The sequence below is a fragment of the Dermochelys coriacea genome, chromosome 6 (genome assembly GCF_009764565.3).
Source record: "Dermochelys coriacea isolate rDerCor1 chromosome 6, rDerCor1.pri.v4, whole genome shotgun sequence".
In the NCBI taxonomy this organism is placed as follows: domain Eukaryota; kingdom Metazoa; phylum Chordata; order Testudines; family Dermochelyidae; genus Dermochelys; species Dermochelys coriacea.
In genome coordinates, this window is record NC_050073.1 from 33,047,443 (window position 1) to 33,119,531 (window position 72,089).

Genomic DNA, 72,089 nt, shown 5'->3' on the forward strand with positions numbered 1-72,089 from the left:
GAGGCAGAGTGAGGGCAGGGCCTTGGGGGGAGGTGGAGTAGGGGTAGGGCCTCAGGGCAAAGCAGGTGTGGAGCACCCCCCGGGGAAAACTAGAATTCAGTGCCTGTGTACAAAAGCTTTTTAACGTGCCTCCTAAGTGTACATTGGAAGAGCATCCTCTCTGACTGACAAAGAAATAGGGGTGCCTCATCTAATACTGAGACCCTGATGAAAAGTGAGTGTTGCGAAGTATTGATCATGTAAGAAACACTCAGTGACTTACTCCATCATTACATCTTTTTTTAACTGTCCCAGGAAAGTAGTTGTCACTGAATCAGCCATTTCTATGGACCTGAACAGCTCGGGGTGAAATGTGGCTACTGCGCATTGATGCATCCAGCTATCTACCTAGCCAAAAATAAATTCTCACTCAGAGGCTTTTGCAGTTATCCAATAGCATGCTCTCTGACTTCCACAAAATGGCCTCCCCTCCCCTTTTCTCCCAGCTGAATACCAGTATTAAGCCCTTGTGTGCAGAATGTAGTGCAGTGCAACACCTGCTTAATGCGGTGTGCTTTGTTTCTGTAGGGCACTGGGAAATGCAAAACAGTTCATATGAAAACAACATCTATTTCACTGTGCACGCTCTTGTTTGTGTCACCTAATGCTCAGTGGACCCTAAGATGGATTTAAAACAATTACAGCCCAGCAGGCTCCCACGTACTTTCATCTCTACAGGTAACAAAGGTATCTGGTACACTTTACAATTCATAACAAGGCATGACAGGGCATGTATTCTGGAGCCATTAATAAATGCTTTAGCCACACTGTGAGGCACACAATCAAGCCCAATGCCTTCACCTGCCTGAGGTGTGTTTTAATTAAGCAATGAGAAACAACCAATGTCTGTGTAATACGCGCCTCGTGTTTTGATAGCCCTAAGGGCTTAAGGCTTATTAATGTTTTTCATTTCATTTTCCAAGAGACACTGGGCCAGCATCTGCTGTCAGTTGCAGTGCAGTAAAAATGCGGAGTAATGTGAGTCAGTAGTTACACCAGTAACTGACAGCAGAATTTAGCACGCTACATTTAGAGGAAAAGTAGGGTGCAAAGTGGCAGCGGCCAGCCTAGTGTAGTCAGTTTTAAAAGAGCATTTGGTTTTATTATTAATTTTTTCAAGGGGTTGCTGGCTGGGGCTTGGTAATGGACTAGAGAGCTTTTTCCTCCAGGTCACCAGCCTTCTTAACATGGCACCTTTTGTGGGTCCTATACTTAAAAGCAAGAAATAAAATGGCATTTTGTGTTTTTCTCTCAAGTGCCTTCCTGGCAGGGTTCTTCTCATTAAACAGCTCCCAATTTAGCTTTTTTTAATAGCAACTGAAATCTGAAAGGTACCCAAGCCTAGTGCTGCTGGGCCATGCTGGAAGGGGTAGAACAAAGTGGGGAGGAGGAGGGGGAAGTGGGGAGGAGGTCATACTATTGTTAGTCATTTAATCAGACACATGTATGAAATTCCCCCAATGGTTCTGCCCAGGCATCTCAGCCCTGACCTGCAGCATCAATGATTTTCCATCTTTCTGCCTTTCCTGAGCACATTCAGCTAATTGCACCAAAGGAGGGAATGTTTTTCTGATCTTCGGTCATGCTGCTAGCACTGTCTTTCCAGCCCATTTTAACTATTCAGGCAGGTCTGGGCACGAGCCATACAATTTGCATAAAATAGGAACACAAATTCTGAGTTAGCAACAGAACTGTGTAACATTCACGAGTCTGTTTATATTGAGGGATGTGGCATACCTTGAAATGCAAATGATTTAAAAGACAAGAAAAGGATCTTCTGCAAAGTGTTATGTCACCAGGCCCAAATGGTTTGCAGGAGCTAGTTGTGTGTGTGTGTAATGATATACACTGTTAAAAGAACATTATTCAGGTTGCAAAGTCAAGCACGCCAAAGTCAGGAAACAGTCAGAACTGTGGTGTCCTGTGCAAGTTTAATTCGTCCCCTGTTGTGCATATCCATTATAACAATGCTTCGCAACCTTTTTTCATTTGCGGACCCCCCCTAAAAAATTTTGAATGGTGGTGCAGACCTCTTTGGAAATCTATTATCTAGATATATAGTTGAATTCTTTTCAGTCTAAGTCTTTCTCAAACCCCTTAGACATAGTCCGCAAACCACAGGTTGAAAACCACTGCATTGTAATACAACCTTTAATTACATGATCACATATATTTTCCCACAGGATTCCCCTGCTTCATTGGCTAAATTGTGTGGGCAACCCTAATTCTGGAATTTCCTAACTTTTTAGTGCTTGACCTTGCAACCTTAATGTTTTTTAAATGTACTTCTTTTTATGTAATTTCCTCTGTTCTTAACGAAGCAAAATGAGGAATGGCTTCTGATTAACATTGTGTAGCTTCTGATTAATACTCACATGCATCATAAGCAGAGTTGGAACCACACAACCCTCTGTCACTTGAGCTAATTGGAGTACATGACAGCAGTAATGGGTTGTCATCTTTATGGACACCAGTACTGGGTGGGAGATGAGACAAATAATTTATCAATTGGTTTCATGGATATTAGTTGACAGCAGAGGAATGGTGAGAGTCAGGAATCTTGGGCTGCATTCCAAGCTCTGTAGGGGAATGTGCTCTGGTGGGTCCAGACTCTTCTGTCCATTCCTTCCAAGTATGACCCCTTCTGCCTCATCCACTCCAACCTAACCCTGTCTTGTCTCTTCTCCACCCTGTCTTGTCACCTTGTTCCATTACCATTCTCCTTGCTACCCAGTCCCAGAGTTTCCTCATCAAACTTCTCATCCTTGTGCCAGTCTCCTTGCCCAGCAAGTCCTAGTCCCCTGCTCCTGGTTTACTGTCCAAGTCCCAATCTCCTCCTACCTACACCCAGGTTGAGTCACCTTGACCAGCCAGTCACAGTTCCCCCCTCTGCTCCTTGTCCAATTGGGCTCTTCTCCTCCACTGGCATCCAATCCTAGTCTTCTTCCTCGGGGTCCTCATCCAGTCTCAGTGTGTCCCCCACAGCCTAGTTCCTGACTCCCTACTCCCTGGTTTCTTGTCCCAGTCTCTTTGCCCAACCAGTCTCAGTTTCCCTCCTGCGCCCCAGTTCCTTGTCAAAACTGTTTCGCCTCCCCTGTTGTCCCCCTCGCTGGTTCTGAATCCCAATCTCCTTGTCCAGCGAGTCCTACTCTCCTACCCTGCCTCCAGCTCCTTGTCTGAGCTCAGTGTTCCTTCCTTGATCCCCAGCCAACTAACACCTAGTTCCACTTTTCATTTCTTCACTGGCCCCCAGTCCCAATCTCCTGCCTGGATCCCAGTTCCAGTTTCTACCCCTTCCATTCCCAGTCTCATCAGACTCCTTGTCCCAATCTACTCCTTTCCCTCCCCCTACTCTGGCTTTTGTCCCCTCTAATTTGAATCAGATGAACTCCACACTAACAGATGGGGGGAGGGGTCATTGATAGCACAGGAGAGATAGGCTACCTGCTCTCATTTCTGGTGCCCAGCCCCACCCCGGCCCAAAGCATTTGGAAGCAGCCATTACAGGGAAAGTACGGCTTCACCCCCGTAGCTCTGGGTTGGAGGAAGCCTGCTAAGTCACTATGTGCCAATGGAACATGCACAGTCTTGGCAGCACTAGGAACTGTGAGGGGCTGGCGCATGCTCAGTGAGGACAGAATGTGTGGAGATTTTTAGCTGCTAAAATCAAAATCTCTACTGAGCAGGTATGAACTGCAATTTATCAAAGGCTTATAACATAGACAAATGTGAGCAGGTTTTCCTGGGGAGGGCAAAAGGCACATCCCTGATATAAAGGCCAAATTTCAAGACCCTGCGCCAAAGCATGGGAGTGCTAGAGCTGTTCAAAGAAAATGCCCAGAATGTTTACAATGCACAAAACAAAGTTTTTTTTCCCTACACTCATTCTCAGAAATGGGTGGGCTGATTTGACTGAAATTTTCCAAAAATCATTCAGCCTGAGGCAGTTGCCTGCCATGTAAAATGTCAGCCTAAATGGTTGAAGTTTGGCTAAGTTATAAGCAACTGAAAACAGGATTTTACAATGGGACGTGTCAGAAAGCCTTAATAATAGGTGGTGCTATCATCCATGGCTATAATGAACTGTTGGGTATAAGGTCCTGATCGGGCAGTCCTCACCAAGTCTAAGCTCCCAGTAAGATTTTTGTGTCAGTAAGGCTGGATTCCTGTCTGCATACAGAAAAGGAGTACTTGTGGCACCTTAGAGACTAACAAATTTATTTGAGCATAAGCTTTTGTGAGCTACAGCTCTCTTCATCGGATGCTGTAGCTCACAAAAGCTTATGCTCAAATAAATTTGTTAGTCTCTAAGGTGCCACAAATACTCCTTTTCTTTTTGCGAATACAGACTAACACGGCTTCTACTCTGAAACCTTGTATGCCCAGACTTGTATGCAGCAGGGGACACTGTGCCTCACATAAAGGCAGGTGATAGATTATTTCTCTATTATTTCTCTATTTTCCCTCAATCAATGGTGCAAGTCAGACTGTGCTATCTGAATCTGTGGTAGTCTTGTTATATATGAAGAAAACAGAACTCAAAAGATGAGGATGGGAATTATCGCTCTTGGGAAGTGGATTTGGGAAGTTTGCTGCAGACAAGGTCTGTTCTGCTATGTGGTTTATTCATACTGAACAGCCAAAGCTTTTGGCGGATGGTATAGGACTGCCACTGTATAGCTCCGAGACAGCAGCTGACAAGATGACTACAAAACAGAATGCATAGCATTAATTACAATAAGGCTCCTTTGTGGCCCAACAGGCTGCATCAAATGTGACAGCAGGGTTTCCACTCAGTGGAGCAGCAGATTGCAAGGCATCCGGTGGTAGCGGGGTTACTCTGTGGCAAAATGTGCTACATTACATAGAGCTGGGTTACTTGCTGCAGTATGGCAAAACAGATTGCATAGCATTAGCACTGGTGACAACAGGACATTCATTGTGTAGGACAATGGGTTACATAAGAATCTGCGGAAACTTGATTGGTTGGGTCCATCTTAGCATATCTATACCAGAGCGACATATGGCAATTGGTGACATTCCTGTCACAGATGTTGAAAGCCTTTGTTTTGATCTTGTGCCTGGTGAAGATCCAGTATATCTTTTCCCCTTTTCGTGGGTGAGCAGTTTGATTGTGCTAAAACACTTTTACTTGATTGCATGACTACACTGACTCCTATTGCCAGGAATATTTCTAGCTGTAGTTTCATGTTGCAAAGATCTCAGTCCCTCTCCATCAAAAAAAAGTCTTACAAATACTGGCAGCGTCATTGCTGAAAAATCTGTTAGGTTCACAAAGGTGGGGAGGTTGTGATCCTGTTTCACCTTATGCACTATGCAGTTGGTCAGTTTGGGTTTCTACCTATAAGCTCAGACTGTAACAACAGCAAAGATTGTTACAGCATTTTTTAAAAGGTCAAATAATATTTTAAACAATTTCTCACTTAGTTACTGCTATAATTGATTACATTATTTAATTTACCAGTAGCCACTTATTTGTCTGTTACTCTCCAGAAATCCACTCAGACTATATTTGTTAGCCAATTGCATATTTTAATTTAAAGTGAATTTTGTGCCTGTGACAACAGACAATGGAAGGCATGTGCCTCTGTTTGGCTACAAAACAGATACGAATTGGGCAGGAGCCGTACCAGGTTCCTCAGTCCTTTCACTATAACTTCTGTCCTGGAAGGAACATCTGTAAGGGTGAAAAGATAATTCAGTTGTCGTGTCCCCCCCCCACCCATCCCCGCCGCGCTCTCTCTTGAGACTGTCCACAGACTGGCAAGTTTTTCAGGGTGACCACCTTGAGGCAGTCTGGCCTCATGACTAGGGCATTGCACTAGGGCCAAAGGTGCTGGAACAATTTGTATAGTGGGGGGGCTGAGAGCCATTGAACCAAACAGTAAACCCCATATATAATAGAAACCACCTCAAGGCAGGAGGTGCGGCAGCACCCCCAGCACCTCTAGCTCCAGCACCTATGACTAGAACTTAGGAGGCTGGATTCTAGTCCTGGCTGTGCCAGTGGCTTGCTGGGTGGCCTTAAGCAGTCACTTCACCACCACATGCCTTGGTTTCCCTATTTGAAAAATGAAAGCGAGATATCACCCAAATGAGAGCAGTTTAAACAGGGAAGTTGAGCAGCCTGGGTCAGGGAAACTAGTTTGAGACTAGGGGTGCAATAATTATGGCGAATTGCTTGTGCTCTTTATTGTTGGCAATTTAATGTTTGGCTTGTTTTGTTCATTTTTCTCACACACTCAGATATCTTGAAGCTCCACGTATAACTGTCACTGAATAACAAGTAATAAACAGTAATGGAAAGTTCCATTTAAAAAAAAATGCCACCAATAATTGAAAAGGTCATATTAAACTGTTTTATATTTGAGCTAGATTATTGGTAATGTGGATCTGGCAGGATAATTTCTGAATTCAGTGAGATTGCACAGGGCTGACTGAAAGCAGAATTTGGTCTCACTGTAGAACAGCACCAGAACAGGTGACTTAGAAAAATAAGTATGACTATGCATGTTTTAATTTGTTTCCTTTGGCCAAATTCATACCTGGTGTAACTCCAAGGAAGTTACACCATGGTTGCACCTGACTCACTCATGTCAGTGGGGTTTTGTGGTGTGTTTGTAAGAGCAAGTGTAGCCAAGTTTATTTCGCACATTTCTATGGTGCTAGGATGACATCTAGTGGAATTTGAAGGTGAATTGACAGGTAGCCAAGACTTGTGTTCAGAGGTCTCTACGCTGCCTTTGCTATCACTGATAGCCTGCCTCGGGTCTGGGCATAAGCTATAGCTGGGGAAACACAAAAACTTGATCCTACTGCTTAGTTGATCAGTAAAGTGGATGCTGCTTCCAAGACCTTATTTTCCCCTTTACAAGGGTTAGAATGGGATTTCATCCCATAAAAGTATCTGATCCCAGGACTACCCCAAGTCTTGCAAAGGGAAAAAGAAGAGTTATTCCTACCTCTAGTGATCTCCCGCTGTGGCAGAAGGAGTTGGTACCTGCCTAACATGGGGATGGGAGAGGCCCATTGCTGCTCTGCCAGGGCTCAATATTTTCAAATATTCTTGTTGGCCCACAGTACAGCTGATCAGAAACATTTGTCAAAGTGTCCTTAATGGAAAACGCCATTTTCATCTAAATTGAAACATTTCCAAAAAAAGTGCAGATTTTGATTAAAATTCCTGCAAATTATTAAAAATAATTTAATGTCAGAAAATGTTTTATTTGAAAATTGTTGAAATTTTGTTTTGAATTTTATTTGATGTTTTTCCATTTTTATATTTCCACATTTTAAATATATTTTACATTTTACTGTTTCATTACAACACTGTCACAGGGTGATTGAGCCTTGAAGAGGAAATGGGTCCAGTCCTACTTGTGCCACTTAGACTTAGCTCACCTCCTGAGGTAGAGAAAAGGAGCAAAGCCTCATGACAGGCAGGTTAAGACAGAGGCCTGTGGAGAACCAAAAGAGAGATTCTGGGTAGGAAGCCCTGGGAGTTGGTTCTTGGTAGAGACTCAAAGAAGCCAGGGAGACTCTGAGAGGAGAACAGAGCCTAGAGGGTAGGCTATAGAGTGTTTAAGGTTGAAGGGGGGAAGACAGACTGACAGGCCCTTAGGACGGAGGGGTCGTGTGGACGCCTGGAGTCTGGGAGCAGAACATTTGTTGTGTGTTCGTATTGGACTTGGAGACCCCAGAAGGGTTGGACTTTTCTTTAAATGACTTAGCCAGAGAGCCAAGTGATGGCAGCAGGTTATGGCAGCAACCAAACCATGCTGGAAGATCAGAAGATCCAGCCGTAGTGAGTGGAAGCTGAGGCAGCAGCTCTGAGTGGTTGTCCCTATGTGTAGTGTACTTCAGGTTCCCTATCAGTGTCCATGTCATTTATTCATGTGCCCCTCCCCATTCTCTGCAATGAGGGAATAAAGGGGCACTGCTGGACTGTCACCATCTTAGTTCCTCCTTAGCTAAAGTAGTCAAGACCTCACAGATATAAAGCAAAGTTAAGTTGTGAGCAAAAGCCAGGCCCTGCTCACAGAATTTGGCAAGCATAGGGCTGATATTGAAAAAACACATATTCCTAAGAGATGCGAGGCACCAATCACTCACGCAAGCACATTCCAGAAAGGTGGTACCAGAACACCCCGATAAACACATTATCCAAAGATAACAGGAGCATGCTGACCCATCTTAAGGATAAAGTCAGGATGACAGCATAATGAATATAGATGTTTTGATCGAACCTACAAGTACAAGGCAATAGGTGGCACCCTGATACGTCAAGAGTGATACGTAACTTGTTGTATTGGTGTATAAAGATGTATCTCAGAGGGAGTGTCTTTGTCCAGCTGAGGGGGCAGTGGAAAATCTCGCCACTGACTGAGCTGAGTCCATTGTCACGGGCATACATGTGCTAGTGTAACTGTAAACATTGGTCCAGGGAGATAGGACCGTGCTTTGCTAACAATAAACCTAACCAAGCACCTTTGCACCTTAACGGATTTTGTGGTCATTGGGCGGTTTGCTCGAGATCTGCTGTGCCAGCTATCTGAACAGAGCTGGGACAACATACCGGAAGAACACACACACACGCAGCCGAACATCTGATGACAAATAGTTTTAAAAGTCTTTACATTTTCTAGCTAGTTTCATAGTTAGGAGATAGGATACAGTTTTGGTTCCCTGTTTTTGGAACCCCACTCTGGCATGAGGAGCCATTTCTGTATACACCCCAGAAAGCCTCAGCTTTCCAACAATTGTGGGGAGTATACCAAGGACCCTGGCTTCAAAAGCTGTGATACTTGCCATAAATTCCTCTAGTCATCGGTCACAGACTTCCATGACACCATCTGTCTGTACTGCCTGGGGGAGTGCACACCACATCCGGGTGCAGTGTAGATTGTTCCCAAGTAAGAAAAATCAGTCCAGGGAGTTTCAGCTCCAAAAGTTCCTCATGGAGGCGACCTTAAAGACAGGAACAACTTCTAACTTGGGAGAGTCCCCCTGTACATCAACCTGAAATAAGTAGGAATGGTCCCTCTTTTTCAGTCCTGAGCACTCTGTGACGTTTTGGGAACACCCTACACCCCCATGTTCATCCTTATAATATGATTGTGTGGTATCTAATGCAAAGTTTGTCATGTTGGGTGTCTTTGGAAGGCGCATGATGTCCTGAGCATTGTTGTTATAGTAATGTTATGTTATCGGTTGTAATTTAATGTGTATAATTATGAGGCTGAAAATGTGTCCTCATGGCTTTAAGCAAGCCCAGGCAAAAACTCCCCAAGAGCAGAGGGGCAGTTCACACCTTATCAGGGCATGTATGGGACAAACCCAGCTCAGCCTCAAAGGAACAAGGGACACTGACCTAGGCAACAACAAAGGATCTGTTGGACTCTTGAGTGAGTCACCCCCCCTTCCTTGGGTCAGTTTGGGACTGCAATGAGGTAATGCTCACTGACTCTGAAGGTGGGAGAGGAAAAGCCAAGAGGGAAGAAAGAACATGATAAAAGGGACAGATGTTTGCCATGCTCTTCCTTTCTCTTCCACCTCCATCTACAGACATTACCACCAAGCAACTGAATCACTGATCAAAGAGGAGAGCTTGGCTGAAGGGAAACCAGGCAGCCTGTGATGAGAAGCATCTAAGTTTGTAAGGGCATGGAAAGTGTTAAGATCAGCTTAGAATGTGTTTTGCTTTTATTTCATTTGATCAAATCTGACTTGTTATGTTTGACTTATAATCACTTAAAATCTATCTTTATCATTAATAAATCTGTTTGTTTATTCTACCTGAAGCAGTGCGTTTGGTTTGAAGTGTGTCAGGAACTCCCCCTCGGATAACAAGCCTGATGCATATCAATTTCTTTGTTAAATCGATGAACTCATATAAGTTTGCAGCATCCAGTGGGCATAACTGAATACTGCAAGATGGAGGTTCCTAGGGTTGTGTCTGGAACCGGAGATATTGGCTAGGGTCATATCCATATCGGTTGCACAATCCAAGGAGCAGCTTACATGCCAGAGGCTGTGCGTGAACAGCCCAGGAGTGGGGGTTCTCACAGCAGAGCAGGGTAACGCTGGCTCCCAGAGGCAAGGATTGGAGTGACCTAGCAGATCACCGGTCCAGAGGGGAACATCACACACTCCAAGACCTCTGTCTCCCCTCTAGCTCCAAGAGACTCGGGCAAGTACAGCCAGGGCAGACAAGGAGAAGGGAATCATAAACATTCCCATAAGAAAAAGAGGGAAGGTTCCCCATCCAAACCCCCTAAAAAGAGGCAGAAATCCCATCTCATGCCAAGTCATCTTCAGCTTCATGCTCTGGCGTGGGACCATCTGGCACCAAGAAGTATCAGACTGGGATTTCCTCAAAGGGCAAAACAGCAGTGGCCTCCAGTACCAGGACTGCTTCTTTGGCACTGAAATCCACATCAATACCTCCAGATCAGATGCCCTCTACATTAGCAACCTGAGCTATAAAAATGACTCTATCGACACTAGCTCACTACTTGGCTCTGGATAATCTTTTAGTGCTCTGGAACCAGACTCCCCACTCCCTTCCCCCGTCTATGCCCAGTGCCAATACGTCAGCTGACACCAATGTTCCTGCAGTATCTCTCTCTGTCCCCGCCTATGAGTAGTGGTCAAGCCAGACTGTCACTGGTTCCATCAAAGAGTAGAGGCAGGTCATCCATGTCTCTTCCAATATGGAGGGCTCCCCCACTGAATCCAGACTCCAAATCTCTGAAGTCAGTAGAGGGTTAAGGCAGACACCCACTCTCGAACTATGACCCAAAGAGTCCCTTGAAGGTATTGAGCCCAGACAGAACATGGTGAGTCTCTAGAGTGTCTCACTACTCTCTTACAAGAGAATACCTCCTCATACCCACTGGTACCCAGCACCCTGGTGCCCTGCTTAATGTGGTATAATGAAATCTCATAGTGGCAGTATTGGGCCCCAGAAGATCCATGAGACCATTGCCCAGTATATCACCTCATGAGGCAAGGGACCCAAGGAGATTCAGTGCTCACAGAGAAGAGGAGGAGCTTCCTCAGCCTCCTCAAGAGGTACACCTTCAGCAACATGAGGACGAAGAGCAATAGGAACTGCAGGATGCTACACTGGTCTTCCCCAAAATAAGCAGTGGTTCCAGCTTTCCCACCACACCTGGAACATCCTAAAGCCTTTCTGGACTTATTTAAGAGGGTGTCAGAGTCATTTCAAATCCCCTTCAAAGATGTCCCAGAACCACCACACAAACTGCTGGACATCTTGCATAGTTTGAGCCTGAGAAGAGCAGCACTTCCGATTAATGATGGCATTCTCAAATCTGCCAGGATTCTTTGGGAGATTCCCACCAGGATCCAAGTGAGCTAAAAAGAGGTGTTCCATACCTGTGAAAGGGTCAGAGTATCTGGTCTCTCACCTGCCTCCCAGTTTGTTGGAAGCATTAATGGCCACTGAGCACAGCAGACAGAGAAAGACAAGGTCTACGCCTCCTGAGAAAGAAGCACTTGTTTCTAAGAACTGGGGCTTTGAATTAAATGTCAAATATAATGAAATTCCCTGTAAAATCAATGAGAGTTGGCAACAGTGAGATTCTCTCCATTCACCCTGGTTTAGGCATCACTCTTTCTGTGGAAAGTCCAGCTAAGTAGATAAACTCAGAAACGTGCCCTGAAGGTCAGCAAATTCAGGCTTTATTGGATCAGTGAGGGAGTATGTTCAGACACACACCCTCACCACTGAGAATGCCTATTTCAAGCATAAAGCATCATCCCAAAGAGATCATAAGTAAAATATAAAATATAGCTAAAGTGTCAGTGCAGTAACTGAAATGACATTTTCACTATTTATCATCAATAATAGCAGGGTATATTTTTAAAAGAAAAACAATTGTATTTAATTGTTTGACTAATTGTATTTCCAGAAGGCCCCGGGAAGATGTATGTGTAGGGCCAAGGTGAGTTAGTTTTTCTGTTTTTGAAGATTTTCATTTCTGGTTATCTCTACAGCCATTTCTGGAGGATGGATGGATGGATAGATAGATACAGAAACTCTTGAGCTGTGTAATAATTATACAAAAAGTAATTTCCTCGTTCTGAATACACAATGCACACTGAGCCCTCCTAGTGAAAAGGGAGCACCAAATTAAAGAAAAATCTTCCTTCCATGAAAGAAACTATCATCTCCTTGCATGAATAGTTTGTTTTGCCTGAGGAAATACAATCTTACAGTTGGTAAAATCCAAAGACTATTTCCTGAACACAACCTTTAGCTCTTTATTTGCTGGATTTACCAGCATTGTAAATTGGCTTAACAACCACATACCTCATTCCCTTTGTAGGTCCTCTCTTATATATGCTTCAACAGCTGACACTGCTCGTGGGCTAAGATATAAGACACCTTTTCGGTGCCTCCCCATTGAGAAAGCATTTATTAGTGAAACAGTGACATGAAAACTTGCACAGACTACTTTTTCACCTTTCAAGATGGCCCCTCAATGAGGTTGAAACAAGGACTAGCCATAAGGAGAAATTTATCCTTGGAGTCCGAGCTGAATTTGGCCCTTGGTTTACAACCAAATACCAGGCAGATCAAACTACGCCTGTCTGAATTTGGCAACCTAACCTAAATATCACAGATGACTGTTTGGTGGATTTGGTCATCCCACCATGGTTACAGTGAGCTGTAACACCATCCCAGAAGATGCCAGGCTGTGGGAGTCCACCTTCAGTGTCCAGCTAGCAGGAGCAAGCTGGGGAAATAACTAGTAGTGACTGATGACATCTGAAAGCATGTAAGCAAAGCAAACAGTTTAATACAATTTTACAGTCTTCTCCAGCTTGCGTCCTTTTGTGGAGAAGAACTTCCTGCTCTACAGTGGCCATTTCTGGAAATGGACAACCAAGAGGATTTATGAGCACCCAGAGCCCCATTCCTGGTGTGTTTGGAGAAAAAAATCCTGTTGCTCTCCAGTATGGCCAGTCCTCATTTGATCCTGAATTACAGGATTTACTGAATTGGGGTCAGAGTGAATTTGGAAATTTTCAGACGTAGCATCTTTCAGCTTCAAATATGTGTCTGCATATAATACGCAAGTGTGACTCTGCAGAGTCCCAGAGGAGCCAACTGAGGTCACTCAATTAAGGTGAACTGCAAAGAATGGGGCAGACAATCACCAAAGCTGGCGGATAGTCCAATACTTAGATTTACCAAGCCAAAACAGATTTACCAAAACCAAAACAGCTTTTATAATACCTCACTGGTTACCCAGAAGCCAACAACACAGTTCTCTTAAAGTAACCCAGCCGTAGGCATCCACCCAGACACCCAAGTCAAATATGATGAGGATTACTGAAAATCTTATTCATCATATAAAAAAGTTCTACCAATCCCAAAGGATTGGACACATTATCTCCCAGGTTAATGAATATTCTAGATCTTACCCAAATACATGCTTACAGCCTATTTTTATTACCTAAACTAAAATTTATTTAAAAAGAAAAGAGAGAGAGTATTAGTTAAAAGTTCAGTATACATACAGATATGAATACAATTATTGAGATTCAGATTCATAGCAGAGATGGAGTACTTGTGGCACCTTAGAGACTAACAAATTTATTAGAGCATAAGCTTTCGTGAGCTACAGCTCACTTCATCGGATGCATTTGGTGGAAAAAACAGAGGAGAGATTTATATACACACACACAGAGAACATGAAACAATGGGTTTATCATACACACTGTAAGGAGAGTGATCACTTAAGATAAGCCATCACCAGCAGCAGGGGGGGGAAAGGAGTAAAACCTTTCATGGTGACAAGCAAGGTAGGCTAATTCCAGCAGTTAACAAGAATATCAGAGGAACAGTGAGGGGTGGGGTGGGAGGGAGAAATACCATGGGGAAATAGTTTTACTTTGTGTAATGACTCATCCATTCCCAGTCTCTATTCAAGCCTAAGTTAATTGTATCCAGTTTGCAAATTAATTCCAATTCAGCAGTCTCTCGTTGGAGTCTGTTTTTGAAGCTTTTTTGTTGAACTATAGCCACTCTAAGATCTGTGATCGAGTGACCAGAGAGATTGAAGTGTTCTCCAACTGGTTTTTGAATGTTATAATTCTTGACGTCTGATTTATGTCCATTCATTCTTTTACGTAGAGACTGTCCAGTTTGGCCAATGTACATGGCAGAGGGGCATTGCTGGCACATGATGGCATATATCACATTGGTAGATGCGCAGGTGAACGAGCCTCTGATAGTGTGGCTGATGTGATTAGGCCCTATGATGGTATCCCCTGAATAGATATGTGGACAGAGTTGGCAACGGGCTTTGTTGCAAGGATAGGTTCCTGGGTTAGTGGTTCTGTTGTGTGGTGTGTGGTTGCTGGTGAGTATTTGCTTCAGATTGGGGGGCTGTCTGTAAGCAAGGACTGGTCTGTCTCCCAAGATCTGTGAGAGTGATGGCTCGTCCTTCAGGATAGGTTGTAGATCCTTGATGATGTGTTGGAGAGGTTTTAGTTGGGGGCTGAAGGTGATGGCTAGTGGCGTTCTGTTGTTTTCTTTGTTGGGCCTGTCCTGTAGTAGGTGACTTCTGGGTACTCTTCTGGCTCTGTCAATCTGTTTCTTCACTTCAGCAGGTGGGTATTGTAGTTGTAGGAATGCATGATAGAGATCTTGTAGGTGTTTGTCTCTGTCTGAGGGGTTGGAGCAAATACGGTTATATCGTAGCGCTTGGCTGTAGACAATGGATCGAGTGGTATGATCTGGATGAAAGCTAGAGGCATGTAGGTAGGAATAGCGGTCAGTAGGTTTCCGATATAGGGTGTTGTATCCCCGATACTGTCACGGCTAACCTGGTGGCTGAACTTTGTGACTTTGTCCTGACCCATAACTATTTCACATTTGGTGACAATGTATACCTTCAAATCAGCGGCACTGCGATGGGTACCCGCATGGCCCCACAGTATGCCAACATTTTTATGGCTGACTTAGAACAACGCTTCCTCAGCTCTCGTCCCCTAATGCCCCTACTCTACTTGCGCTACATTGATGACATCTTCATCATCTGGACCCATGGAAAAGAAGCTCTTGAGGAATTCCACCATGATTTCAACAATTTCCATCCCACCATCAACCTCAGCCTGGACCAGTCCTCACAAGAGATCCACTTCCTGGACACTACGGTGCTAATAAGCGATGGTCACATAAACACCACCCTATATCGGAAACCTACTGACCGCTATTCCTACCTACATGCCTCTAGCTTTCATCCAGATCATACCACTCGATCCATTGTCTACAGCCAAGCGCTACGATATAACCGCATTTGCTCCAACCCCTCAGACAGAGACAAACACCTACAAGATCTCTATCATGCATTCCTACAACTACAATACCCACCTGCTGAAGTGAAGAAACAGATTGACAGAGCCAGAAGAGTACCCAGAAGTCACCTACTACAGGACAGGCCCAACAAAGAAAACAACAGAACGCCACTACTCATCACCTTCAGCCCCCAACTAAAACCTCTCCAACGCATCATCAAGGATCTATAACCTATCCTGAAGGACGACTCATCACTCTCACAGATCTTGGGAGACAGACCAGTCCTTGCTTACAGACAGCCCCCCAATCTGAAGCAAATACTCACCAGCAACCACACACCACACAACAAAACCACTAACCCAGGAACCTATCCTTGCAACAAAGCCCGTTGCCAACTCTGTCCACATATCTATTCAGGGGATACCATCATAGGGCCTAATCACATCAGCCACACTATCAGAGGCTCGTTCACCTGCGCATCTACCAATGTGATATATGCCATCATGTGCCAGCAATGCCCCTCTGCCATGTACATTGGTCAAACTGGACAGTCTCTACGTAAAAGAATGAATGGACACAAATCAGACGTCAAGAATTATAACATTCAAAAACCAGTTGGAGAACACTTCAATCTCTCTGGTCACTCGATCACAGACCTAAGAGTGGCTATACTTCAACAAAAAAGCTTCAAAAACAGACTCCAACGAGAGACTGCTGAATTGGAATTAATTTGCAAACTGGATACAATTAACTTAGGCTTGAATAGAGACTGGGAATGGATGAGTCATTACACAAAGTAAAACTATTTCCCCATGGTATTTCTCCCTCCCACCCCACCCCCCACTGTTCCTCTGATATTCTTGTTAACTGCTGGAATTAGCCTACCTTGCTTGTCACCATGAAAGGTTTTCCTCCTTTCCCCCCCTGCTGCTGGTGATGGCTTATCTTAAGTGATCACTCTCCTTACAGTGTGTATGATAAACCCATTGTTTCATGTTCTCTGTGTGTGTGTGTATATAAATCTCTCCTCTGTTTTTTCCACCAAATGCATCCAATGAAGTGAGCTGTAGCTCACGAAAGCTTATGCTCTAATAAATTTGTTAGTCTGTAAGGTGCCACAAGTACTCCTTTTCATTTTGCGAATACAGACTAACACGGCTGCTACTCTGAAACATAGCAGAGATGCTGAGCTTTGTAGATGCAAAGAGTTCTTTCAGAATTAGTTCATAGGTTATAGTCCAGTGTTTATATTCAGGGTGATTCCAGGTTAGGACTGGAGATCTCAGCCTTGTGGCTTAAGCGTCCCCTGCATGAAGCATCAAGGAGCTTTGTGATGAAAGGATCAGGTCTCCAGAGCCTTTTATACAGTTTTCAGGCCTTCTTTGACAGGTCAGAGTCCTTAGATGAACAATAGGCAATTATGGAAATTTTGAAGTAGATTTATTTCCTAAGCATCACCGGTAATTAGCTACACATATTAACGTAAGGCAATTTATCCATTAGGCAGTCTATCACAAACTTTAAAGAGTTATATAGACAATGACATTATTTCACCAAAGATTCCTCTAAAAGTTAATATTCCCTTTTGATCTTTGAATCAATAGCTATAGTGACAGACAGGAACTGTCTGTTTACATGGCTAACATTTAACAAGATATAAGTACACACATACAATTAGTATCACCTCTTATTTCTAACAATATAGGTTTGCATTTTAAAGTTCTAGCCTATCTACCATGGAATGGCCCAAATTACCATTTGCATAGTTTTCTAACATGACTTTAAAGGTTTGCTCTGGGTCATTTAGCCTTCAAGCTGCTTAACTCTTTCTGGCCATATGTCACACTTTGTATTTGTTTGCAGATTTGTTGCAGTTATATAACAGGGGTAGCAAAAATGATTTGCCTGGTCATACTCTGATCAAATAATGTCACAGCATGTATATATGTACATGCATGTGTGTTATATATATGTGCAGATATGGTCCAAAACAGAAATTAATCTTCTTAGACCTCCCAAGCTCTTAGTCATGTAGACATGGCCCTAGATAGATAGATAGCCAAAAACTTGGGAGGCCCAAGAAGCTTAATTGTTCCTTTGGACCACATCTGCAAATCTTTGGCTTGTGGTCCAAAGTAGAATTGTTGGCCTTCCCATTCCTACCAAAAGGTGAAGTCTTCATGGGAAAGTATATTAAATACTCCAAGCATTTATTTCACTGAAAAACAATTATTGCCTCCAGTTTGTAGCTCTACTACCAGCTCCTTCCCCAACCTACCATTATTCTAAAAATACCAAATAATTAATATTTCAAAATACTAAGTTAAGTTTTGACTAAATTACAAGGTGTTATGGTTCTTGTAGGGGGAAGAATCAGTCTGGCTCCTTAATACTCTGATGATTTCTATGAAATTCAGATGATATTACAATCAACTAAGAAGGTAGCTTTAGCAATACTACTGCAGGTAGGCAAATGATATTACCATGGAGATAATAGAATCCAGATCTGTCAGTATTAAGAGATTGGTTTAGGAGGAAAATAAATTCCTTTAAAGAGCTGATTTATAGTCCCCAGTGCAGCACATACTTAACTTTAAGCACATGAGTGTATCCATCCCTCTTTAAAGTTAAGTATGTGATTAAGTGCTTTGCTAAACTGAGGTTTGAATGGTGATCTGGCAATGGTTTGGGATATAGGAGAATTTTTTCTAACGAGGAGTGTTGTACTTTTAAAATAACAGTTTGTTGTTTATTCTACTCTTACTTTTTCCTTTCTTCTTTTCTCTTCTAAATCAGTCCTTTCTTTTCCTTTTTGCAATACTTTCATTTTCAAGGAATTCCTTTTGGTCTGCATGTAATTTTTCCTTATGTTTTTGTTGAACTAGCCCAATTTTTGTGTCATCTGCAAACTTTGTCAGAATGATTTTATGTTTTCTTCCAAATGGACTAGATGATCTCCTGAGGTCCCTTCCAACCCTGATATTCTATTCTATTCTATTCTATTCTATTCTATTCTATGATCATTGATAAAAATGTTAAATGTTAGTTAGCCCTAAGGCAGCAATCTCTTTTTATTTCCCCCCCCCAAGAACTTCCTCACTTTCCCTCATTTGATGTTATTAATTTCTCTTTGCCTCTCTTTAAAACTCAGGAAACCAGATGCAGCATTGGTTTAACTCCACTGAAGTAAGAATGAAGAGAGTGACACCAGGGCTGCATTTGGCCCATTGACTTCAATGGGAGCTGTTGGGAGCATTTGACATTTTGACATTGACAATTTAGGGGCCTACATATGGATTTAGAAGCCTAAATTTCAGTACAATTTTTTAAAATCTTGCCTAAAAGTTCCAGTTATCTAAGATCCTGTTAAATTTAAGGAAAAACAAACAAGGATAATCAAATACTAAAACATCTGGAACACAAGCATTCATCATTCAAGCACATAAAAGGTTGTTACAAGGAGGAGGGAGAAGAATTGTTGTTCTTAACCTCTGAGGACAGGATAAGAAGCAATGGGCTTAAATTGCAGCAAGGGAGGTTTAGATTAGACATTAGGAAAACATTCCTAACTGTCAGGGTGGTTAAGCACTGGAATAAATTGCCTAAGGAGGTTGTAGAATCTCCATCATTGGAGATTTTTAAGAGCAGGTTAGACAAACACCTATCAGGATGGTCTAGGTAATACTTAGTCCTGCCTTGAGTGCAGGGTACTGGACTTGATGACCTCTCGAGGTCCCTTCCAGTTTGATGATTCTATGATTCTATCATAGACTGTGCCCGTGTGTCTGTACAGCACATAGCACAAATGAGCCACCAACCTGACTTGGCCCTCAGGGCACTATTGCAATACAATTATTACTAACAAAAACTTCATCAGAACCCAAAGCTTGGTCTTCTAATTCATAAACTATAGATGATATGGACAAAACAAAACTGAATAATCATTTATCTCCACCTAGTATTGCTCAGTCTTCACTGCCCCAAAATATTTCCCTAACTTTTAAAAATCATCCTTCAAAAATGTATATCTAAGCTCTGCAGATGCATTTCCTGTGCAGCATCTCGAAGCATTACAAATTTGTTTAACATAAAATACTTCTGCATGCCATATACTTCATGTACTATGAAGAGTATATGACAAAGTTCTTATTTTGATCCATCATTAGTATTAATTAACATTGGAAAGACAGGGAGGTGACACACCATTTCTGTCATTAAAGACAAATCAAATTTAACATCCACCAAAGAAATTAAAATAGTGGTGATAGCCAAAGTTTTTGAAGAGTTGGAGGGGGGGCGCAATTATTTGGTAGTCATTTTAGAGTTGCCAACCCTCTAGGCTTGTCCTGGAGTCTCCAGGAATTAAAGATTAATTTTTAATTAAAGATTGTCATGTGATGAATACGCCCAATTAAAATTGGCAACCCTAGGTCAGCTTGAAACACCTTAAGTGGGCCTGACTTTGAAAGGATTGGTGCTCAGCACTCTATGAAAACCAGGTCTCTTCAAGGTGTCTTAAGTTGGCTGCCCAAAATCACTAGTCACTTCTGAAAATTTAGGCCTACATTTTGATCCTCTAAACCAGTGATTCTCAAACTTTTGTACTGGTGACCACTTTCACATAGCAAGCCTCTGAGTGCAACTCACCTTATGAATTAAAAACACTTTTAAATATATTTAACACCATTATAAATGCTGGAGGCAAAGCAGGGTTCGGGGTGGAAGCTGACAGCTCGCGACCCCCCACATAATAACCTCAAACCCCCTGAAGGATCCCGACCCCCAGCTTGAGAACCCCTGCTCTGAACCTTCCTTGAAACCTGACGAGGAGCTGAGAAATGAAAAAACAGAGAAGAATTCAGTTTTTATGTTATACTAGGGATAATGAACGTACAAAGTGGTTGGACTTGGTAGCAGGAAAAATTAAAGTGTGGCAGAGACTGCAGAACGCAAAGGAAAAGCAGCTAAGAAATTGGATTAAATTAAAGTTTGGGATGGTTGAGTAAAAATCATGCTAATAACCCAGTTTTAGAGACAGCTGCAAGGGGAGTTAGTTATTCCTGCAATTGAGGGTGTGCGTGTGCTTCCAAGAGCAGTAGAAAGCAAACAGTGAGAGCTTGGCAAATCTATTTACTTTTAGCTAGCTGAAATATTTCCAGAGATTTTTACCAACTTTTATGATTCAGCCTCCTCCCCTAACGCAGGCAAACTGAGTGAGCCTTGGAAGTGTGGGAGCCACAAACATACAAACAAGATCATAGGCCCTAATCCTGAAATGATCTTACTGTAGGCCCTAGTCTCTCTGCACAAAGCACATTATAGGATTGGGGCCATAAACAGAGTCTATTAATTTCAAGTGGAATCTACGTTTCACCAGCTAGTTTACTCCACAGAATGCAGCAAGAATTCTGCCAAGGTGAGTGTGTATTTAGAAAATACAATGCAAAGCTAAGAGTTTTCAAAAGACACAGATTAAGAGATGAAGTTATAGGGAAAATGTTACAGAAAATAAGAAGCGAGACAAGCACAAACAAAAAGGGAAGAGTCTAGAGAGAGAGGGAAAATGGTCTCCAGATGGAGGATGGAGGGGATGCCAAAAGGCATGAAGACTTTTTGATTTTAATCCCAATTTCCCAAACAGTGGATGTTGTTTATAAGACAAAATTGTTTGTATGTTACTGCCTAACGCCCAAAGCTCTGGAACAAGCTGGGGTAGCCACAGCAGGGTTCTTTTTTAAGCATTAAATCAACGTGTTACATCTGTCGAAATCCTGGGGAGCCACAGGCAGTAATGCCAAATTCTAGAGGCTGAACTCAACAGGAGCTGTGTGGTAAACTTGTGCATTTAGAATCAAAAATTTGGTTTATTAGCTGTCACCCTCTGGATATGCTTTGGAGACGCTTCAGTCAAAACTCAGAAACCATGAAGTTTCCACCCGTCCTCTTCCCATTATATTTCTGATATAGTAGAGCATCTGAAAATCCCTGCATAAAACCTTATTGCTGACACTGATGAGCAGGAGCGTTGATCTAATATGTGTCCTTGAAAGCACACATGATCTTAGCATTGTTTTTGTTGTTGTTGTTGTTGTTGTAGTTATAAAGAAGAAAGTTTCTAGCTCTTTTCTCTGTGCTGAAAATAGAAAGTATTGTGAATTGAGTGCTAGAGCTGAAATGAATAAGCAGCTGCAGCAGGAGCCTTGTGAATGGGTGAGCAGCGATCATTCCTCAAACCAAGTACACATGCTATTAATGTAAACAAGCTGGCTAAGTATGAGGGATGGCCCAAACAATCACCTTGCTAATCTTCTTCAAACTCCTCAGGTCAGCCTTGCCCAGAGTGTTGTGATTGTGGTGCATGGGGACTCAGTTATGCTGGGGAAGGCTGGTTTACCAAAAAATCCTAAAGCCAGCTTTGCTTGGTAATATGTTCAGTCATGTCTGATGCTGGGGCTGAGCTGGCAACTGTACATTCAGGCCCCCATTAAGCAAGCACTGAAGCATGTGCTTAAATCCCATTGATTCTCACATCTTTACATGTTTTGCAAGATTGGAGCTTCATAGGTAAACGGCTCCTAGCCCTTGTGCAAATGGGCAGAGGGGTAGGAAAGCGTGAGGATAACCCCAGTTTGTAATCCCAGCATGCTGTGGTTACACTGTGTGCCTTGGACTGATCACAGCCTACCACGATGTCCCTATTTCTAAAATGGAAATAACTCTTGCCTATCTCACAGGGGTGCTGGAAGGATTAATTAGTTAATGGTTGCACAGTCCATTGGCAATGTAAAGCCCTAATTAGTTGTGATTGTAAAGCTTTTGTAATTAGGAATTTTTGGTTAACAGGTGTGATAGCAGTGTGTTTTTCTGAGGCAGTGTGAGCTAATGGCATGAAACAGAGGGCATAATATATTGACACAGCAAACAGGTTTACAAGCTACGTATACTGTGGTGTAATGATGCCTGGGAGTTGCTGGATATTACTGTGACTTCTGTTTATTGAGAGATCTGCCATATAAAGAAATGCTTCCAAAAGCCAGCTGTTGGGGCAGTCAAGCATGGTGTATGTGTTCCTCCTCTTTATCACAGTGCTGTGCTGTAATGGTTAGTGACAGGAGCACAGGACTTTTGCGAAGCTCAGCAGTTTTGGGTCATTCAACATTTCTTTGGTTTTGCTTTGATTTGCATTGGTCCTTGCCCCCCCGATGTTCCACTCTCCTTTTCAGGTTTGAACCAATCTGCAAACTCAGCCCAAACCACTGAGTTCTTCCTGGTTAAACTCCAAGCCATTAATCTCTTTCCACCATTCTCCTCTTCAGTGAGAAAACATCCCCCAATCCAACCAAGTCAGAGGCTGGAATCCCCTTTCCACAAGCAATGTCTCTTACTGAAAGTGACAGGCTCCCCATCTTCTAGGGAGGGGGTAGCCGCCCAGAGGCCATTAGCACCATATTGTTAATGCAACCAGCAGGCTTCCCCTACTCCTGGGTTCTGTCAGAATATGTCAACTGGCTCTCTCCCTGTATCCTGGGTCCCCTTTTGAACGAGAAGGTAGGAGAGTAGGGATCTGGCAGCTCTGAGTGGAAAAGGAAGGTGCATTGAGAAGGCCGGGTCTTTAGCAGGTGGGATATCTTTCAGGGGAAAGAGAAAGAGAAATCTTTTCCCATGAAAACCTGAAGTGTCCGTCAGTAGATGAGACTTGGGAGCAAGTCATGGGAGGAAACAGAGAAAGGGGGGGATAGAGGCAAAGCAGTGACGGTGTGAGAGGCACCTAACAGAGGAGGCTAGCAGGATGTGTGTCAGGGAGCCATGTCCTGGCTCAGGGCTGGGAGGTTCCGTGGCAGTTGGGAGGCAGCCAGTCTGGGGGAGAGACATGTTGTCGGTTGGGAGCCTCCATGCCACAGCGCCTTGAAGGAAGTTGCTTCAGGAAAATGGACTGCGCCTAACCACTGCGCTGTGCCTTCCTAGTCCTGCCGCTCTGGCTGCCTGAGTCACCTCTAGAGTGTCCTACTTGTGTTGGAACCTGGACAGCCCAGTAAGCGCCTGCTGATGCTGTTTCCCCATATGGGCCTTCAAACCTATAGCTGGGACGAGGGTAAAGGGAGATGAGGGAGCGACTGAAGCTGCTGCTGCCACAACCCTGCCTTGGAGGTGGTGCAGGGGGCCTTTATTCCTCAGGAGGCACAATGGCTCCCCGAGCAGCTCCCAGCGTGTGGGGAGATAGTGCACAGACTGCTACAGCTCCCCAAGCAGCGCCCACCGCCCTTGCAGCTGGCTAGCGGCACTAGCCCTAAGGGTAATAGTCAAGCCCAGGGACTGTACTCATGGCTGGAGCCCGTTCAGGTGGCAAAGCCACCCCCTGGCCCATGTTGGCTTTTTTAACAAGAGGATTAACTTCACAGCCCGCTAAGTGTTAGTTAGTCTGGGCATTGTTGTCCTGAGGGACTAAGTGACAAATGTGTCCCAGTGCCGATCCAATGTGTTAGGCAGAGGCTGATAAAACACTAGAGCAACATATTGCCAGCTGCAGGGGACCCTGACCCAGAGTTAAATGTGGCCTACCACTCTTCAGGGCACTGACTGTAACTTGCCCCTCGTAGTTCACATTCAGGAGACTATGTGCTCCCAGTGGATTTCTGACCTCTCCCCGTATAGTGCAAACAGGACATAAGGCTGGGATTTTTCAGAGGGGTTTTAGGTAGTGCTGACTGGAAAATATTGAAATATGGGGGGCAGCGGAAGCATAAAAATGTTAAATTTTTCCAAGGAAAATTTTTTGATTTTACAGCGAAAAGTCAAGAACTGAAATAACTTGCTCAGGACATGCCATTATAGTGCCTCGTGGAATATTGGGTGCCTCATGCTCTGATTCTCATCTATATGTTGGGCTACCTGGTTGGATTACATTTCCCATGATGTGCCATGGTCTCACCTCATTCTGAAGGCAGTCATTTGCCTCATAGGAGTGCCTGGCTGTGGTACATTATGGGAGCTATAGTTTGGCTGAGGAGACCAGCCCATAGAAAAGAATGGGGACATGAGGAAAATGAACTTCAAAACCCATAAGGTCTGGTGGCAGACCATTTCTGATGAGCTATTTCAGTTTTTGGATGTTTGTTTTTGTGATGAAAAATAAAAAATGTTCACAAGTAGGCACTTTTCCTACATAGTTTTGTTTTGTCACCCCTGCAATTTTCTATTGAAAAACAGTTTTGACAGAAATTTTTCAATCAGACCAACTCCTTATTGACTTTTCCAGTATTGCCAGTCCCAAGCACTGAAAAATCATACACCTCATTCCCCAAGATCAGGGCTATTGCAGTAGAGAAAAAGATTGGCTATAAGAACTGATGTGGAAAGGTTCAGTAGTGTTCTCAGGCAGTGCTGTCTGTAAAATGCAAGGAATTATCTCTGTGAATAGCATTTCCCTCTCATATGTCCCTGGAATCTATTGGTGCACAGTCTAATTGTATTCTTATGAAGCAGTGGTTCTTAACCCGGGGTACATGTACCCCTGGGGATACGCAGAGGTCTTCCAAGGGGTACAGCAATTCATCTAGATATTTGCCTAGTTTTACAACAGGCTACATAAAAAGCACTAGCAAAGTCAGTACAAACTAAAAATTTCATACATACAATGACTTATTTATACTGCTCCAGATACTATACACTGAAATGTAAGTACAATATTTATATTTTATATTTGATTTATTTTATATGGTAAAAATGAGAAAGTAAGCAATTTTTCAGTAATACTGTTCTATGACACTTTTGTATTTTTATGTCTGATTTTTTGTAAGCAAGTAGTTTTTAAGTGAAGTGAAACTTGGGGGTACACAGGACAAATCAGACTCCTGAAAGGGGTACAGTAGTCTGGAAAGGTTGAGAGCCACTGTTATAAAGGATCTTCCACAGAGCCCCAGTGGGAGGAACAATGATACAAATCTACATCTCTTTCCCTTCCATGCCCCACTCCAAGTGAACTGACAGATCAAAGGTCATCTGAGCTCAGAATCAGAGAGGACAATCCACACCTATGCGCAAAGGTACAAATTCAGCCCTGGTGGATTCAATGGAGTGGCACCTGCTAACACCAGATTTGAATATGACCCATTGAATTCTGTGGAATTGCAGTCACATATGTGAGAGCAGGACTGGGTCCTTAATTTATTGTCAAAATCTAGCTGTGTTAAAGGTAATAGCATTGTGTACAAAGAGGAAAAAATGGCAATTTCATGTTTCTGCTTTCAAGAGCAGAATGTATCCAGCGTGATCAAATATATGTTGGGTACTAAAATATATAGGCATTCACTGAATAATATTATTCAGTACATACTAGCCCACTGTGTTCTAGATTTTGGTTTCTTACCTACCTGATACATTGTTTTTATTAAAAGGAGGAAAAGCAACAATGAAAACCCGGAACTTACCAAAGGTACTAGCCTGGTATTGGAGAATCTTTCCGAGATTATTTTTTCTCTTAGTGCTTTTCATCACATTGTTTGCCATTATTTGGAGCCAGAACAAAGAAGAGTGTAACTGCTTAAAAATGGGAGAGCCTGGATTAACGTCATTTTACGTAGGTAACGAAAGGAATGAGGCACAAATTCATATAGAATAAGGTTATTTGTTATTGGTGGAATATATACAATGAGTTGATAAAATATCACAAAAGGGGAGGAGGTTCTGAACAGCTATTTCAGAAAAAAAATGCATATAAATCTATTTAATGAAAAATTCTGAATCTTTGACAAGACACTGCATTGTAAGTTTTCCAATGATGCAAACATTTTTCAGCAGTTAAAAAAATATGCAGATCTTTAATGGCAGTAGTGACTTGCAATACTCATGCTGAAAAAGGCCCTTTCCACTATAGGGAAGAGAGCTTTGGCAGTATTTACCAACTAGATTCCTCTCCGTGAAATTTGTCATAACAGAACTCAGGCTGACTTTTGTCGCCATTATTCCTTGAATTTAAAAAAAAAAAAAAGTCTGACGTTTGTTTAGGCTGATCAGGTCTGCAAAGCCATGGTTCATATATTTTGGATCCTCCAGTCCTGATGCTTTGCAGTGTCTTGGGAGTTTATCTATGCATTAGAGTGTCTGTGTGTCTGTGGAAGAGTGGGGAATAGAGGAAAAATTAGGTTACTTACTAGTAATGAGGATTAATTAGCTAATGTCTGCAAAGCGCTTTGAAGATGAAAAGCACTATATGAGTGTAAATAGTATTAAGTAATTGAAGTTCTTTGATTGCCTGCTAGTTGAAGGGATAACAGCAGTCCTTTCCACCCCACCTTGTCTTGCTTGTGTTTCACTATTAATCTTACCTTGTTTCTGTTTGACTGTGCAGTATTCACTACCAACAGACACCTATCAGAGTGCCAACTCTAATCTGTCACAGAATCAGAGGTGCTAATAGGGCCATGGGTATGTTAAAGAGGGGTTTGCATTCAGGTCCACACTCCAAATATGAAACTTTCTAAGTCAAAACTGTGCCCAAAGATCAGGTTTGTACACACTATAAAAGAGTCCCCTGAGTCTTCTTGCCCAGATGGTCAGGGAACCTGACCACACCCAGTTATTTATACTGGGTGTTTTCAGTTCACTCAGGCCCCAGCTCTTTACAATTTGCAAGGGGCCCTGGCCATTTGCAGATCTTCTTAAGTCTTTCTGGTTTACTCTGGGAGTTTGCTGCACTTTCCATAGGGCCAAGATGAAGGGCTCCCAGCTGGAAGTTCCTTCTGTGGCTCCAGAAGACCCTCCAGCAGTCTCCTGCTCCTTTCCCTCAGATGACTTCATTTTCCTCCCTTTTAAAGGCCCCCTCCCAATCATACATGACTGATTGGATACAGGTCTGGAGGAGTGGGGATAGCCCTGTCCCCCAGACCTGTCTGGCATCCTCCTTGCCAGTGTGTGGTCGATACACCCTGTAGCACACACCCGTAGACCAGGGTGAAATAGTGCACTGTGTTATGGCTGACACAGTGACACTGTTCAGTGAGAAAATTTTCAGAGTTGCAGTGGGTGCCAAGGAGGAAAAAAAGCAAACATGGTATTGGTCTTCAAATGCAGAAAGATGAGAGAACCTGGCAACTCTTAGCTAGTAAGTTTAACATTAAGCACTAGTGAAATAACAGAACTATTATCAAGAGCCAAAACTCACAAAACACCTATAGGAGAATGGAACCATGAGCAATAAACAATGTGAAGTTATAAAAAACAAATCTTGTCAGACAAACCCGCATTTATTTCAACAGAATTCTGAAATTCTGGGTGATAGGAATAAGATAGATATCCATTTGGAGTTTATTAAAGCATAGCTGCTTTCATAATCTTATTCCTTATTAATTCAAATTGGCTTGGATATAAACACTATCATATGGGATGGAAAGTCACAGAAGTTCTGTAAACAAAGGCTAATGATAGGCAACAATGTATTGGAGTCGGGGAGAGCGTTTAATGGAGTGCTGTTGGGGCAGGTCATGCCCTGTCTTATTTAACATCTTGTTGATAATCTGAAAGAGGGAATAAACAGCAAATTGTTAAACTTCCTAGATATATTAAATTCAGCAGTGTTACTACAGGACAAGAAATAATCCAAAGAATGTTAAAGGGTTGGTAAAAGGAAAGAATATACTGTTGTGTTGTTGACAACCTTGTGGGATTTTACCTAAAATAAATATAAATGACTGATACTCAGTATCTGCATAATTTCCTTGTATTTCCCTGTATCCACAATAGGAAATAATATAAATACAGAGGTGAGCTACCTATACATTTTATTTAACTATCTGAGTCCATTGGCAAGTTTCATGTCCTGCCCCAAAATGAGAGTCATCTTGGAGAAGTGAGTTAATACACTTGAGGAAAAATAATCCAAAACACAGCTGTTCAGTGGAGAGAAACCTGAAAAGCAGTAGTGCACAGCCATAGGGGTGATTGTGGACAGCAAATTGGATATGAGATTACAGGGTATAAAGCAGCAAAAACTCTGAATGAAAATTTGGTCTACATGAGCAGAGTAGTCTTTGCTAGTAGTTACAGCAGAGGTTTGGAAGACAGGTCTCCTGGGTTCTATTCCCAGTTCTGTCACTACTCCTTATGCACTTTAGCACATGGGTTCTCAACCGTTTTCTTTCTAACCCCCCTTCCCCCTCCCTGCCCCATATGCTATAAAAACTCCATGTGCACAATAACTGGGTTTTTGTATTTAAAAGACAGAGCGGCATTAGGGAGTAGCAAGCAGGGCAATTTCCAGGGGCCCCACACCACAGGGGCCCCCCACAAAGCTACATTGCTCAGGCTTTGGCTTCATCATCAGGTGGCAGAGCTCAGGCCCTCAGGCTTCAGCCCCATGCGGTGGGGCTTCGGCTTTCTGCCCTGAGCCTCAAGTGAGTCTAATGCTGGTCCTGCTTGGCAGACCCCCCGAAACCTGCTTGGGGCCCCCTGGGGGCCCTGGACCTCAGATTGATAACCCCAGCCCTCACACAGGTCATGTAACTTCTCTGGACCCTCAGTTTACTTATAGGCAAAACAGGTCTAATAATAGCTACATTACAGAGGAGTTTGTGAGGCTTAACTTGCTAATATTGAATTTGTTAATTAGCCTGGAATTCTGGGATGCTTGTTGTTCTCTAAGTTAAGAATTCTGCTAGGGATTTTTGAGAAGTTGCATTTAATTTAAAGAAGAAAAAAACCTCTCATCATAGAGAGCATAAAGCTTTTGCTAATGCATATTATTCCCTCTCTATAAATATCTGTGAGGAAAAGGATTCTAACAGCACTTTTCTGTGCCCTGGTTCCCACTGCTGTACCTTGCTATAATACAAAAATACATAAATAGCAACAATAATGTCCTTCACGTATTGGAGCATTGGAAGATTGACAGATATAAAACAGACTAATGTATAGGAACAATACTGTATATATTGTATGCTGTAGCTTGCATCAGTCACACATATTAGAAAGTAACAGTGTTTTGTTTTTAAGGCCACAGCTGGAGAGGAGGCGACGGCTGTCTTGGAGGCTCCTGTTTGTGAGATGCCACAAAATCAAAATTTTACTGTAAAAGGAAGTGTGATAGACCCTTTACCGATTCCATATGAATATCTCTTAGGCTCTCGTCCTACTAAAAAAAGTGAGTGTTGATTGTAAGATGGACTCTGGTCAGCCCAGTCCCTTGCTGTTATATTCAGAACAAAAGTATTAACATGTGGTGCAAGCAAATTATCAAAATAACAAATGACCTTAAAAAGTGAGAGATCTGAGAGGTGAAATCACCCAGGTTTCCCTGAAACATCACGAGCCACAAAAGAGGGAGAATTCCATCTCTGTTTTGGTCCAAAGAAACTCTGCCCACCAAATCTCTCTAGCACTATAGCAACATTATAATACTGGCCCCAATTCAAGGTACTTAATCACATGCTTCATTTTAAATATGTGAGTAATCTCACTTATTTCAATAGGACTACTCACAGTCTTAAAGTTAGGAATGTGCTTAGTATCTTACTGAATCAGGGCCACTATGATATCAGACCAATGAGACATTGGTTTTTCATCCCTGAGGAAAAACACAATATAAGTTCTGGAGTTTCCCCTATAAATCAGAACAGAATTTGGCCTGTTCTTCCTAGCAGCTTCTGAAATTAATCTTTTAATGGGTGTCATATACACCATGTTTGTCATTTTCCTCTTTTTCACTGAAAACTACCAGTAAACAATGTACATATGGATCTCCAGTACCACTGCATGTAAGTGCATGTTGGAACAATCAAGAATAAGGTGCTGATCTTGCAAGCAGCTCCACATGACAGGAACTCCTGGGAGGGGATGGCTGGAGCACTCCCTGGGCTAAGGCTGGGGAAGAGCGGGGTGTAGGGGCTCATGCACCGGAGGTCAGGCTAGTGGTGGGCTGGGGCAATGGCCAGTATTTCTGCCTCTTGGAGATGGCAGCCTTTCTGCCTCTTGGAGGTTTGGCCCTAGTGCCCCTGGAGATGTGGGCCAAATTTAAGTGAGTGGCATTGCAGCCTAGCACATGGGGTCACAGCACTGCTCAGGTTTGGCATCCTAGGCAGCTAGGCCTCTTCTCAACACTCCTACCAGATGGCCATGGTGTAAGAGGAGAAGGGCTTCTGGAGGGGTCAGGTTTCTCAGGTCACTTTTTGTGGTTCAGCTCATCCTTGACTTGTTCTGCCTCCTTGCTAGTGTCATGAGCCATCAGAGCCACAGTGTCCTCTTTGGAGTACTGTTGGCTGGCCAGGAAGCCCACCCTTCTTCCCAGGGGGAAAAGAATCAGCTTTCCTCCTCATTTGCCTGCCCAATCACCCAATGCCTCAGAGACAGTCCCCTATTTGTATTTATTCAGATCAAACTTGTGTCCAGAGCCAGCTGAGACTCCGTACCCCTTTTCCTTTGGAGCTGGTAAAGTTTCTCTCTTAGTCATGCCTGTTTTTCAAAAGGTAGCAAGGCTTAGGTATCCAATGTATTAATGTACTGGCTCTTTTCTGATTTTTACGTTCTCCAACAAGTTCTGCTTTTGGCAGGAACCTCCCCCCCATAGCTGGAGAGTCAGTTGGACATGGTCAAGTTCATGTGTAAGTCACATTTCATAAAGACACCCAAGCATGTAGCCTACTTAGCAAACATTTCCCAGAACAAAAGAAGAGAGTGTGGGTATTAGATTTTTTAAAGCATCAAATTGGCATGCATATGTAAACTAAATATTCTAGATATATTAATATTAAACATATTTCACACTAGGTTTTTTAAAAAGTCTTGTCTGATCTTTCCCTGATGGTTTAGAATAATAACCTTATCTGGAGATTTTAAGAAAGTCCTAGTGGTAGATCTGTTAAAGGTGAAAGTTGGATAAGTTGTTATTCCTGATGTCCAGTACAGTGAAAAAAAATGCTAAATCCTATGGTGACCTGGGGTTCTGAAGGCTACTTTTTTGTCAACAGTAAAAGGAAGCAACCAAATCTCACTGCTCTACCATGTTATTTGTACTTGGCTGGCACAGGCTTTCATTTTAGTACCAGGGAACTGAGTTCAAACTTGTATGCATGTGCCCTGAGTTGCAAACTTCCACTCCCAGACTAGGCACTGAATCTAAGGTCTTACACTGAAATCAATCGGTGTAAGAGGGAAATGATTGTGATACAGAGTACTTTCTCCCTGATTCTCAGATGTATATCTGTCTGTATGTCTCACTCTAGATATACACATTTACATTTATAATCACTAGAGTCTTAGCACAATGCTCAGCTCACTAATTACATATTATGCAGTTACACAAATAATTAATAAATGGAGATGTTCTCATATTTACAGACTGTATGTCACATGCTCTAGCTAGTTTAAGGAAGGTGTGTGTGTGTGGGGGGGGGCAATTTCCATAGTGCACAGGGCCCTAAAATTCTTTAATTTGGCCCTGCATATTTCACTGAGCAATTGGATCTACTATGGGAAAACACAGGCCCAAACCAGCAAAACTATAATTTCACATGACTCTGCCTCTAGTTTACCAGAGTAGGAACAGTTCATAGAAGGAAAAAAAGAGATCATATAAATTATTTCTGTTTTTACCTTTTGTAGGATATTTGTCAATTGGGATTTCCTCCATCCACCGGAAGAATAAATACTATCTAATGAGAACAATTGAGTCCATTTTTAGTCAGTCCAGCCCAGAGGAGTTAAAAGGGATAGTCTTAGTTGTCTATCTAGCAAACAATGATTCTACTCTAAATAAGCAAACAGCCAAGGAGATTAAAGATGGATTTAGTTCATATATTGATGAAGGAACCCTTCTTGTTATATGCAGCTCTCTAGCCAGTTATCCTTCTTTACAAGGTCTGCAAAGGAACTTCTGGGATAAAGATGAAAGCATCCAGCACAGATCAAAACAGAATGTGGACTATGCTTTTTTAGTTAATTTTTGTGCCAGCCTTTCACATTATTATCTGATGTTGGAAGATGATGTGGTTTGTGCCAATGGTTTCCTTTCCATAGTACAACAATTCATACGTGAACGGATGGAACCCTGGACCACAGTAGCCTTTTCCACACTGGGCTATATAGGGAAACTCTATCACAGTGAAGATCTTCCCAAACTGGCACGATTCCTGTTGCTGTTCTATGACATGATGCCCTGTGACTGGCTCTTAGAACTTTTCCACCAATCCAAAGCTCAGAAAGAAATCATTACCTTCAGACCTTCTCTTTTTCAGCACATTGGCAGAATTTCATCTTTTCACACTATGGAAACTATATTCAAAGATCCAGAGTTTGAAGAAGATTTTGGAGATTTTGGAGACTTCCCTGCTGTCTCCTGTTACACAGACATACCAGTGTTTGATGACTATGTGCCTGAGGAAGTTTGTCCTCCTGGCAAAGGTGTCTTTTGGGGAAGGAATGTAACAACAGGGAGCTCCTTTACCATTGTTTTTGAAACACCAATAATTCTCCAGAAGCTTCAGATTTATACAGGATCAGCTGAATACAACCGGGACATTCTGTATTCTGGTTACGTGGAACTGGGCACAGTGAAAATAAAGGAAAATGATAATGCAACATGCAAGATTTTCAGAAGAGCAGGAGATTTTCACAATGGAAAATTTGAATTGGACAACTTTGGTCAAGTTATGGAGGAGCAGATTCACTGCCTTCGAATACAGGTAACTGTCACACAAAAGGAATGGCTGATAATAAGAAAAATAAATATTTGGGTCAAAACGGGTTAATGGGTTAAAACTCAGGTTCTGTTTTGCGCCTTCTGTTTAAAAATGGGAAGGAAATCCATATTACACATCACCTTGTACTACTCACTATGTAACAAAAGCAACTTTGTTATTGGTTAATGAAAAACAAATGACTTGGGAGGCATTTCTAGTTGAAATAAGCAAAATAAAACTCTAATACAATACATTAAATTTTTTCTCCCACAATGCAGTTGTGTCTATGAAAGGTCATTGGTAATAGAACTTGTATGCCCACTCTTTAAGTAGGATTTATCACCTATGTGGTGGTCATGAACACTTAGGCTATGTTTACACTAGCACTTACTGCGGTGTATCTTATGTCGCTCAGGGGTGTGAAAAAGCCACCCACCTGAGCGACATAAATTATACCAACCTAAGCACTGGTGTAGACAGTGCTATGTTGGTAGGAGAGCTTCTCCAGGCAACATAGCTATTGTTGCTTGCAGTAATTGTTGCTTGGAGTAATTAAGCCGACAGGAAAGCTCTCTCCATTTGGCTTAGAATGGTTACATTAGAGAGCTTACAGCACCACAGCTGCATCACTGCAGCTCCGCTGCTGTAAACTCTAGTGTAGCCATAACCTTAGGGTTATATTTAGGTGCATATCTGCCTAAATCTAGGTTCTCTGTTCAGCTATTGCCTAACCCTGTAGATGTCTCTCAAAAACAGGATACATAAGGGTGCCATGAAATAAGAAGGCAAACTTCTGCTTAGTCCCAAGACATAAATGTCTTAATTGTTTAAATGTAATTACTGGCTCATCAGCATTCATGCATCCACTCATTCCCACACATCCTCACAACAATGAGGTCATTGTGACACTGGGAAAGTATCGCTAAAAGGTGGAAGCAGAGTCTAGGACAAGTGGATAATCTTACCTTAAAAGCCTTTCGCCTACAAACCAGAAAACTGCTTTCAATATGTCTTAGAAATGCTAATTTTTTATTAAACATTTGGCCAACTAAAGTTAGTCAAGCATAAATCCAAATATGGCCTACGTTCCATACACCACATCTGCACAGTAAGTCACAGACCCTGCACCAAAGAGCTTGCATTCTATCCATATCTATACCCTTTTTGTGTTGGGAGGAAGAAAAGAGCATGCTTAACATATATGTGTATATGAATTTGTGTACACATGTGTATATGAATGTCTCTCAATGGAAATGCAACAGAATTGTGTGACACTTTTCCACACTCTTTTGTGTGTGTGTGTGTGTGTGTGTGTACAATGCTTGTACAGTAGAGGGCACCAAAGCTTCATTAGCTGGCCTTCACAAACTGACCTTTTTTTCTGATGATGCTGACAATTTCATGCATGCCATTTAATTATATATGAATAAACTCTACCTAAAATACATGTAAAATCAATCCCAGGAAAAAAGAAATTAAGCACTAGTTGCTTTAATAAAGTAGCTACTGTTAACACTGGTGATGTTATGTTTATACTCTTTTACTCTGTATATTAAATATATAATATATCAACTTTCCTACTGATAACAATCTAGCAGAGTAAACTCATGACTCATAGGTGTGATAGATACAAAAACTTTAATTCATGGTTAACATCACACCCACAAATTGGAAACTGAAGGAAACAATCCAACTTAGCACCTAGGAAGAAGTGAACACTGTAGTTTCATGGTTCCTTATCTTCAAGGTGCTCAATAACATAGACCCAAGAAACCTAAAAGATCACCTTACACTCCTGAAAGAAGACCATCACTGGCAATTTTATTCCTCAAGCACAATGGAACTTTCTAGCATAAGGGTAAAGCTTGTCCGTGCAGGAAACAGCTGTTTCCTGTTAGAGGCAGGTCCAAGATTGTGGAATGAATTCCCACAGGAACTAAGGACCACACAAGAGCAAGGGGCTAAGGCACAGCTCTGGGCCCAGGTGATCCCACCCAATCACATTTGCAAAGCCTGTACAAGCAGGAGGCGGAGCTTAAAAGGGGAAGGAGAGCCACTCACATGGAGGCAGACAGTGGAAGGGAGCAGACTGAGGTGGTTCACTTGGAGGTGGAGAACTTGTTGCCTGAGGCCTGACAAGGCAGACTTGAGCAAACGTACAAAGGAGAGGCAGGTGACTGACTGTGCAGGTCAGCAACTTTATTTGAGATTCTTTGATTTACTCTGTGGGAAGCAGGAGACTTAAGTAGAAAATGGTGTGTGTGTGTGTGTGTGTGTGGCTGCTTACCAGCTCAAGGTGTGGGGTGTAGCTGTTCACCACTGGGGCCTGGAGTGGAATCTGGTGGAGAGGGTTGGGCTGGGCTCCCCTACATGCTCCAAGAAAATGTGATAACAACAGGAGCTTTCACCCTAGGGGAGAACCCTGCTGGGGAAGATGACTGTTCACAGGCCCAGACCCCAAAGTCTCTGTATTAAAGGGAAGGACTGGAAACCCTTGGTAGGGGGGTGGGGTGAAAATACAGGACTGTATTTTCAATAGGGAGATGACCTGACACACCCTGCCTGACTGCTCGGTGGCACTGTTGGTGGTCATTCTCCTTCCCCAGACTGTCACAAATCTCACCACCTTCTGCTCCAAGTGCAAGGTTCCTTTTTGACTTGCGTTCTCCAATATAAATATATAGCTTGGGGTGGGAGTGGGGGAGGGGGGTGAGAGAGAGAGAGAGAGAGATACTACAGTGATGAGAGGAGTACAAGAACCCGATTAGAATAGAGATATTTCAATGGGGTTTGAAAACCAAGGTCTCAATAGCCAGTGTGGACTGAACAAGATAGAGGCTTTGGCCTGCGTAGTGCTCTCTGTACATCTCTGGTCAAGAAAGAAAAAGAGGAACTGAATAGAAAAAATGACTGGACCATTCCTAGGAGACAATGGCCACAGCTAGAGCTTTTCTTGTCTTGTTTTACCCTAGAGTAGAAATTTACCTTATCATTTCTGGTGGTTGCAAGTGTATCTATTATCAGGATGCCAAAAGCTGATGAAGGTATTGAAGAGGTCTTCATTCAGATGCCATTCTTCTTAATAAAAAATTAAACTGTGGATGGTGGAAACTTCAATTTAAATGTATTTATCCAGGTCTCATACATTGCTACACTTCTTACGTGACCCTTGCCTATCAAAAGCCCTTTCTCAGCCTCAATTCTGCAGGGTGCCAAGCACCGTCAACTCCCATTGAAATCCACACGAACGCTCAACTCCTTACAGTAGCACTCTACTCTTTACAGGATCAAGCCTTTCACTGACAGACAGCCACATGCTGTAATAACACAGGCAGAATACACAAAGGTGGATGCTTTATCTGTGGATTGTTCTTAAGCATTTCCAGCTCTCATGAGAAGAGACAGCTTTGCTTCTTGAAGGGTTTTGAACTTAGTTTGTTGAGGGGGGGAAGCACTATATTCACCCAGATCCTATTTTAACAGGAGTTGTACACATAACTTGCTGATAGCTTTGAAAATGTTTCTTTAATATAGATTAAAAGCATGTGAGTCTCTTGCTGAGTGCCAGAGGCTCTGGAAACCCTGTACTTGGTGGCTTGTAAAATTACCTCCCTTCAAAAGAATTTTCCTGTGTACAGATTGCAAAAGGAAAGAAAAGAGAGTAAAGTAATGCTACTGGGATTTTGAGTCACTCCCTAGTTCCACTGTACATTTCTATTCATTCAGCATACTGCTTACGCAGCACTGCCCTGATCACACAAACCCTGCTTTCAAACAGAGCCAGCCTGTTGTTTCAGCACATCTGGGCTGCCTGCTGAATAGCTACCATCCAACATACACTGAAGACCACCCCACTGAAGCATCATCCATGGACATGTAACCACTAAAAGGTGGCAATCCTTGAAAGAATAATCACAGCTAATCACTGCCTCATCAGCAATGGGCTGACGCTATCTTGTCAATCCTGGGAATGATGCTCCAGGGGGAATAACAAGGTGGCAGCCATCTTCTCAAAAGAGAAAAGGTGGTCTTGTGGTTAAAGCACTAGACAGGGGTTCAGGCCAATCTGTGTTTTGTGCAACCTTGGGCAGGTCATGGGGGGGAAGAGATTTTTAAAGGCAAAAATGAGATTTAAGAGCCTAATGCCAATTGATTTGAGTGTTTAAATGCCCTGTGTGCCTATGAAAATCTCCCCCTTAATTTCTGTGCCTCATCTCCCCATCTGTAAAATGGAATAACACTAGCTTTCTCCTACCTTTTGTTTAGTTACTAAACTTTTCTGGGCTGGAGATGTCCCTTGCTACATGTTTATACAGTGCTTAGCACAATGGGACCCTGATCTTGATTGGACCTCTCGGCTCTTCTGAAATAAAAATACTATAATAGTACTTGAACTACCTGCAGGTCCCCAACACCTCCATCTGTAAATCACATTCAGCCCAGCTCCCTTTGTATAGCAAATGCTACATCTTAGAAAATGTCTGGCTACATTACTCAACATAATTGTAACTAACAATAGTTGATATAAGACCATAGCAAGCTGCTTCCTGGGTTTAAAAGGTTTCACTTAATATACTTGTCAGCCAAATCCTGCATCAGGCAGAGCTCCTGCAACTGCCATTGAACCCAATGAGAGTTCTGTAGATATCTATATCAGGCTTTTACACCATGACCATTACTTTACTACTTAAGTGCCAAGTTGAAGGTACACTGCACCTCTCGGTATGTGGGCCAATGTATATAAGAATATCACTGTCAAACACCCCTGATCACAGAATCTGTTTCTAGAAGGCTTCATGTAACTAATGTGGGCTGAAATCTGAATAACTACACATTCTTCTGAATAAGTGAATGATCAGACTTGAACTTCTCCTAGAGTAGGAAGACTTGAGGATTCTTTTGTATAGCTCTATATAGCTGCTCTGCAGATCTCATTGAAACCTATGGCAGGGGCTCCAACTTTCTTTGGATTAAGCCTTTCAAAAAGGTCATTTTCCTATATTTTTAATAGGGGCTTTGTTTTACTTCAGATGCCACACAGCTTATGCTTGTTCCTCTCTCAAGCTAGATTGCCAGGGGCTCTCTCTCCTGCTTCTCTTATTTTAACTTTATTTTCCATCTGCTTTCTGATTTTTGTCCAATTTTTCTTCTTTGCGGGGGAAGGAGGGCTATTGTTTTGCTTCTCTCCCCTGGTTGCCTCCCTTCCCTTACACACTCTGTGTGGCTGGGCCATATGCTCCAACAGCTGAATTGTCACAGACACACAAAGCTTGGGCCAGTGGAGCTGCTTTCTGAGACTGTGGCAGTCCATGCAGCAGCTGCACTTGTGGTCAGGTGCATTAGGAACAGCACATCTGGAGAGGATGCCCACCGTGTTACAAACAGCAGTTCATTTGCAGTGGAGAGGCAAGTGGAACTGGGATCATGTAGCTTTTCCACTATGCTGCTGCTACTCCTTTCTACCCTGTGTACTCCCTTTCTGGACTAGTCTGGTGCCCAATGTTGACAAATACTGTCGGAAAGCACTAATGATCACCATGTGGCTAATGTGAATTTGTGGTGGAGTCGTCCTGAATTGGAATGGGAAAAAAAGCCAGAAATCCAAAAAGGGATTGAAGACAATAGATTTTTATAATAAAATCAGCTTGGCCGTGTTGGGCAGGATCCTCTTGAACTTTTTCCACTTTTCCACGATGCTTTAAAAATCTGTAAGTATATTTGACTAAAGAAATGTCTTAAGCTATTGATACATATTTTGATTGTCATGAAGCAAAGGTCCATACTGTGTGGTACTGTTAGCCAATCACCTGGCTGTGTGATTAGTTAAACCAGAGAGTCCTAGATTTTAAAGCCAATTTTATTATAATAAAAGATTTCAAATTAGGCTGCCTCTCAAACAAACAAGGAATTTTAAATAATATATCTTAGAAAAAGGGGCAAATAGGTTTACGGGGCCAGATCTTCAGCTGGTGTAAACTGGCAGAGCTCCATGAAGTCACTGAAGCTATGCTGATTTATACCCACTGAGGATCTAGCCTGAATCATTCTCATAAGAGTGCAGTATGATATTTTTTAAATACAGACCAGAGGCCCCAATTTCAGCAAGAACATAACATACATTTATGTTACCATTTACACTAATTAATAACCTTTTCCAGAGAAGCAGAGAACGCTGTGAAATGTGGTTTGCTGGTGTTAGTTATCCAATTGACTAGCCTATTTTTTGACAACTTAACATTCATTACCACACAATTTCAAAAACAGGAAAAAAATACAGTAGAGGGTCTGTGGATTCCATTGAAACAATCAGCTGCAAGCAGATTGTGAGTCTACATCCACCCTAGAAACCCCATGCAGTCTCCTTGAGGATTGTTTACAAAGTAACTTAAAGGGGAAGATGAGGGACTCTTTTAAATAACAAGAGCCCACTGAAGCGCAATGGGCTGATGATGGATGGCGTATCATTCTTTCTTGAATGACAAGTGAATAATGTGGGTAAAACCTAGCTGTTAATGTGCAAGCTAACCTGAAAAAAGTCTTTGAGGCAAAAAGCACAAGTATTATAAGGATGCACAGACAAAATAATAATGAAACACTTGACAGTTTGCATATGATACCCAGAAGATGCTGTAAGCACCTAGATCCTCTGAACACTGGTCACAGGGGACGTAGCTTGTAGAAATAGAAAACGTGTTTTAGGTGATTAAGTTTGTACCCCTCCCAGGGGAGGATTATTCCTGCATTGTAGTTACTCTGATGAAGCTATTAAGGAGTGGGTCCATATGTAACCCAGAATAACACTAGCCTGTTTTCCTGCCATATGCATTACATTCCTAGCTAGTTTATTATCTGCTCTCACCCCCTTGCCTCTCAGCACCATTCCTTCCCAGACTTCTCCCTCCTACTGCCTTTCTAATTATTTGCCCCACAAGTTTGAAGTTGAATCTAATTTTATTTTCTTCCCCCATCCTGGAACCCTTGCTTGCGCACATGACTATTCTTTAATCACATGAGTTGCTCTACTACAGTTTACTTGCTTAAGGAAGGGCTACTCCTGGGTCTTCTCTAACTCCCCTTGATGTCAGTAAGATCTTGGGAGTATGAATACACTTGTTTGGGCCTCTTATTTCCACCAGCATTAGGTACCTTTTAGTGTTGTTTTTCTGTTGTCACTAGGATTTACAGACCTCACTATGTATTATTTATGAATGTACCTGACTCACTGGAATTATTTCCAAAAGTTAGATTATATTTGACCAGATAAAAAATCAATTTCATGTATGATCTACCAAAAGTAAGAATGACAATAAATCTAAAACAGAGACAAAAATGCCAATATTGACAAATTATTATATACGTTTTATAGTAAGGCTTTGGGAATTCTACATGTAAATGGCTTGAAAGATCAAGCCCTGTAATGGGAACAAAAATGGAGAGGTGGCAAAAGAATTTAGTGATCTCACAAGCCATTTTAATTCAGTTTGGATACATTTGAAATGTAAATTATACTTCCTACATGCGTATTAACAGCTATGCCCACTGTATCAATGTTTGAATACAAATCTATGCAAAGAAAGCTGAAATTAACTATTGGCCTGGAAACAGAATAGGAAAAGCAAACTGTGTCCCGACATTTGAACTCTTATAATCAGAGGGTTTAATGGTTTATTTTAGAAACAATGAGTGTTCTATTCATTCCAGCATTCAGAATATTCCTTTGTTCACATACTAATATGCCGAACCCGATTACTTCAAGAACAAGACCTCATAGTTGTAGGGGAGGGAGGGTTCTAGGTTTTTCATCAGCTTCCAGACCATATGTTTCATTGGACAAAAGAACGTCACTGAATCCCAAGAGATGCCCATATAGTGTACTATACAAAGTAAAATATTGCTCAGACCTGTGAAATGTTGAAACGTTGTCTTGTTTCATGTGAACTTCCAAATGAATGTGGCAATAGTGTAGGATGATGAGAGGATACAACTCATCGCTATGGATAGAAATGTGTATCATTAACTTCTCCTACTTAGACAATATATAATTAAGGAGTACTTGTGCACCTTAGAGACTAACAAATTTATTAGAGCATAAGCTTTCGTGAGCTACAGCTCACTTCATCGGATGCATTTGGTGGAAAATACAGAGGGGAGATTTATATACACACACACAGAGAACATGAAACAATGGGTTTTATCATACACACTGTAAGGAGAGTGATCACTTAAGATGAGCCATCACCAGCAGCGGGGGGGAAAAGGAGGAAAACCTTTCATGGTGACAAGCAAGGTAGGCTATTTCTAGCAGTTAACAAGAACATCTGAGGAACAGTGGGGGGTGGGGTGGGGGGAGAAATAACATGGGGAAATAGTTTTACTTTGTGTAATGACTCATTCATTCCCAGTCTCTATTCAAGCCTAAGTTAATTGTATCCAGTTTGCAAATTAATTCCAATTCAGCAGTCTCTCCTTGGAGTCTGGTTTTGAAGTTTTTTTGTTGAAGGATAGCCACCCTCAGGTCTGTAATCGAATGACCGGAGAGATTGAAGTATTCTCCAACTGGTTTTTGAATATTATAATTCTTGACGTCTGATTTGTGTCCATTTATTCTTTTACGTGGAGACTGTCCAGTTTGACCAATGTATATGGCAGAGGGGCATTGCTGGCACATGATGGCATATATCACATTGGTAGATGCGCAGGTGAACGAGCCTCTGATAGTGTGGCTGATGTGATTAGGCCCTATGATGGTATCCCCTGAATAGATATGTGGACAGAGTTGGCAACGGGCTTTGTTGCAAGGATAGGTTCCTGGGTTAGTGGTTCTGTTGTGTGGTGTGTGGTTGCTGGTGAGTATTTGCTTCAGATTGGGGGGCTGTCTGTAAGCAAGGACTGGCCTGTCTCCCAAGATCTGTGCGAGTGATGGGTCGTCCTTCAGGATAGGTTGTAGGTTTCCACCTCCATCTCTTGAATGGCCTTCTGAGGCCACAATTCTTCTTCATTAATTAGAAGGGGATCAGGATCATCAGATGGAAATTTGAGTTGAAAAAAATCTGGACAGTGTTTTTGGCCCTAAAGTGGTTACCTATTCCTGATACAAGCTATTTGGGTGAAACAATGTATATGTGTTTGGGTAAATTCCTAAACAATGGAAAATCTACCACCAGAAGAGCTGGAGACAAATTCCCTGAGGGTTAGGGACACATTTAATATAAGAGTTGATAGACTACAAGAGCTAAATAAACAGACATATTTGCAGAGTGCAGGACTCCTGTAGATGTGCCTGCCATTATTTCCCATTATTTGGAACAATGAGGAATACTAAATGTGAAGAAAAGTGATGCAAGACAAAATGTGTAGGAAGTTGGGGAACTGTACCTGGAATCTTTGATGTACATTTATTTTGACTAGTACTGCAGTTGTAGAGTAGATTGAATGTTTCATTCTTTGAAAATGACATAGCTATCATGTAGGCATGATTCTTATTTTCAACAGCTTTACACCTCTGACTTCCTGACAGTTACTTCTGATTAACATGTGTAAATGTGAGGAGACTAACGCCCTATATATCTATCATGTAGATTATTGGGAAAGGCATTTGCTTACTTGTTTAATTAGATATCTGTATCTACCTCTTGGTAAGTATAGATTTGTTAGTGCTTCATAAAGAAAAGGGAACGTGAAGTAAGTTTGATAGCGGGCTTTTTATTTTACCAGGACAACAAAATGGCTGCTCTGCACCCTGGCTCCAAACATGCCCTGCCACGTCCAGTTTCAATAAAGGAGGTTTGTTTAATCTTTGTCATAAAGGAATAAACAACCGGAATGAAGTCTTAAGTCAATAGCTGGCCCCCAGGCTTCAGGGCCATTCCTTCCAGAGGCTTCTGATACTCCAGTTCCTGGCAGCTTCCTAACCTCAGCCAGCTCTGCTCCCCCTTTGGAGCAGCAGCCACAGGTTGCTTCCCTGAGCCTCCCCTGGCTCCAGGGACTCACCACAGGAGTTAGCTCCACCCCTCTGTGGCCTTTGCTGCCCAGGGCTCAGCTTGTCTCAGTCCTTCCTCCCAGGACTTGGCCTGCCACAGTCCTTCCTCCCAGCCTCTTTAATTAGCTGTGGTAGGCTCACCTGCTCCAGCCCAGGGGTTCTGGGCTCAATCTAACCACAGAGATCAGCTACCTTGTGACAGCATGTAACTAAGATGGATGAGTGAGTTATTGAGGACCTGGTCTTGAGCCTATGGCAGTGGCCTAGAAATCAGTAGAGCTTGGTTCTAGTCTTTGTTTTGTGACTAACCTGGTATGTGACATTGGGCAAGTCTTCAGGGCAGGGACTGTCTCTTACTAAGTGTGTGTATATGGTGCCTAGCACATTGAAACCTCCAGGATCTACTGCAATATAAATATTAATAATTTTCCCGTAATGGAAGTCAACAAAGGGACATATATGCATTTTCAAAGAGTTGCACAAGAACTTATCCATGCCGCCCCCATTGAGTTCAGTGGAAGGTAGCTCTGTCCCAGCACAATTGTTTGTAGTATGGGTGGAACAGTGTATGCATTAAATAAAGAATAACTGGAATAAAGGCATCAAAGAGGTCCAATCCAACATCAGTGCCTATTGTTCATACAGAGATCATCACAGCCTTCCCAAAAGGTATCACATAAGTGAATAAAAACTACTGGTCACATTGAATTGTAATGATTATTTCCTTATATATGTAAACTCAGTTAATTATAATTCATTAATATACAAATTGAATGAAGGAAACTGAAGAGGAAACACAGAAGTAGAAATATCTATCAAAAGTGCAAGTTCCTTAGATGGCAGCAACAGAAGTAATGAGCTAATATTCTCATTTTGAAACTGATTGAAAACAATTTCACCATTACCAAGGCAAGTCTAAAACTCAGTCTGTAAATTGTTTCAGCTAAAATCCATACACTCCTGTTGAGAGAGGTTGTTCAAGATTTTCATGACATGCATTCTAATTAGGGTAGCAGATTTTCATGGCACTATATGATTTGGTCATTCTGTTTTATGCTTTCAGGAATAAACAGGTATGAAAGAAAGAAGCATCTGTGAAAGAGTGATTTGTAAGCTCAAGTCACCTCTTCACTATTCATATACCTATAAGCTCAGGCAAGCTCTCAAAGAATCTGTAATAGATCTTATTAATAATCTAATTGTGTCCTAGGACTGCATTAATGTTTGTCTCACAATCACAAAACAAGTGTAAGGGACCTATTGCTAAACCTTGTAAAATAAGATTAACAGGAATTCAGGGAGGGGAACAGAGCAAATAGCTGCTGTTCAAGAACACAACAAAGACTAACTTCACTGCCGTTATGGCTTGATGGAATATTGGTTGCAACCTGCCTTCAATTATCTAATTTACACTATATTCTTTTTCAGTAACAATAGCAAAACAATCCTATCTGAATATTAAAAGCAACTCTACCTGGGAGTGGGGGGAGGGTGTGTGATTTCATCTCCAAACATCTCATTTTAACCCTTTGTAAATAAGTTACATTCTTTATTTAGTTTTTAAAACATTCACGCACCAGATACTCCGCTTTATGAATTGACAAGCAGTAAATGGATTTGGGGGTTTTGGCTCTGATTATTTAAGGTAAGTTCCTGCTGACACCATTTGCTTTTTGTTTCTTGAAAGTAGGAGAGCTGCAATTAATTTCTGGAAGCTCAATGGAAAAAGAAACCAACATTTTACTATCAGAAACACCTAAAATAAAAGTACAAGTCACACCACTATCGGTTGTTCTTATCATAAAAGAGTATTTGTATGTTATTTTATGCCCTCTTGAAATATAAAGGAGAGAGAACATTTATATATAGTGACAGGTTATGGCCAATATATTGTCACAGTTGCCCTGCTTTGTCATACTTGTGGGGAAAGTAAAGCAACCACTTTTGCACATGCTAAATTGTAGCTTTATCTTTAGACTGAGATTTCCAAAGAAGCCTAAGGGAGTTGGACAACCCACTCCCATTGACTTTCCATACTAGCAGCTAATAAGGCAAAATCAGTGAAAATAAACAAGGCCGCTCCAGTAGTATGGGTGGCATTTAGTGACACAAGTTTACAGTTCAAAAGCAGAGCCTACTGTCACATGTGCATTGGTATGGTTTTATACAAAGTAATCTTATGGCTACCTGGGTTAGGGAACATTCTGTATGTGTGTTGGCTTTCAAAAGTAAGAAGGTTAAACAGCATGGAATGCTTCTTTTAGGATTTATAGGGGACTTGACATTACTGCTGGTGTGGGAGAGAACTATCTTCCCTACCCGTTGCATATAAGCATGTTACCTCCCTTTAAGCTTGACAACCTGCAGTCTGCAGGTGTTGGACTGTAAGATGAAGGAGCTTTCTTTGCTAAAGGATGTCATAAACTAGCTTGTGTACTTCTGCCCTCTACTGGAATATAGAAGACTTGCTTGTACATTCTTTTGCTTACTGAGTTTGCACCTTCATTTGAGCTGGACCTGTTATTTTGAAGCCAGTGCATCCTTGCAATATTTTTTTTTCTTGGCATAAGATGACAGAAGGAGAGAAAGACAGAATCAGGAAGGAAGGAGGGGCAGTCCAGTCTAGTGATTAAAGATAACTGGAAAACAAGAGACTTTGTCTCTGTTCCCAGCTACTATCTTGCTGTATAACCTTGGGCAAGTCCCTTAAGTTTTCTGTGCCCCAGTTTCTCTTTCAGTAAAACTGAGATAATAATGCTATCCCCTTTGTAAAATGCGTTGGAATCCTTGGATGAAGTGCAATAAGGCTGCACGTACTCCACTACTCCATGGAGACAGAATTTGCTGCAGAGTCCACCTGTTGGTGCAGAACTGTGCTGCAGAATTTTAACTTTCATTTAAAAAAAATTAAGCCTCTAGATTTTACGGGTTTGAAGAAAACAACCTTCCAAGTATAACTGATGCAGTGACATCTGCAGTCAGCCTGAAACAATAGTTCTGGAGTGTTAACTTTGAAATCTAATAGTGCAAATTCTAATGTCAGCTACTTCACTACTGATTATTTAAATAGCCATCAAATGGGCTCATCCTGCAAATTCAAGCCATTTCCCACACTTTGCCACGTGCCAAAACCCAGCTGTCCCCAAACAAACTAACAACTTCAGTTCCTTCCTGATAGAAGCTGGCTTAGGGGACTCTCCAGTGGCACAGAGCCAACATAACAGCTCTGTGTCAACACTCAGTGCTGGGGGCATATTCCAGGAAAGATGGTACAGTGAGAGTGAAGCAATGCTTAGGCTATACTTGGCTGCCAGAATGAGGCCATAGACAGCCAGACTCAAGTTAGAGCAGCCTCCTTTCTCTGTAATTTACACTTCCATGTACCAATTAGGTGTGTAGAACTCTGTGGCAAATTCACCCTGAGGGACTGCAGGGCATTGCTACTCCCTCTCAAGTTTTCCAGCAGGGTGATGATGGGAGCAGCTCTCTCCCTTCAGAGCTCTTTAGATGCTGTGTCAGCAGGAGCCTTTGAGGTGAGGAGCTGAAACTGCAGAATTCTTGGCCACATTCCCTCCTTGGTCAGCACCATCCAGTTTTGGGGCAATGTTAGTTCTCCCAGAGCTGCCTCAGAGATGCTGCCACTTTGTGCCATGGCAGCCTTGAGACTGTCTGCTGCTAGGATCCTCCTTCCTAACCCCTGATGCTAATCTAGCCCTAAGGCTGAAATTCACTAACGGTGCTTAGACTAATCAGACTGTGTCTGGAACTTCATGAGAGTTGATATATACCCATTCAACTCATGGATAGCACACGACAAGGAAACACAACCTCTTTGTAGCAGCCGCTATCCCGCTTTAAAAAGGGGATTACAAAGTGCTAGTATCCCTGTCACATGAAGATAACAGTAATCATTAGTCAGCAGATTATGACAGGGATATACATTTGTGTTAGGGGGCTGGGCCCAGGAAACACTGTTAAGTCTTTTACCATCGCTCCTGTGTTTTATGCCTTATTACAACACACACCGGTCGCCTCAGCTTAGAATCTTTTAACCTGGAAAAAAAATAAAGTGAGAAAATTAGTGATTCTCATCTCCAGGAAAGTTGGAAATAGTGAACAAAGTGGTCTCAGCTCACTTCCTATTTGACAGCAGTTTGCATCATAAGAACCACCATCATACTTGGCAACCTTAGGAGTTTTAGCAGCAAGGAGACTGAACAGGACCGTCATCTGTCAGTGTATTCCCTCCCGAGCAGATTAGAAAGAACATTTGCTGAAAAGGTTCTCAGCCACTGCCTGTGCTTTGCTTGGCTTGGATGGATAAATGGAAGAGGTTAGTCTCCAGGGTTGTTAACCCAACATCTTTCACAAGCACTACATTCATTATTTTTAAAAAATGTCAGAATTGTGAGATCATGGTGGTTGGGCTATACTAGAAGATATATTATTTATAATGATGATTTAACTGACATTAAAGTAACAACCTTTTGCATCAAAATATGAACCAGGTCCACTTAAAATGCTCCCCATATGACATTTTTACCAACACTGGAAATTCACACAGCAATTTTCAATGTTAGGAGAATTTTCCCATTTTAATAATTAACTTTTTAGTCATTTAAAACTTAATTGAGAAGTGCAATGTTCCCCGATTACTCGGCAATTCTAGAAATTGTTACATCACATCACAACATGAAAAAACAGATTTTATGACCATTTCTTCAATCTCATTTACTGCATTCCATACTAGGGCCTGCTCCCGCTCCCATCAGAGTAAATGGCCAATTCCCATTAAACTCTGGCCTAGCTAGCATTTTAACAACACTCTGCAGTTACTGTCCTTTGCCCATTTCATCTGCAAAGTGCTTTACAAACATAAAATCTGCCTAATTATAGGCTGAAGTTTTATTAAAATTGTAGAAATCCTGGCCCTGGCTTTTTTACGTTAAAGATCCAGTGTTTGCCCCAACCTCTCTAGTGTGTGTGTGTGTGGGGGGGGGGGAGAGGACAGTCCTAGAAAGATCCCTTACAGCAGTTCATTTAGACTCAAGCCTGGAGCTATTAATGAGGAAGGGGGGCAAAGGGGCCACTTGTTCTCCCCTAAAACTGATCTTCCAGGAGCCCCAAACTTTTGTCAGAAAGGCCAAGACATGTCTTTATAGACAGTATTTTGTTGTGCTTTATAATGACACCAGCCCCCCAAAATCCAAGATCCCCCCCCCCCGAGGTCTAACTAACCCCGGATGGCTGTTTTGTTTTTCCACTAGTGCCCCTACTTGCCCCCCCCCCCCGCAAGGGGAAGCCTGGAACCGGCACCGTTTGGCACACGAGGAAAGCTCCCCGCAAGCTACCGCCTCGCCTCGTTTCCGAGCGCGCTGCCCGGATTCCCTGCAGGCGGGGGGCTCCGAAGGCGAGGGAAAGGTACCGCGGCTCACTCCCGCCTCAGCTGCGGAGGGCGGAGGCCGTCACGTGGTGGGGGAGGAAAACCCGGCAGCCCGGGGAGGGCCGTAGCAGAGCGCGAGGAGGTGAGCCGGGAGGCAGCGGGAGCGCTGAGGTTGGCAGCTTCGCTGGGCTCCTCCTGGCGGATTACACGGCGCGGGGAAGCAAATGCACCGAGGCGGCGAGCTGGGCGCTGAGCTCGCTCCGAGGCGGCTGAAGGCTCAGCGCAGCCTCTCTCCAGAGGGAGACTTTGCATCAGTTTAGCCGCACGTCCGCTGCAGGAGGCAGGCGGGGGGCGCTGCTGGGAGACGGGGGGTGACTAGAGGGGCCCTTTCCAGCCATGCTCAGGCTGGGCTGCAGGGCGATGCAGACGGGACCTCGGCTCCCTACTCGACAGTGAAGGCTCCTATGGGGGATTTCCCGTCTGCTGGGAGGCGCAGCCCCGTGGCCAGGTGGCTCCGGCCCCGATGGAGCCGGAGGAGAGGAAGATCTCGGTGTGGCTCTGCCAGGAAGAGAAGTTGATCTCAGGCCTCTCCAGACGCACCACTTGCTCGGATGTGGTGCGGGTGCTGCTGGAGGACAACAGCCAGCGGCGGCGGCTGGCCGCCCTGCAGGAGTCCGGCGGGGGGATGCTCTCGGGCCCCCCCGAGTCCTACTGCATCGTGGAGAAGTGGAGGGGCTTCGAGAGGATCCTGCCCAACAAGACGAAGATCCTGAGGCTCTGGGCTGCCTGGGGGGACGAGCAGGAGAACGTCCGCTTCGTGCTGGTCCGCAGCGAGGCGTCGCTGCCCAACACGGGGCCCCGCAGCGCGGAGGCCAGGGTGGTGCTGAGCAAGGAGCGCCCCTGCCACGGCCTCGGGGCGGCCCGGGCCAGCCTGGCGCTCACGCAGGAGAAGCAGCGGCGGGTAGTGAGAAAAGCCTTCCGGAAACTGGCCAAGATCAACAAGAAGCGGCAGCAGCCGCTGGCCAAGGAGGCGTCCTCGGCGGAGAGGATGGAGACCCTGGTGCACCTGGTGCTGTCGCAGGACCACACCATCCGCCAGCAGATCCAGCGGCTCCGGGAGCTGGACCGGGAGATCGACAGGTACGAGGCTAAGGTCCACCTGGACCGCATGAAGCGGCACGGGGTGAACTACGTGCAGGACACCTACTTGGTGGGGGCCAGCAGCTGCGAGCTGGAGCCGGGCCGGGAGCCGGGGCCGGGGCCGGACGGGCAGCTGGAGGAGTACGCCAGGAAGTGCGAGGAGGTGCTGCAGCTGCAGGAGCAGCGGACGCGGCAGGAGGAGCTGCTGGAGCACCTGGCCGGCGAGATCCAGGAGGAGCTGAACGAGCGCTGGATGAAGCGGCGCCGGGAGGAGCTGGCCGCGGCCAAGGGCTCCAGCTCCAGCTCCAGCCTGTCCGAGCCCGACTGCAACACCACGGAGCTGAGCGGCGGCGGCGCCGGCGAGCTCCCCGTGGAGCAGGAGCGCGTGAAGACCCAGCTGAGCACCAGCCTCTACATCGGGCTCCGGCTGAGCACGGACTTGGAGGCGATCAAAAGGGACCTGGCTTACGCGCAGCGCGCCCGGGAGGACAAGGAGCGGGAGCTGCAGCGCCTGCTCGAGACGCTGAACACGCTGGGCTTCGCGGACACCCAGACGGCAGCTCAGATCCTCCTCCCCGAGGAGCGCGCTCCGGGCGGCCCGGCCTTCCACGAGGCCGGGCTGGGGGCTCCCGTGGGCAGCTCAGGCGTCTGGGAGGGCCCGGCCAGGGAGCGGTGCAAGGACTGCGAGGAGAACGATGAGGACTCGGATACGGGACTGAGCTCCATGCACAGCCAGGACTCGGACTCCGTCCCAGTCTGTGAATCGCTGGTATAGCGGCCTCCTTCCTGAAATAAAATAAGCTCAGGGACCCACCGGGAAATGCAAACTTGTGCGTCCTCCTTAGCACTCTTCGTATCCGTTTTCACATCAGCCAGCAGAAGAGATCCTAGAGTGGACTCCTGTGATATATTTCCGTTAGACCAAAAACGTGTCGGTTGGTTGTTGTTGTTGGTCTGTCCTTTTGGGGGAGGAGGGGGACCACTTTAAAATCCAGATGCCAGTTAGGGCCATCTTATGGTAACTTATTCAAACTGATGACCAGTTATCTGGGGATAACATAAGCTAATGGTGAACTCCACAGTTGAAGAATTAAACGGATTACACCATACAGTTTTGACTCTACAGAAAAACTATAACTGCATTTTGCTGCCTAGCGACTGTTGGAAAAGAGGTTTGTTGTGTAGGTACTGTAAGGAAAGAGTTGGGCTGGGGGGAGGGAGAGAACTTACCCTGTAAAATGCACTCATAAAAAGGAAATACACCGAATCTAAATTGTGGCTTAAGTTTAAACTTGTTAAAACTAGTCGGCACCAGACACATTTTAGTCTGTCTCCTCACTACTTTCATGTTTTAGAAAAAACCACAATGTTTGCATTTCATTCAGTATTGGAATTACCTGTTTCCTAAATTCCTGCCTTTTATTTCACCTCAAAGGTGTTCTTGAATGGAACCCTTAATCCTATATTTCTCCAAAGCAAATACAGTCCAGTATAGATTTCTTTGCATAGTCTTTTTGATGGAATGTTGGAACATATATTCTCTAGCTGAAACAAAAATTCAGCACCTTTATATTTCCTCAGTGTTGCAAGTCAACTGTTATGCTACAGTATTTGCCACTTAAGAATTCAGTAGGTTCCTCTTAGAAAAAAAATTAAAAAAAATATGGCAAGTACAGAACTTTCAGAACTGGGTGATTGAAAAATTAGCAAACCGGACATCTGTCAGTATGTTTGACATGGATGCCAGTTTGTCCTAATCTATAAACTTTTGAAATATATTGTCCTATTTTTTTGCCATAAAAAGTGATCATAAATAATTAAACTAAGAACTGAACAAACTAAACAAATATAAATTAGCATGCAGTATCAGCACTCAGCTGTGGATGCAGCATGATCCCATGCATAGATAATAGCACGTTTGTTGACAGATAATTTAAGAGAAGTTGTAAATATCAGTGTTCACTAGATTAATTTAAAACCCGTAATTAACACAGCCCTGTCTCTTCAAATATATTTTCTTTATCAGGTTAGTTGATGGTCTGCTGAGTTTAGTAATGGATAAAAAGTACTGCATCAGCTTAAACTACCATTTCTAATACGCAGTTCAATTCAGACTAGCTCAGAATCTGGAGATCTGATGTCCAAGGTATAACTCAGCTTGCTACAGTACAGCTGGGTGAAATAATTTAATCTGTTATTCCAGCAAAAAGGTACAATATCAGGTGTAACATGTATTTCAATTAACTGGACCACCAAATTTTCCTTTGCAGCTTAACAAATGTCTGGTATACTTTTACAATAACGAATATTAATGTTTTGTGGAGAGAAGTGTTACTGTAATCTGTTTAATGGTAAAAGATCAGAGAATGTTCAATAAGGTCTGATTGCCAACACAACATTTTAGAAAAACTCTGACAACAGGTTATCTATGAACATTTGCTTGTAAGTTATAAGAAAGTACAAAGATAGATGTGTCATGGACCAGGATCCTCAGTCTGTGTATGTTTGTGTAGTCCAATGAACTCAGCAGAACTACACTGATTTACAAGCAGCTGATAAGGGGGGAAGGGTGTTTTCCAGAGAGAAGTGTTGCTCTTTAACAGTGTTACCATTGGGAATCATACTGAACAGCAGAAAAATAGATACAGCAGTAAATCAATCAAATAAACTAGTAATACAGATGTAAGTAAAAAAGCTCTAAAATGTCCATTAATGCCATTATTATTGATAAATTATACTGAAATAAGTGGTCTTCATAATATTTTTTAAAGTCTGATTATAAAATTATGGTTTTTGTATTTTAGGTGGGCTTGGAAAATATTTGCATACCTGTTTAAAGCCTAATAAAATACTAGAAGATGAAATAAGAAAAACGAAAAGGAGTACTTGTGGCACCTTAGAGACTAACAAATTTATTTGAGCATAAGCTTTGGTGAGTGTCCCCAGATTGCAATTTGATCACAAAATATCAGCATTGATTCTCCATTGCCTTGCATCTTGGGAGTCATTTATCCCAGTGGAAAGTGAGTGGTAAGATTTTTATCCTCACTCTGTATGGAGTAAACAATTCTACAAAGTAAAAGGCAATGGGGAATCAGACCCATCATGTCTAATATCAATAGACTGAGTTTGGAGAGGTTTGGAAATGCTCACAAATGTACACGAGGGATCTAGCCCACTTGCAATTCAAAGAATTTTTATGAAACTAGATCTGAGGATTTTAATGGAGGTGGGGGGGGGGGGTCAAGTCAAGAGCAGGGGCTGTGTGGTTTTGCTGTATTGTTTTTACCACTGCGGATGAAATTGAGCAAGTGACTATAGACTGCCTCTCCAGTGAGTGGCTGATGTAAGCAGTAAACTTCTCCAGTGAGTGTCAAGTAGCTTTACGCAAGTTCTTCCATTAGCCATACTAAGCAAATAAAAAGGAAACCACATTATAGAAATAAGTTGCAACAGGCCTTGAATGATTATGCTATTGATACTCACCTCAGGTATGTTGTGAGCAGGAGGCCAAAGCAGCAAAGACAGGAAATTCAAAGTTGTGAATTGAGGAGCAAATTCTGCCTGTTTTTCCTGGATCTGGAGCGTCCTTTCTGCAGCAGAATTATTTCAGTTTCAGTGCACAAGGGGATACTATTCCAGAAGCCTGTGCAATCTGCACCAGAGGCATCTCAGCACACAGGGGTCATTGGAGAAACATTAAGGCTGATGGGTCTGGATTCCCCTGTAGGGATTGGGATGTTATTGCTGTAGATGGCACTGCAGTCCTGAAGTTATGGTAGGGGCTGTAGAGATTTGCCCATGCATGCATATATTGGAATGTTCTTACATCTAAAAAAGACCACATACATCTGCTTGATAGTGTTTAAACCGTGGTATATGCAACTGAATTGATTTCAGTTTCCATCTCTATTTGCAATTTGTATTTATGCGTATTTGCAGTTCTTTGTCTTAGAACACTATTCAAAAGTTAGTAGGAAAGAGGAAATTACTGTTTGCGCTGGATCAGGGTGCTTTTCCCTTCCCATCCTCTTTTTTGCTTGTGCATCCTCCACTGGCTACTAATGACAAATGATGACGATGTATGGATTTGAGTGGAATTTGGTCCTGAGTGCTCAGCCAGATCATTGAATGTTGATCAAATGTCAGTAATATAGAAGAGTATGATTCTACCACTTGCTGTCTACATTATGAGAACAGAGCCTATAGGTAGCAGCAGGAAAAACTGTATATATTACTACATATTGACAAAGAAGTGATAGATTATGGAGTTTGGAGAGGTAAAACACTATCGGAAAGCTCTAGATTCTGACACTTATCACTTCAGTTTTTTGTATACCATTCTCTAGAATCCCATTTTCCGTGTTCTTCCTCCCATGTTTATCTTACATGGAAGCATCAGAAGTAAGATTAAATGAAAATCTAACTCCATTAAGAACCCTGCTTTAGCTACCTCCGTTTATAGCACTGCATGGCTCCAAATAGTCAAAGCCTTATACGCTTCTCCAAAGAACTGTTCGGGGCCAAGGCCAGCTGGTCTTTCTCAGGCAAAATGTCTTTGGAAGTCAATGGGAGTCTTGCCTGAGAGAAGACTGCAGAATCAGGCCCCAAATCTGTCATCAGTTTGAAGATAAGAGGTCCTGATTTAGATTTCTGGTTAGCTGGTGTCACTCCAATGACTTGAATGAAATAGCACTACCTTACATACAATTTGAGTCGAGTAGTTTGGCTTTTAACCTTGACCTAGTTTCAGAAATCCACTACTATCAACATCATCAGAAAATGAACAAGAACTTCATGTCAAATGCAATACATTGGTAACACTTATTGCATGTTGTGGACCTGTCAGTTTGAATACTGTAAACTAGCTGCTTTGTAGAGTTCTCTTTGAGGCCTTAATGGCAGAGAGATAATTCTTAATACAAAATGAATAACCTATTAACTATTGCACCTTGTATTACAGTAGCACTTACAAACCCCAGCCACAGAGTCCCATTGTGCTAGGCAATGTATAGACTTACTGTAAGGCTCCCATCCCAAATAACTTGCAATCTTGTTTAAAACAAGACATAAGAGGTGGTTGAATGCCTAGGAGTGAAACAGAATAGGGTAACAGTAATGCAAGCATGTTTGTTCATAGACTGGCTGCATGCATAATGTATTTTCATGATTCATTTTTAAAACAAACTGTACTATTGTCTGCAGAGAGGTATAAGGCAAAAGTTCTTTCCAGGTATGTGCTTCAGGTATGTATTCTTTTCTTTATTTGAACTGAGCTCGGAATATAATTCAGTCCACCAAAGCAGCAGCCCAGGCTGTGAAATGAAAGAACAGGTCTGGTGAGCTATGCCAGTTACCAAGTTAAAATACAAGCCTTTGTGGATTCATGAAGCGGTTGTCCTTTGAAGTCACTTCATATCACTGCTCCTCAGCAGGTACATGAAGTTGATAGAAACAAGCATTACTAAGCACAGGGAGTCTGCAGAGAGGTTCCTGCGGTTATGTGAACTATTACTAAACGAACTCAGAAGCTTAACTAAGAGGGTGGGGGGGAGAGAATTTAAATAAACCCAAAGCAAAACCAGGGTAAGTATATATCATAACCAAAACATCACCCAGAAACAATAATGACTGATCTTAGAAATCTTCACCGGATAACTTATTACATTGCTTGTTTAAATGTCTCACAGCCCTTATGGCCAGGTTCTCACACCCTTCCTCACAGTGAGGAGTGCCTTCCTCCCATTGATTTCTCAAGGAGCAAGGTACTGCTCAATGTATTGGAGTCTGGTCCTAAATTAAAGCCTTTTCAACTATTCAGGATATTATCTAAATGCCAATTTATTTCAGCTGTACCACTTGGGAAGTTTTGAGAGAGAGAAACTTTGATCTAAAATGATCCATAAATCCAACACCACCACTCTGTGCAGCATTTCCTTCCCCTTGTGTATTACTCTCTCTCCTCCCCTATTCCTAGCTCCCACTTACTGTGATTTATCACCCTCTGAGCCTGCAGACTACTCATATGAATAGTCCCTTCCAACCCAACAATGGGACTACTCGTGCAGGATTGGGACCTTTGAGTGTAATCTACTTGAGGCAGGGGCATTTTGTCTGTGTCACTGTAAAATAGCATACACCTATAGTGCTATACAAATATGGAGTCACAGAAGAATGATTACATCTTTGAATGCAGTATTAAGTATATGTCCTTCATATGTATACCATATCATTGGCTCATACAGTGTCTGATTTCTCCACTGCCTTGCACCTTGTGCAGCTGTTTACACATAACTATAGGTATGCGATAGAAATAAGTAGCCACACTGAACATGCTGCCAGCCGTTCTTTAGAGGAAATACTCTAGCAAAAGGAAGTCTTGGGTGGCAGTGTGGCCCAATGGATTGGAATAAGGAACTGCCTAGTCTGTTAACTCTGCCAATGACCTATGTGATCTAGGGCAACTCATCTTTTAGGTTTGAGCTCTTTGGGACAGGAACTGTCATCTATTATATGTTCGTGCAGCACCTAGCACAACGGGACCCAACCCGGTTGTGGCATTCAGGTGCTACTGCAATAGAAAGGGAAAATAAGGCACAGAAAAAGTAGAAATTAATAATTTTCCCACCTGTAAAATGGGAACAATACCCTCCTTTGTAGGGTACGTTGAGATCTGTGGATGAAAAGCCTTTGTATAAACAGCTAAGTATTTGTGCAGTGTGATCGCCAAGATCGTATTTGCCTTAATTGCCCTTGGGAGGGTTTAGCCTTTATTGAAAATACCTATTGTTTAACTATGACTCATAGGAAGTGAGCTCTTGTATATCCAAAACCTACTGTTCATTGACTTACTAACTACAGAGTTAATGTGGCGTAACTATGTGGTTATTTAGCTTATTATTTGAAAAAGAAACACTTTTTTTTGTCAGTTAAATTGTGCTTCAAAGTAGGTTTTTGGAATACATGTTAATAGCCTTAAGGAAAATAGTTGGTGTTCAAATTTGGATAAGATATAATACCTTTGTTTTAATCTCTTAGAGCATAATTTGTACATGTAAGCAGGCTACCAGGTACGTATTTAATAATCACTGTAATCTTACAAACTTGTCATGTCAAACATTTTAACAACTTAAATCTGGAAGTGGGCCTGAATCAAAAAACAAACCTAAGCTAAGTTTGGGGAAGTCTGGATCTGGATCAAAAGTCTGTGCCTCTGGCCCATCTCTGTTTCAAATACATACTTTTTTCTACATGCTTTTAACTTGTGATATTGGGAACAAACATGACACTTTTCACAAGGTAACAAATGTTCAATATCCTGCCTTTCTACCACCAAAATTGATATACATTATTCTGTTTCTAATTGCAGTTGAAAGGTCACTGCTATACGTTCTCCCCTCTTTCAGATTCTCTTCGCTCACCCTACATTGAATAAGGCTCCTACATAGTTCTACTATATAATTCCTTGTCTAAGTGACTGGATGTCTCAGGAAATCACAAGTATGTCAGTAGGTTTTATACCAGGAACTGCCTGCATCATCTAATCCTGCCCCCGCACAGTCTTTGCCTACCCTACCGGACTGGCTTCCCCGGGCCCTTTAAAGCACTACCCGAGTCCTGCCACCGCTACTCTGGGGCTCCAGCAGCTTGGGTAAAGCAGCGATTTAAAGGGCCCAGACCTCCGCTGCGGTAGCGGTAGCTGGAGCCCAGGGCCCCTTAAATTGCCCCTGAGCCCCGAGGCAGCTGGGAGCTCCAGGCTTGATTTAAAGGCCCCGGCCTCCCAGCCACAGCTGGAGCCCTAGGGCCTTTAAATCTTTAAAGGCCCCACCTCTTCCGGTTGAGGCCCCACCCCTGCTCAGGACTCCAATGTACTGGTAAGTTACTTTCACCCCTGCAATAGAGGGGCTGCCACCTGCTCTGATTCCACTGTCCTCTGAAAGCACAGACCTCCAGGTCTTCCGCACCTGGGATGGCTGCTCTGGTCCTCAAAATGGTGTGGTTTTAGCTAAAGTGAGCAGATGTGGAGGATGCATGCGTTCTTCTAGTACTAATGTCTGAAACACGTGCATGTGAAGTCAATGTATTATGTATAACTTATACAAAACTTACAGAGATAACTAATACTCCTGAGCATATGATATTTAGATGTGAAGTCAATAAGGCGTTCTGACTACATGATGGTTTATTTTTGTAGGACTATTGGCTTCAAATGCAAAATGTAGCTTTAAAACCCCCCCCAGTATCTCCCAAAATGTGCTGTACGTGTTACAGCCATACAGGAACTCAGAGTCCCTACCCTGGAGAATGTACTATCTAAGATGACAAAAAATGAAGGGCGAAGGAAAGGACTATAATATGCACACAAAAAACCTAGTCAGGATAATGTTTGGCACATGCCTTGTTAGTTTCTTTTTTGTGGGGAAGAGGGAGCAACACTAAGTTGATTTGTAACACCCCCTAAAAGAGGTAGGAGTGTGGTATGTTAGGGGCAAGGAGACCAAGCAGTGTCAGGCTGAAAGGGAAATCAAGGAGTGGGAAACAAGAGAAGTGGCTGGGAGGAAAGAAGAGGAAATGACTTAAACAATAAGGGAGGAAAGAAATGTGGGGTTGGAGGGGGTGGGAATTAGAGGACAAAGGCAGCAAACAAAGTATTTAAGTTTACATATGAAGTAACTAACTCCTGCACACCAACATGTCAATAAAGATCAAAGTTTGTGTTAACCGTAGTTGCTCAACTGCTCCCATGCATCTAAACATCACATAGCACTCCAATGCCAGGCATCAGACCTAAAGTACTGCAATGGTATATTAAGTAGCTTCATACCCTAGCCAGGTGAACAGGAACAGGAACGTTGCAGGCCCATAGCCTTACTTGGGTTGCCATCCAGCTAGATGAATCAGTAATTGGGATGCTTTGCAATATGGTAACATAGTGGGAAATCTGAGAAAGGAGCATCACTCCAAGTTGCCTTGCTCTCTTGCATTTGGCTCAGATCCTTGATTTTACACAAATAGAAGGTTTTTAACTAATGTGTTTCTCTAAATGATACACTTGTATCTTAGCTTTTCGCCCTAAATAACTGCTTTTTTGGGGTGTTGAGGGTTGCATTGATGACATTATGCTACCCTAACCCTTCTGCCTAAATGCAGTACCAGGCACAGTGACATTTAATAAACCAAACAGAACATTTAGCTTTTTGATGCTCTTTCTGAATTTAATATTAAAAGATTAAGATAAAAGCAAATCCAGCCCAATCACTTAATTTGACAGAGATTATTTTGTAAAACATACATGATGAAATCTCTAAGCATGTTTTGCAAAATAGTTTCTGTAAAGAGAGCCAAGTAGCCTGGATTTCAACTCTAGTTGTTTAAGGTCTTCTATCATGTGTCACTGAAGTGATTCACCTTTAAATCACTTACTCTGGTTAATGGTCACAATTACCGTGTTTTGATTATATTAATTAGATCTGCACTTAAATCCTCTTTGCATTTTACCTCAACAACCACTCCCTTACTTACTAATTCCTATAGTTTTAGAATTATGAAGGGTTGTGGGTTTTTTTTGCTTGTTTTTTGTTTTTTTTTTATCTTTGCACCTTTTTGGAATACATATTTCACTCAATTTCTGTTTTTTCCCCTTAAAATTTCCCAAACTATTTTTTTTTTTTTTTTTTTTGCAATCCTTCCCACAGCCACCCTCAGCCCCTGCTCACTTGTGACTTCTCACTGTTCTGTTGGCTGGTGTTCACATCAGAGAAATCCTAACATTAGCATTTTGGGCCTTTTCTTTCATATATGGACATAGGAAACATGCATACCTTCACATTCCTTTGAGTGCCAGAGGTGTGCAACCAGAGACTGGGGCCCAGATTCTCAATTGGTGTAAATTAAATACAGTGCCACAATTTGGCCCAGGATATCTCAGCTCCTTCATAAAAGGGGTCAAATATAGTTCATGTGGAAGCAGGCACAAATCCATAGACTTTAACAGCTGCACCCACTTACACCAGGACTGAGTTGGTCCATTTTTAAATAGTGATCAGCTCTGTTCTTATTTCTACCAGGGTAGCACCTTGGGGCTGTACAAAAGAGCGGGGTCCCATTGTGCTAAGCATTGGACAAACACATACCAACAGACAGTTCCTGCTCCAAAATTTTACAATATAAATAGACAAGACAGAGAGAGGGAAAGAAGGGAAAGGCACAGAGATGTGAAGTGACCTGCCCACAGTCATACAGTGAGGGAGTGGCAAACGGAATAGAGGCCAGGTCTCCAGCCTCCCTATTCGCTGGCCCACACTCTCAAAATTCATAATGGTAACAAACTTACAGCAGTGTGCTATGGGTAGTTATAGTTTAAGGTAGATTTGATACATCTGAATAGTAGTTCCATTATCAGCAGCTGTTACTGTAAATCCTCTTTAGTTCTCTACTTCTTGGCTAGCTACATGGTCTTGTCAACAATTTGGATATCTATCTATAGGGAGAGAACATAAAATGTTTTCAAACATCTGTTAACTCCATATTCAGATCCAGGGTCAATGAACAACTGGCCATAATGCAACACCACAGGTGCTATATGAAGTACTGTAATCAAATTTTATTCAGGGCATCAGAAGCTCATCTTGTTCCTGGTGGAGCACTGCTACCTGTGGAAACTCACTGGTCTCAACCGTTACTCTAGTACGTTTGCTGAACACACCAAAAGGCAAAATTCTGTGATTAATTAGAGTAGTGTAAATCTTGAGAAACTCCACAGAAAACAGGGCACGCTTTGACTGAATACTGATAATGAAACTCAAATGAGCACAAAAAATACTAACAAGCAAGCCAAACCATTACACTAGGGAAAACCCCTTCAGGGGCAGTGAATTCATTTTGTGCATTATATTGTGCCTGTAGGAGAGACTACAGCTAACTGGAAAAATTCTGATGAAACATTACTTCCACTGAAATTTGTTGAAATGGAACTGTTTTGTGGAGATGGTTCAATTTCAGCAAAGCTTCTCCAGAAACCAGGTAGATTTCAAAGTCCGCCTGCCAGGCCTGGTTTTCTGCCAGCTCACTTGCCTATTTCTTTGGCAGCCCGGCTCTCAGGGTCCGGCAGCCAGTGCTGTAGACTATCCCAGGGCTCAGGTTCCATTCCCTTTTATGGAGAATTTTGAAATGTCTCGTTTCCAAATTTAAAAATATTGGAATCTTCCATGAAAGGAAATTACCTTTCTCTGCCCCATCCTACTAGAGAATTTTACCAAAAAAAGGTGGATGGATGGTGGCATGCAGGGAGTGGGGGAGAGTGTGTCTGGTAAAGTTTTCTAGTGTAGACATGGCCTTAGGAGAAAATCCTGCCCCTTGTGTGGTGTGGTTCTGCTGGAGAAGGGGCGGCAGTGTGGGGGAAACATTGTCAGCACAAAGCTCAGCTCTTGGCGTACTAATACACAGTGGACAGCTTTTGCTGTTATATATAAGCGCCACCACCATGAAACAGAGGCCGTGTGTGGAAGTAGGTTAGGGCTCCAGTGGCAGTGCAGCCTCAGAAGGAGGATTCTTTCCTCCAGTTAAACAGTCCCCAGCCTACCTACTTGGATTAAGGATCTGAGCCCTAATCATATTAAACCTAATGCTGCTAAAATGAATAGCATCATTGCAGAGAATTGTAACTGAAACAACAGGCTTGCTTACACTCACGTGCAGTACCAGGAAAGAACAACCGTGCAAACAACAGAGTGAGGTTCCTAAAGCTTGCAGACACTACAGGCCCCCAAGAGGTACAAGTCCACTGAAGTCAGGGGGCTGACAACTGCTTAGTGTAGCAGTGAATAGCTTCATGTATTCACACAGTATCTTAACCCTGCTTATTAAAATGCTTCATTCAAAGAATAGTGTAAGATTAGTTTTTAATTGTGGAGAACTTTTAAAACATGAAGAGTTACCTGAAAAGAGAGAAATGCATACAATGTCCAGCTTTACTTGATGTGCAGGAACAACAAAGGAATCAAAAGGGGCATTAGCTTTGCCTCTTGTAGATCAACAAAAACATGTGAATTTGTGTTTGAAGAAATATCAAATAACTTACATAATCTTAAATAGAAAAGGATTATTTGTGGCACCTTAGAGACTAACAAATTTATTTGAGCATAAGCTTTCGTGAGCTACAGCTCACTTCATCGGATGCATTTAGCTCTTGGGAAAAAGGCACAAGGGTAGCAAACCTTATTTTCAATACTTCTCTTTTGATCAGGATGAGTGATACAATCCTATTTATTATGTAACACAACCTGACAATTATTGTATATATTGTGTTATCACATAGGACCCTCTCCTGTACCACCACCCCATTCTGAAGAACAGTGTGTCGAACACAGAACAAAACAACGGTCCCTGCCCCAACATATAAATACTAATGGAAACTGCGTGATCATGGGAGACTTTAACTTCCCAGATATAGACTGGAGGACCAGTGCTAGTAATAATAATAGGGCTCAGATTTTCCTAGATGCGATAGCTGATGGATTCCGTCACCAAGTAGTTGCTGACCCGACTAGAGGGGATGCCATTTTAGATTTAATTTTGGTGAGTAGCGAGGACCTCATAGAAGAAATGGTTGTAGGGGATAATCTTGGTTCAAGTGATCATGAGCTAATTCAGTTCAAACTGAACGGAAGGATTAACAAAAATAAATCTGCAACTAGGGTTTTTGATTTCAAAAGGGCTGACTTTCAAAAATTAAGGAAATTAGTTAGGGAAGTGGATTGGACTGACGAATTTATGGATCTAAAGGTAGAGAAGGCCTGGGATTACTTTAAATCAAAGCTGCAGAAGCCATCGGAAGCCTATATCCCAAGAAAGGGGAAAAAATTCATAGGAAGGAGTTGTAGATCAAGGTGGATGAGCAAGCATCTTAGAGAGGTGATTAAGAAGAAGCAGAAAGCATACAGGGAGTGGAAGATGGGAGGGATCAGCAAGGAAAGCTACCTTATTGAGGTCAGAACATGTAGGGATAAAGTGAGACAGGCTAAAAGTCAAGTAGAGTTGGACCTTGCAAAAGGAATTAAAACCAATAATAAAAGGTTCTATAGCCATATAAATAAGAAGAAAACTAAGAAAGAAGAAGTGGGGCCGCTTAACACTGAGGATGGAGTGGAGGTTAAAGATAATCTAGGCATGGCCCAATATCTAAACAAATACTTTGCCTCAGTCTTTAATAAGGCTAAAGAGAATCTTAGGGATAATGGTAGCATGACAAATAGGAATGAGGATATGGAGGTAGATATTACCATATCTGAGGTAGAAGCGAAACTCAAACAGCTTAATGGGGCTAAATCGGGGGCCCAGATAATCTTCATCCAAGAATATTAAAGGAATTGGCACCTGAAATTGCAAGAATTTTTAATGAATCTGTAAACTGAGGAGTTGTACCGAATGATTGGAGAATTGCTAATATAGTTCGTTTTTAAGAAAGGAAAAAAAAGTGATCCGGGTAACTACAGTTCTGTTAGTTTGACATCTGTAGTATGCAAGGTCCTGGAAAAAATTTTGAAGGAGAAATTAGTTAAGGACATTGAAGTCAATGGTAAATGGGACAAAATACAACATGGTTTTACAAAAGGTAGATTGTGCCAAACCAACCTGATCTCCTTCTTTGAGAAAGTAACAGATTTTTTAGATAAAGGAAACACAGTGGATCTAATTTACCTAGATTTCAGTAAGGCATTTGATACCATGCCACATGGGGAATTATTAGTTAAATTGGAAAAGATGGGGATCAATATGAACTTTGAAAGGTAGATAAGGAATTGGTTAAAGGGGAGACTGCAACGGGTCCTACTGAAAGGCGAACTGTCAGGCTGGAGGGAGGTTACAGTTTTGGGACCAATCTTATTTAATCTTTTTATTATTGACCTTGGCACAAAAAGTGAGAGTGTGATAATAAAGTTTGCAGATGATACAAAGCTGGGAGGTATTGCCAATTCAGAGAAGGATCAGGATATTATACAGGAGGATCTGGATGACCTTGTAAACTGGAGTAATAGTAATAGGATGAAATTTAATAGTGAGACGTGTAACGTTATGCATTTAGGGATTAATAACAAGAATTTTAGTTATAAGCTGGGGACGCATCAATTTCGAAGTAATGGAAGAGGAGAAGGACCTTGGAGTATTGGCTGATCATAGGATGACTATGAGCTGCCAATTTGATATGGCTGTGAAAAAAGCTAATGCAGTTTTGGGATGCATCTGGAGAGGTATTTCCAGTAGGGATAAGGAGGTTTTAGTACCATTATACAAGGCACTGGTGAGACCTCACTTGGAATACTGTGTGCAGTTCTGGTCTCCCATGTTTAAAAAGGAGGAATTCAAACTGGAGCAGGTACAGAGAAGGACCACTAGGATGATCCGAGGAATGGAAAACTTGTCTTATGAAAGGAGACTTAAGGAGCTTGGCTTGTTTAGCCTAACTAAAAGAAGGTTGAGGGGAGATACGATTGCTCTCTGTAAATATATCAGAGGGATAAATACAGGAGAGGGAGAGGAATTATTTAAGCTCAGCACTAATGTGGACACAAGAACAAATGGGTATAAACTGGCCAGCAGGAAGTTTAGACTTGAAATTAGATGAAGGTTTCTAACCATCAGAGGAGTGAAGTTTTGGAATAGCCTTCCAAGGGAAGCAGTGGGAGCAAAAGATCTATCTGGTTTTAAGATTCTACTTGATAAGTTTATGGAGGAGATGGTATGATGGGATAATGTGATTTTGGTAAGTAATTGATCTTTAAATATTTAGGATAAATAGGCCTAATTCCCTGAGATGGGATATTAGATGGATGGGATCTGAGTTACCCAGGAAAGAATTTTCTGTAGTATCTGGCTGGTGAATCTTACCCATATGCTCAGGGTTTAGCTGATCGCCATATTTGGAGTCAGGAAGGAATTTTCCTTCAGGGCAGATTGGAAGAGGCCCTGGAAGTTTTTCGCCTTCCTCTGTAGCATGGGGCACGGGTCACTTGAGAGAGGATTCTCTGCTCCTTGAAGTCTTTAAACCACAATTTGAGGACTTCAATAGCTCAGACATAGGTGAGGTTTTTCGTAGGAGTGGGTGGGTGAGATTCTGTGGCCTGCGTTGTGCAGGAGGTCGGACTAGATGAGCAGAATGGTCCCTTCTGACCTTAGTATTTATGAATCTATGAACATCTTATATATAACATACCCAGCATGACCTGCTTACACAGTTATACATCAAACCTGAGACAATTCAGTTTATTTAAACCTCTGATGATCAAAGACATGAATAAAGGGACCGAAACGTAGCATCTTACCCTGCAAAGCTTTTGGATATTGAGTCCTGAGTGGTGAGCACTTATAGGAGCATGCTCCAGAGTTATATGTTATGTGGGGGGAAAAAACTAATAGGAGCCATAGAAAAGTAATGTAAATGGAATTTGTATATTAATATTAACCTTATTGTATTATGACATAGGAAAAGGGCATGTTTAAACTAACCTATTACTTTGCCCCTTTTGGTTTGTTTCTCACAGCAGGCAGGGATACCAGGCAAAATAGATTACATTTATCTGAAAAAGAATATTTCCTTTGGAGGAAAATAACTTCTCTCTTTTCCCTGTGCTACACTATGAAGGAGCAAAATCCCCGCAGCCAAGCATTTGATTTATGACTACAGCTTGTAGAAAAGAAAGCGGTCATTACAATTTTTACAACCAGCTAAAATACAGAATTAGGGCTTCTGCAAAATCTTCCTGAAAAAAAGTTATTTCATGTAAACAGGCACACAAGTAGATAAATTCATTGAATATTTAATTGAGCACAGAAGCCATAATGATAAATATTAATTACTACTTAATTCATGAAGCAAAATAACTAAAATCCTGCTTAGAATTGAGAGTAGATGAGCTCATACACATGAAACAAAGCTTTATTGCTATGTTTTCTTTCAACTGGGCAGATGTTCAGGGCTTCTTTAGAAAAAGTAAAGATTCTCTTTGCATGTGAATGTACATTTCAGATTGGTGAAACAGGCTTCCAAATTATTTTACAATTCTCAACAAATTATTCTATCAGTGTAGTCTATGTGATTAGAATTAATCACAAGCACCTCCAATAAAGGCTAACTATGGTTGAATAAAAAGATTAATCTCTCTTCCTGACCCTTACATTAAGGGTGAATATTATTTAGACATCAGACGATAAAAAGTATGTCAATGAAGGACAAACACACATTAAAATTACTAAAAGGAGAAATTAAGTTAATTTCGGTGCAGAATGTTTGTAAGCAATGTGTAATCAGAGTCTTCTGTTAATTAAGCCATCTATTATGTTCTCTGGTAAATCTAGTCCAAACATGTGCAAACACAAAAATCTAAAAGAATCCAAATGCCTTTGGCATTCAAATAGAAGCAACTTTTTAGTACATTATCACTGGCAAAAAATATATTGTTTTTTCCCCTGAAGGGTATAAAGTGCAGGTGAGCAATCCATGGTAAATTTCACTAATAGCAATAAGGGCCAAATTCCAATCTAAGGTATGTATGTTAAAATTCCACTGACATTGAGTGTCACCAATGTATATCTGATTGCAGAATCTATCCATACATGAATTCTTTAAACATTTATAAACATACAGTAGACATTCTAAACTGAAGCCTAGGGTTCTTATCCCAAGCATAAGCTAAGGGGAATTAATAATTACTGTGTAATATCATGTGTTATAAATCAGTCTGGCCACAAATCCAATGCCCATATCTCCAGCATTTTCAAGGGGGTTGAATAGTTAGAGATTGAGAGGACAGGAGTGTTCCCCTTGGAAACTAGAAAGCAAATTGGTAGGATGCCTGGATTTGGGGATGTTAGATACTACAGGAGGTATTTTTCCCCGCTTTTCTGTCACGTTCTTCTTCACTTTCAGACTCCAGCAAAGGAGGGGGTGTTAATAGGCTGCATGTACAGAAAATTGCCCATGTACAGAGAGAGAATTATTAAATGTGTAAATATTGCCATTAAATATTCTAATTAAGTACAGTGGAGAAATCAACCTAAATCATGTGCATATATTAGGAGAGACAGCAACTTTAATCTTGTGCCAGTAAAAATAATGTGGAGGGGTGAAAGCCACTTTACATAAGAATGACTATACTGGGTCAGACTAATGGTCCATCTAGTCCAGTATCCTGTTTTCTGACAGTGGCCAGTGCCAGATGCATCACAGGAAATGAACAAAATAGGGCAGTTATTGAATGATCCTCATCCCCTGTCATTCAGTCCCAGCTTCTGACAATCAGAAGTTTAGGGACACCCAGAGCACAGGGTTATATCCCAGACCATCTTGGCTAATAGCCATTGCAGGACCTATCCTCAATGAACTTATCTAATTCTTTTTTGAACCCAGTTATACTTTTGGCCTTCAGAATGTCCCCAGGTAACAAGTTCCACAGGTTGTTGGTTGGTATGTGTGGGTATGTGAGAGAGAGAGAATTTTCTTTTGTTTGTTTTAAACCTGCTGTCTATTAATCTAATAGGGTGACCTTAGTTCTTGTGTCATGTGAAGGGGTAAATAACACTTTCTCCACACCCATCAGGTTTTCATAGAAGACCTCTATCATATTCTCCTGCCTTAATCATCTCTTTTCTAAGCTGAACAATCAGTCCTTTTAATCTCTCCTTGTATGGAAGTTGTTCCACACCCCTAATAATTTTTGTTGCCCTTCTCTGTACTTTTCCTAATTCTAATATTTTTTTGAGATGGGGCAACCAGAATTGCACCCCATATCCAAGGTATGGGTTTACCATGGATTTATCTAGCAACACTGATATTTTCTGAGATATCTATTCCTTTCCTAATAGTGCCTAATATTCGGTTAGCTTTTTGACTGCTGCTGCACATTGAGCAGATGTTTTCAGAGAACTATCCACAGCGACTCCAAGTTCTCTCTCTTCAGTGGTAACAGATCCCATCATTTTGTATATCTAGCTGAGATTATGGTTTCCAATATGTATTACTTTGCATTTATCAGCGCTGAATTTCTTCTGCCATTTTATTGTCCATGCACACAGTTTTGTGAGATCCCTTCATAATGGTTTGCAGTCAACTTTGGACATAACTATCTTGAGTAATTTTTTTATCATCTGCAAACTCTGCCACTTCAAAGTTTATCCCTTTTTCCAAATGATTTATGAATATGTTGAACAGCACTGGTCCCAGTAGAGATTCCTGAGGGACACCACTATTTACCTCTCTCCATTCTGAAAACTGATCATTTATTCCTACCCTTTGTTTCCTGTCTTTTAACCAGTTACTGATCAATGACAGGACCTTCCCTCTTATCCCTGACTGTTTAATTTGCTTAAGAACCTTTGGTGAGGGACCTTGTCAAAGGCTTTCTGAAAGTCCAGTACACTATATCCACTGGATCACCCTCGTCCACATGCTTGTTGACTCACTCAAAGCATTCTAATGGACTAGAAAGGCCTGATTTCCCTTTACAAAAGCCATGTTGAGTCTTCCCTAACATATTATGTTCATCTATGTGTCTGATAATTCTGGTCTTTTCTGTAGTTTCAACCAGTTTGCCTGGTACTGAAGTTAGGTTGACTGGCCTGTAATTATACAGATATGTAAATAGAAATGTATGGAGAAAAGTCTGAGTCTTCTCATCTGTAGGGAAATACAAGAGACCTCATACTATGAAATACACAGGCTAGAAATCTAGTTGAAACTGATAAATAGGAATTTTGGAAGCTCCTACAGCAATAAACATTCATGGAGGGAAAAAAGAACTACCAAGAATTTCACATCCATAAACAGAGACAAGTCCATCTCAATGCATAGATATAGAGAAAATCCAATCCAATATATAGAGGGAGTGTATATATCAAATTCATAGATATTCTGATCTCCTGGCTAAACCATAGATATTTGTAACCTGGAACAAACATTTAGGGAGCATTCAAACTGGCCTTTGCAAAGATCAATCAATTAACTAGAAGTAAACGCTAATGTCAACATATCCAAAGCAGACTGTCATCACCCCTGGTTGAAAGTTATGCTTATGGAGCTGTTAGAGAAGCTGCTGCTGCCTGGGAAAAAAGCAGAAGCCCTGTTTCTCTTCTGAATGAGAGCTCGTGGCAAGGGGGCATTCAAAGCCAGGAGAGTTTGGGGGAAGAACAGGACTTGAATATCAAGAGAAGCTATAGTTGAGCTCGGCTGCCAGCTGCAGCCATCAATGGGTAATGAAGGAGTGGGAGGATTTTAATCAGGTTCCTCAATCAGAAGGGTGAAGCTGGAGCTTGCACAAGGGCCAGAAATGTGGAGCAGCTGTGGTACAGAACAGGATTTACAACAGCAGAAAGTGGATCGAAAGACAATAGTCTCCATCTGCTGCTGTTCCTTTATAATTGGACATCTTGTCAGCCAACCAAGCCCACAGCTTGAAAAAACTAACCACTGGCGGCTTCCCGAATGTAGCTTTTTATGCTGATGTGCAGTAGGATGCTATTGCACCATTGTTGATCTATTGCCTTTTAACTTGTTCTTAATTGTTAAACACTGTAGCAGACGTGCAAGCGCTTACATCAAACACTCAACTTCCACCCCTGGGAGCAGTTTTTATGAACACGAACACCACCCAACCCAATAAAATTCTACATACTTTCATCTTATGAACAAATTTTTATAGAACAGCTGGCAGGAAAAATAAGGTGGAAGTGGCTTTTAAATTGAAAAATCCAAAGCTTTCCCATTTCAGTTCCAAACACAAGTGTGCATGGTCTGTTCAAAAAGGTCCTAAGCGTGTTGTTTAAAAAGAAAAAAAAAGCTAGAACAATCATCTGTTAAAAATGGTATTTTCTAATGACATTTTCCAGTACAAGGTGAATTGTTTCTTCATCCAGCATCTTTAGGTCATTCTAGGTCATGAAAGCAATACATGCTTTCATGTAATTTACCATTTTCTGTTTTATGACTAATGGTTCTGGATACATGTTTAATGCATCATTTCTTCTCTCATGATTGTGGTGTCTTGGCAAAGGTTCCCTTTAAACAAACAAATATATTAAATTTTATATAAATCATCTTCTACAGTACAGGCAATTTAGATATATTTTGGGAGCTGTGGGAATTACTACAAGATATAATCTATCTTTAATGTCTCAATCCATTCATTTAGTCTCTATATTTTAGCAGAGATCACACCTGCAGTCATCTCTCAGCCCCCTTTACACAGCTGCACTCCTTCACACCTGTATTCTCTCTCTTTCTACTGCTTCTCTTATTCTCTTCCTGCTTTTGAGTCAACCCATCCCTGGCCCTTGAGTCTTTCCAAACCTTACTCCCTCTGTACTGACAGCAGTCACAACTGCAGTTCCGCTATTCTCAGGACTGCAGCCCTACTAGTGTCCATTGGTGTTCTCCAATATAGCAAAGAGGGGTACATATGTTAATATTATTTGAGTCCAAAGGATCTAGTCACCTCAAAGAGGGGTGAAACCATGGGATGGTGCAATGGACATGCAGCTAGAGGTGTAGGTGTGCTCGTCCTTAATGCCAGGTTTCTCAGGAAGTCCTGACCCTGGAGCAGTACAGTTCAGCAATTCAGGCCAGCATCCTATAGCGATGATCAGGTCCAATATCTTTTCTCCCAAGTAGAAACTCTCCTGAGGGGATTTCTCTCCTATATTCATGAAGTGATATGATGAAAAACGACTGGTAACAGTTTGCCAAACTGTTCCCTATCTATTAGCATTATTTGACGCCACTTTGTTACTGAGTAGCAGCCGTGTTAGTCTGTATTCGCAAAAAGAAAAGGAGTACTTGTGGCACCTTAGAGACTAACAAATTTATTAGAGCATAAGCTTTCGTGAGCTACAGCTGACTTCATCCGATGGATTAGGACTAGTTAGTTGAGAGTCCTCCTCATAAAATATTTCATATAAGGGTGGGAGAAGCAACCATAAGAAAAAGGTGGAGATTATATATCAGTTCCCTTGACAGAGGGTTTACTTGGCATTTGTTACTCAGATATACCATCTAGGGTGATAAGAAAGGTTAAGGCTCGTTGGAGCCCCTATTTCTTCTAGATGTTCAAGTAGTGGCAGTAGTCAAGAACACTTTTTATTATTTGTACTTGTACTACCTTGTGACTTATTCTTATGGAAACTGGCTTTGCTTACCCACAGCTCTGACACCTTACTGGTGGATTTCTGCTACACACACACTATCAGGCAGTACACCTTAAAACCACCCTGAAACTTCTGCTACTAAAGAATACGGCATCACACACAGAAAACGTCACATCAATGCACTGTGATCTACACTGGTTACTACTTGATTTTCAGGTAATTTTAAGGTGTTGGTTTTGCACTACCAAATTGATTCTGACTTAGTACCATTTCTTCACGCAATGCTATGGCAGTTGTGATCAGCTGAGGCACTAGATTTAACAGTTGTCTGGTTTAAACAAGAAAGGGCAAATGCCAGGACATCTTTGGTTTCTGCAAGTTTATCTGATAGACCCTAGATCTGATGATCTGCAAAGCATGCTACAAGACTTGTCCATTTCCTGGGCTATTCTGAGATGGACAGGTGAAAAGGGTTATAGAATGGAAAAGAGTTTAAGTGGGTTGGAAGATCTTTAAAGTGGTTTGGCCTAATACATTTGAGAAGATTTCAGATCCATTTTTAATACTTTTGGGAGTAGACTGTTTCAGATGGTACAGATCTGAGTAAGGGTCAGTGAAGCACACAGCAGCCCCCCTACTTCTTTTTTGGGTTATGTGTACCACAGGGGGTGCCTGGAGGAAACAAACAGTTCCTGCTTTTCCCCCCAAGCACTGGGATGAAGACTTCTCTGGCTATTATGTGGTGTGTTTAAGACAGAAATCTTGAATCCCACCAACTTTAGTCATCTGTACAAGGACCAGTAACAATCTCAACTCACTATCCAAAAGTAATTTAAAGTATTTGTAGACATATTGCACAATAGTAGGATCAGGCCATAGACCTCATGCATGTGCCACATTTTTCATACTCTTGTCAATACAAATTCCAGAATGCACTATAAAATTAAGTGGTAACTTTTCACTACTAGTTGTAAATGGGAATAAAAAGCTCTTTACCATCTGCTTATCCAAGTCCCAATTATAAATCTTTGTTGTATACTTACACTTGCAATATGTACAATATACAAATCTCTGTGCTGTGTTTATACACCACCAGAACTACTTCTCAAAGAAAACCACTTTATAAAAACTTATTTGCATTACAAAAAGCCTCGGTCCAAATTTGCCAGTAAACCTGAAAGTTCAAATAATTACTAGGTGTACAGTAGTTTGAGATCCTCATATAAGAGACTTTATATAAGTGCATGTTAGTAATAATATTAATGTATAAATACCGAGTTGAACTTCGTTTTTCCAAATTAATGCACATTTCAACTTTCTTCTAACTTGCTGTGCAAAATATATATGTGGAGGCAAAACATTCACTCTATAATCAATAAGGAAAAGTCCTGGATA

General features: G+C 42.1%; 2 protein-coding genes across 5 annotated transcripts; both read left to right on the top strand.

The window, feature by feature from the left end:
• The first annotated feature begins 499 nt into the window (after nucleotides 1-499).
• Nucleotides 500-33,321, top strand: LOC119857933 (alpha-1,3-mannosyl-glycoprotein 4-beta-N-acetylglucosaminyltransferase C-like). Of its 4 annotated transcripts, none has more exons than XM_043516420.1 (5): nucleotides 500-726; nucleotides 1,514-1,597; nucleotides 25,789-25,970; nucleotides 29,381-29,528; nucleotides 31,985-33,321. In XM_043516420.1, exons 3-5 carry the CDS (start codon nucleotides 25,803-25,805, stop codon nucleotides 33,127-33,129), a joined length of 1,461 nt encoding a protein of 486 aa, XP_043372355.1. In that variant the 5' UTR covers nucleotides 500-726; nucleotides 1,514-1,597; nucleotides 25,789-25,802; the 3' UTR covers nucleotides 33,130-33,321. The 4 variants fall into 4 exon arrangements, with proteins under 4 accessions (XP_043372355.1, XP_043372354.1, XP_043372357.1 ...); XM_043516419.1 differs by having other exon boundaries at nucleotides 500-717; XM_043516422.1 differs by lacking the exon at nucleotides 500-726 and adding an exon at nucleotides 961-1,017.
• Nucleotides 33,322-48,509: 15,188 nt separating this feature from the next.
• RASSF10 (Ras association domain family member 10) lies at nucleotides 48,510-53,241 on the top strand. Its single transcript, XM_038406146.2, has one exon. The coding sequence runs from the start codon at nucleotides 48,946-48,948 to the stop codon at nucleotides 50,335-50,337; it is 1,392 nt and encodes a 463-aa protein (XP_038262074.1). The 5' UTR covers nucleotides 48,510-48,945; the 3' UTR covers nucleotides 50,338-53,241.
• Nucleotides 53,242-72,089: the final 18,848 nt, after the last annotated feature.

Coding starts and splice junctions, on each gene's coding strand:
- LOC119857933 (XM_043516420.1), top strand. CDS start 25,803: ATGAAAACCCGGAACTTACCAAAGGTACTAGCCTGGTATTGGAGAATC. Junction 25,971..29,380: donor CTGGATTAACGTCATTTTAC/GTAGGTAACGAA, acceptor TTTGTTTTTAAG/GCCACAGCTGGAGAGGAGGC. Junction 29,529..31,984: donor CTCTCGTCCTACTAAAAAAA/GTGAGTGTTGAT, acceptor TACCTTTTGTAG/GATATTTGTCAATTGGGATT.
- RASSF10 (XM_038406146.2), top strand. CDS start 48,946: ATGGAGCCGGAGGAGAGGAAGATCTCGGTGTGGCTCTGCCAGGAAGAG.